We start from the raw sequence: 59,993 nt of genomic DNA, 5'->3' as shown, positions 1-59,993 counted from the left end.
AGAGAAGCAATGTGCTTAATATTAGGAAAGTTGAGAAAATAAATATAGTAGCCTATAGAAAGCTAATGGGGTCCTCCTCTTTTTAGTAGAGACCATCAATGTTTACTCACACAATTGCATAGCCTATAGAAATGTTGAGCAACAGGAGCTCATGTGCTCCCATTAAGTGTTTGATTAGATTTTTCAATTACATTTGCATTGATGTCAGAGTGATTAGAGGGACAATAGAGTGCTGCGTACCAGGCAGTTAGCAAGTTTGGTAGGCTACTAATGACCATCAGCAGCATCAGTGTGGCAGTAATACGGTCACCGTAACAGCCCTAGTCTTTACTATGAAACCCTTTTTTTCTCCTTTTTTTTATGGAGTGGGGGAGGGGGGCCCTCAGACTGGCCACTGCCTGGGGCCTCCAAATCACTATGTCCGCCCCTGGTAGTTGTACATCATGAGAAGGTATAGTGAGCAGCTGAGACCCCACAGTGCTCTAGTGTGTTATTGTGATATATCCTATGTTTATGGGAAACTGGCCTGTTTGGAGCAAAGACAACCAAAGCATAGGAACTGCTTCTCTGATCATAATTACTGGAGCTCTACTACTCTATGTATTTATATTAGTAATTAGGAAATAAATAAAGCCTCTTAATAATATTACCAGGCATGACAACATCTACTAGGTGAGATATTTGAGAAAAATGTACATACAGTTTCAGAAGATTTGATCGCCCGTTGAAGCTCAGTAATTAACTTTACTGTAAACATTAAGGGATAGCAAAGTCCACTGAAACTACAGTACACATTTGGTGAAAGGGGAAGTTTAGTATTCAATTCAATGCTATACGATAATATTGAGAAAATCAGATCCTCTATCAATGCATACATCTAGAGAGCATGGCACTGAGGAAAGAGAACATCCAGATGTGATGCACCTAGTAGCTCTCCTCTTTCTGTGGGACAAACAGTGAGACACTATCCTCCTGTGCTCCAGACAGTCCTACAGACAGTCACACGGGCCCTATTGTCTCATAGGTGCTGGGCACTGGCAATAAAACATTGCTGTTTGGACCAGCATCAGGGAGGGTCGAGCCGTCCCGTCTGCCTTTTCACATACATCACCTTATCGGACTGCCCGGGTGATTGATGGTGAGTGTTCCAAATGGCACCCTTTGCCCTTCATAGTGTACTACTTTGCCCAGGGCCCATTTGAACACAGCCCTATGGGCCCTGGTCAAAAGTAATGCACTACATAGGGTATAGGGTGCCATTTAGGGGGCAGACATTGAGAATGGGATCAGAACAGAGTTATATGCTGGGGACCCGATGTGCACTGCAAATGCATGCCAAACCCTCCTTTGAAAATAATTGAATGACACTCCAGTTAAAGGCTAACTGGGGGAAACATGTTTGTTATTAAAATGCTTTATACTCAAAGCTCATCCTCTGCATTTCCATACTAATGGGCAGGTAAGGGCCCTCACGCGTTCGTATTACTGGGCACACTAGGCCCACTGCCAGTGGCTTCCCTTGCTTTTAACAGAGTGCTTTCAATTTAGCCCAATTAAACTGCTTTACGTCCCACCGAGAGTGTTTCAGAGCGGCATTACAAACCACCCTTTTCAATTAAGCATGATGAAAAGATACATGACAGATCCCCTTGTTTTCATGTTTGAATATCTGAATATATACCATGAATGTCCTGGGTGCCCTTTGATATCACTGTTAACTCACATTTTGTTATCAGTACATGTTATCATCTTTGGGTCACATCTTGTGTCTCTTGGTCGATAACCAACATAAGTATGTGTTAAGGGAATTATGTTCCCAAGGTTCATAAACTGAACTTCAATTAAAATACTCAGTCTGTAGCCCAGAGTTTGTAAGGTTCTGGTTGAAATGAAACAGACAGAGGCCAGTCACAATAGTCAGAATGTTTATTCCCGAGAGCTCTGCCAATCATACCATGTACATTGGTTTATATACCTCTCATTTCGTCATAAATGTCCCTCCTCCTTTCAGACAATGACAATGCTGTTTTACAAGTCTTCTCTTATGCCCACATTGCTTACCATATGCTACAACATGTTACACAATCTACTGCAAGCTCAACGGTTTCTCCCCTCCCTGAGTGGGGACGAGACATCTTTCCTGTTGTTAGTTTCACAGTGGTCACAAGTTGTCTGTTAACACTTCCTCTTTGCCTATGTATAAACATTCTTCATCAGACAGGGTAGAATTCTGTTAGTTACAGTCCTGTCATTACTTTTAAATGTATACATCATTTAGTCATTATACATAAAATTCATAACAGTATGTTGTGAATTCATATAGCTACGGTTTTAACAAATTTATGCCGTGAATATATTGAAATATGTTGTTTGCTAGCATGTGCTCAAGGATCTCATCCTGCACAACAATGAAAACGGTATTCCAGGATTAGCGCTTAGCCTCCTAATTTACAATAGTCTTACTACATGTTGAATGTAACCGTAATTTAGTCTTACTTGAATGTAACCCCTGATGCTATGTGCATCTGATGCTGATGCTATGTTGGTGCCTCTGCAAAGAAAGCGTTATATGTTTGTGACAGATGTTGCTCAGTCAAATAAGTTTTAGTCTTTGCTAACTGTTCTCCAGAGAGGACCAGCAAGCGGAGCTGGATGAATGCTAAAATACAACGGGTAGAGAGTACTGTTCAAATTTGCTGAGTGACAATGCGATAGAGGCTGATCTGTTATGCAGAGTATGGCTCACCGGAAAAGCTTTACTATTATTAGGACCAGATACAGCACGAGTGCCATTATTCTACAAGTCACTTCACACTAATATCATCAAGATATGCAACAAACTATTTCAGATATGTAATACATTTTACCTGACCAGGAAAAAGCAAGCAAGGTTTTAGAGTACAATCAATGTATCAAAACAAGAAACCTTGAGCCTTTTTCACAACCGTACTGCTCAGCATCGAAAGCAGAGCATTTATTCCGATAATTGGTCTTCCTTTTGTTGTCACAGAGGTGGATAAGTGGAGGGATTAAAGAATGTTAAGTTGAAAGGTAATGAGACATTATAGGTTTTGTATTCAGCTACTAAGAGAGGAATCTGCAGCAGCTTAGTTCATCAGCACTGTAGTAGCCCATGAAGCCACTCAAATGTACTAATTTCCAACAGGGCTTTGCCAGAAATTGATTTCATGTTATAGTATAATTTCAATAATTTGGTGGGTGCTTATATTTGTCCTATTCCTGGATACATCTTACCAACCTTCAAATAAATACTGTAGGTGAACGATTAACACGATTCATGAACAGCAACACGTTGGGTGTGTTTCCTGTTGAAGAGACAGCGGTGAATGGCAAAGCCATCACAAATCTTATGTAAATTCCATCCACGTGGTTGCTACTCTTTAACCTTGGTCATGGTCACACTTGTAAGTAGAGCTGCCATTGGAGAACAGCATTGAGGTGATTCAGATGCAAAATCCACATGGGACAACTGTCTGTCTATATGATCAAAACAACATATCCCTGTGGATTGAATCCTGTGTTCGTCAAACTGCCGTCTCTACTCAAAAGCTGGAGGTAAAAAAAAAATGGAACTACTTGTGAAAGTAGCCCGAGGGTCCAGGCTAGCTTTGATGTAAATACTGGTAAATTCACTTTGTGCTGCAACCCATTTAAGGGTTGACTCGTTGAGAAAATGAACAGAAATTCCCACTCTTCTCTATTTGCAATGTACTTGTAATGCCATCCTTGCACTTACTGTATCAACTTAAAACTTTACACTGGCAATGCTGGCTTTGGCTTCTTTGGTATGCCACATTTTCTTCCATATAGAGTCTGGCTACACTTTTAAAACTGCTACACATTGAGGCCAAGGGGCTGATTTGATAGTCTCTCTGACTGTTTTATTGTACAGTGGTTCAAGTAGATCTTTGTAATGATGGTCTTGCATATTGGAAATGTAATAATCTTTCCTCCTACAGACCTAAACCATCCTCTGCTGCTGCAACCTATTGTACAGGTAACCGTGGCTAAAAAGGTGTAGCGATGTACGCTGAAAGTCAGGAAGCAAGTTCAGGGAGTGATAACATTTAATAAATGAACAAAACAAGAAACATGAACAGCGCACTGACATGAAATCAAGGAGGTGATGGAGTCCAGGTGAGTGTCATTATGCGCCTAACGCTGGTGACAGGTGTGCATCCTAACGGGCAGCCTGGTGACCTAGAGGTCAGAGAGGGAGCACACGTGACAAAAGGGTAATTTGTGAAAATAGTATAATTCCTCCTACAGATGTAGGATCTTAATTTGAAAAATAACCCTGCAGAAACTAATCCTGAAAATGATCCTGCAGCAACAGGAAATTTGAATTATTATGTGTCAAGACCTGGTGTGAGAAACAGTCACTATTAGTCGGCAGAACCCAGAAGATGAGGCAGACACAGCAGTACTAGAGACGGTGGTTTAATAAAGGAAAAAGATCTTCAGGCAAAAATATAAATCCACAACGTCAAAAGTAAAGCCAAGAGGAAAAAATGAATATCCTCCAAGAAACAAAGAAAATCCACAAAGTGGTAAGAACAGCAGGGAAAAAACAAACCTCAAAAGAATAATCAAAAATTAACAAGAACAAAACCAGAGTACCTCAGGAAAATCCAACTAGAGACACCAATGGTCACAGCATGGCTGGGGCTGGGTGCTAACATACAAACACAGCGCAAAGAACTGAGGAACACTAAGGGTTTAAATACCTACAAGGAAATGAGGCACAGGTGAAAACAATAACTAGAACAAGGGAAAAACAAAAGGTTCAAAAAGGCGCAATGGGGGCATCTAGTGACCAAAACCTGAATAGTCCTGGCCAAAACCTGACATTATGTGGGTTATATGCATAACAAGACTTCAAAAGCTTTTTTAAACCTCAAATACACTACATGTTTTAAATGCAGGAAAGTTCTTCTCAACAGGGTGATCAAATTAAGATCTGTATTAGCAGATAATTACATTATTTTTATGGATCTTCTTATGATCCCTCAAACATAACCAAGAAGATGTAAAATAAAGTTTACACAGGTACAGAGGATGATCAAGGCGTACTTTTTTCTTTCTCCAGTTCCTTGAAACTGAAAACATTTAAAGAGACATGTTTTGTTCTAGTAGTTGTTCAAAGTAGACTATAACTGTGTATGTGTCATGTAATGGAACATCGCCACTGGTTCTCTTTATCTTGGCAGAGAAATGAGCAGAAACAGATTCAAAGAGGCTTGGATGTGTAGACATCTCAAAGGAGCTCAGTGCTCAAGGCCCCATCGGAACCTTGAAGACATAAATAGATTTTTTGTACTATCTGAATTCACACTGAGCTTTTCATGTGCAGGCATCCCAGCTCACAAATCTGCTAATCAAAAGAAGCAAGAAGAGATAAATAGTTAGATGAAAAACAGCTTTGAATAACATGTGCTCAACAAAATTGCTATCTAAACAAACTGTACTGTATGTAACACATTTACAATAAAGAATATAGAATTTGTCTTAAAGTTGTATTTTTCCATTTCTTTTTGTATTTAAACGCCACTTTAAACATGTACATGACACTGCAACAAAATTTCCCCATGGGGACAATAAAGTCAGTATAAAGTATAGGAAGACTCACTGAATTGTTACTTTGATTACGCATTCACTTACTTTGATTACGCATTCACTTACTTTGTTCACATTTATTCTGTATTGAATAGTAAGTAGTGTGTGTATGTGTCATGTGATATTATTGCAGTATAATATGTCAACAAGTTAATGGATTATCAAAAGTAATGTTGAGAGTTGCTTGAAATAATGTAAGTTCTATTGTATTACCAATGTGTACATTTCTACCGGAACTGCAAACCAATTACTTAATGAATCGGCCCCTCACAAAGGACTGTAAATGCATTCTATTTGGCATAGAGGCCTCAAATTTGGGCCATGTCTGCTCGTGGATTCAAACCAGTGACCTTTCGGTTACTGGCCCAACACTCTTAACTGCTAAGCTACCTGACTGTGAAATACAAATATCTGTGTGTCATCAAGTGTTTTGTTGAAAGCATCAACGTTTCTCTTTTTTTGCCTTTGCAACAAAAGCCTTTAACTCCCCGGAAACTTTGACATAACATATGGTTTTGAGATGGATCCCTTTTCAAAGTGTGTAGGTTAAACAAAGCTTTAACGTATCGTTACAATATGAGTCAAGAATTTATAACATGCATCGCCAGTATAATTTTCCATAGGTTGCATTGGGTACCCAATTCTAGGAGCCTGTTTTAGACTTGTTTAAGCCCAGTGAAAATTTTAAGATTTGATTTTAAAATATATATTTCTATATTAAAATCAGAATTCTATGAATATATCAGTGGGATACTAGTCACCATTATCACGTACAGTATTTCTTGTTTTGGAGCATAATATTTCTATATGTAGCAAAATCTCTGCTGGCCCCTAATACTATCGGTCACTAACAGATTATGATATCCATATTAGTTTCAACATCTAACAAGCCTGGCCCAGTGAAATATAAATGATATGTTCGAGAACACTGAGTCTGAAATGCCTGCAATGATTTGCAGCATATTCCCACATTCATCTCTGTGTGTCTGTCTCAGACACTCAGATCATTGGCTAAATCTTACTCAAATTCCCCACAAAATGAAACAGCGTAAATGTTTATGGAAATTGAGAATTGGAGTAGGATAGTGTTTTCCATCAATAGTCTTGAAATCAGTCCATTGCTTTCTGAAGTGGAACAGCCGATGGACTTTTTCTCCTGAAGGGGACCATGCAGAATAGAGAAGCTCCCATTTTCGATCTAAAATGCTTTTGTAGCTATTCTCCTGGTGCAACACATTGTTATTGTTATCATCAATTTGAATTATCCCTAGATACAGAGGAACAGTGTGCTGCAATTTCACCTAGGCTATACCACAAAATCCTGAATTATAATTTTACAACCATTTTGTTTGTCTGGGTTATAGTTGTTTTGGTCTGTCATTTTGGTCTGTTTCTCATGTCTCAAATGCCTTAATCATGACAAATGACAAATTCGATTTGTATATGTTACGAGTTGACTACATGATGCAAAGTACAGGATGTTTCTTAAAACAGATGTATTGCATTCAGATTAAGACATACAAAAATAAGCACTATATATACAGTGCCTTCAGAAAGTATTCATACCCCTTGACTTTTTACACATTTTGTTGTATTACAGGCTGAATTCAAAATAGATTAAATCGATTTTTTTCTCAACCATCTACACACAATAACCCATAATAACAAAGTGTAAATATATTTATTGAAATGTTAGCAAATGTATTGAAAATTAAATACAGAAATATATTTAATTTACTTAAGTATTCACACCTCTGAGTCAATACTTTGTAGAAGCACCTTCAGCGGCGATTACAGCTTTGAGTTGTATTGGGTATGTCTGTATCAGCTTTACACATCTGGATTTTGAGATTTTCTCCCATTCTTCCTTGCAGATTTTCTCAAGCTCTGTTAAACTAGATGGGGAGTGGCGGGGAACAGCAATTTTCAAGTCTTTCCACAATGGGATTCAAGTCTGGGCTTTGGCTGGGCCACTCAAGGACTGTCACATTATTGTACTGAAGCCATTCCAGATTTGCTTGGGCTGTATTCTTGGGGTCATTGTCCTGTTGGAACGTTAATCATCGCCCCCTGTCTAAGGTTGTTTGTACTCTGAAGCAGTTTTCATTAAGGATGTGCCTGTATTTGCCTCCATTCATTGTTCCCTTTATCGTTACCAGTCTCCCAGTCCCTGAAAAGCATCCACATAGCATGATGCTGCCACCACTATGCCTCACGGCGATAAGCTGCGACTGGTTTTCTCCAGACATAGCGCTTTGCATTCAGGCCAAAGAGTAAAAGGTTTGTCTCATCAGACCACAGAATCGTTAGCCTTATATTCTCAGTCTTTCACATGTCTTTTGTGTGCTGTCATGTGCTTTTTTCTCAGGAGTGACACCCATAAAGCCCCGTTTTGTGAAGTGCTGTAAAGACTGTTGTCCTTCTGGCAGGTTCTCCCATCTCAGCCAAGGAACTCTGAAGTACTGTCAGAGTGGTCATTGGGTTCTTGGTCACCTCCCTGACCAAGGTCATTCTTTCCTGGTTGCTCAGTTTGGTTGGAGGTCCAGCTCTAGGCAGAGTCTGGGAAGTTCCATATTTATTTCATTTCCCAATGATGGAGACCACTGTGCTTTTGGAAACGTTCAACACTCTAGAAATTGTTTTATACCCTTCCCCAGATATAGGCCTCATCACAATTCTATCTCAGAGATCTATAGACAGTTCCTCGTGGTATAGTTTCTGCTCTGACATAAGTGCATGTGACACCAAAGAGCCTTCTAGAGTTCCATTGTTAAAATAGTCATGGACGCGAGGGAAGGAGGATGAGTGGCGCCTGGGAGGAACAGGCAACTCTGCCACGAATCCTACAACGGAGGGCTCATACCAGGACAGCCTACTCCAAGCCAGTGGAGGTTTCCCGATTCACCACGCCCCACAGCGCCACCTGGAGGAAGGCGCAGTGCCTCAACGTCCTGCACAGCGGCATTCATGGCAAAATGGATGGGCTGAAGAGGAAATGGCTGTGCAGCTTGCCCTGTTGTGCCTTACAGGCCCTACTAGACCTCAGCTCTGACCAGCAGAGGGATTCTACTACCCTAACTACCACCTTGAGGCAGAGTTTTGGTATTAGAGGAGATTCCAGCGAGAGTATGCGAAAGAAGCTATCAGGCTGATCAAGATGTACTGGCCCTTCATGCCTTCCTCAGGGCCTTGACACCAGAGAGGCTCCAACAACATGTGCGTCTGTCCGCATGGAAGAAGGCCCCGGAAGAAGCAGGAAGAGCAGAAAATGTCTTGGCCCTGAGAGTCGGGTTACCCCAAGGACACAGCAGGTAGAAACATAGGTGGAGACAAACAGTGACTCCAATAAGGTGGTCTGTCAAGACAAGGTGTAACACCGGCAGCAGACTCCAAGATGGTCCACTTTGAGAGGTCAACGCCAGCCTGAGGTACTGTTTCCGCTGTGGGCAGAAAGGCCACATTGCTTGCCACTGTGAAGCCCCACCTCAGCAGTTGCCTGCTCCTGAGTCGACGGGAAACACCAGGGGGGTGATGACGTGAGGGGAACATCATCCCAGTCCCCTGACCCCTTGTTGAACCGGCAATCGAGTTTGGGTTTTGGTCGTTTGGGCCAGACACAGGACCTCTACCTTCCATGCAGCATCAGCGGTGAGGCCTTTCAGGCATTGATTGACACCGGTTCCACAATATCCCTTGTTCGGGCCTGTTGTTCTTCCAGACACAGTGGGCCCTTCCCCTCCGGGTTGGACCCCTGTCTTGGTATGTCTTCGCACTGTGGCAGGGGAGCTCGTGGACATGAATGGCCGGAGGTCCTTATCGGTCATTTCTTATCCTTGTCTCGTTGGAGCATGAGTCCTGGTTGGCCTATATCCAAGATGACTGCATCCTAGGGTTGATTTACTCAATCAAGCAGGGGCATGCCTAGATGTTGGAACATGGAAACTCCAGATGAAAGACGTGATGGAACTTTGGAATAATGGAAGAAGACAACGGCAGCCGCAGGTGACCCGGCAGGAATTGGTGACAGACAGCCCCACAAAGATCCTTCCCCAACAGGTGACCAGTGGCACGGTGGACGTACCTTCGGTAGCTACCCGGCAAGCTGTGCAGGAACTAAAGCAGAGGTGTTCAGAAGGGCTGGAGCCTGAGTAGCAGAATACGTTGGAAGCACTGCTTGCAGAGTTTGTGGATGACTTTGCAGCACGAGACGAAGACTGCCGCAGAACCAGTCTGGTACAGCATTCTATCGATACTGGCGACACAGCACCTATTCGTTTGCGGCCCCATCGCTTGCCACTGGCACAGAAGATCCGGGAGATGGCGCAGACAGGGTTCATCAAACCATTCAACAGCCTTTGCGCAGTCCCCGTAGTCAAGAAAAAGGACGGCTCATGGCACTTCTGTGCGGACTACAGGCAGCTGAACTATGTGACCAGGAAGGATTTCTATCCCCTCCCTTGCATAGATGATGCACTGGACTACATCACAGCGTCATGGTAGTTCAGTTCCCTTGATCCAGTGGTGTAAAGTACTTAAGTAAAAATACTCTAAAGTACTACATAAGTATTTTTTGGGGGTATCTGTACTTTACTATTTATATTTGAACAACTTTTACTTTTACTTCACTACATTCCTAAAGACAGTTATGTACTTTTTACTCCATACATTTTCCCTGACACCAAAAAGTACTTGTTACATTTAGAATGTTTAGCAGGACAAAAAATGGTCCAATTGGCACACTTATCAAGAGAACATCACTGGTCACCCCTACTGCCTCTGATCTGGCAGACTCACTAAACACAAATGCTTTGTTTTTAAATTATGTCTGAGTGTTGGCGTGTGACCCTGGCTATCGTATTTTTACTTTTGATACGTAAGTATATTTTAGCAATGACATTTACTTTTAATATTTAAGTATATATAAAACCAAATACTTTTAGACTTTTACTCAAGTAGTATTTTACTGGGTGACTTTCACTTTTACTATTAAGGTATCTTTACTTTTACTCAAGTATGAGAATTGAGTACTTTTTCCCACCACTGCCTTGATCTCCACAGCGGTTATTGGCAAGTGGAGCTTGCCCCTGAATCCAGGCCGAAGACCGTCTTCTCGATTGGACAAGGACTGTGGCAGTTCACCGTGATGCCCTTCGGGCTCTGCAATGCTCTGCCAACCTTTGAGCGTCTTATAGAGCTAGTGCTGGTAACAATGTCCCTGGATGTCCTTGTGCATGCAGCAGACTTCCAAGGATATCTGCCAAATCTGTGGGAAGTTCTACTTGCCATCCAGCAGGCTGGAATCAAGCTCCAACCAAAGAAGTGTCACCTACTGCAGCAGGAGGTCAAGTTCCTAGGCCATGTTGTTGGGGCAGAAGGAGTTGCAACTGATCCAGTCAAGGTGGTGGAGGTTCAGCACTGGCCAACCCCCAAGAGCCTTGTTAAGTTGAGAAGTATTGTTGGCCTAGATTATTACTATCAGAGGTTCATCAATGACTTTTCAACAGTAGCCAGCCCTCTACACCACCTTACAAACAAGGACAGCAGTTCAACTGGGATGAGGACTGCATGGCCACATTCACTGAACTGTGGGATCCCCTTATGAAGGGTCCAGTCCTGGAATACCTCAACACTCTGCACCCATTCATCGTGGACACAGATGCCAGCAATGTGTGCATTGGGGCTGTTCTTTCACAGGAGTGGCCAGATGAGGAACGGGTAGTGGCCTTCTACAGTCAGAGCCTCAACCGTGCTGAGTGCAACTACTGTGTCACCCGGCGAGAGTTGTTGGCTATGGTCGATGCATTCCATCATTTCCGACCCGGGCTCTACTGGACCCAGTTTCTCCTTCGTACAGACCATGCCTCACTCACCTGGCTCCTCAACTTCCAAGAACCACAGTCCCAGGTGGATCCCTGGATAGAAGAGCTACAGGAGTATGACTGCCAGATGCAACACCGGGCTGGTCATCTCCATTCAAACGCTGATGCGTTGTCAGTCGTGTGAAGAGGAAGACTGGAAGCACTGTCCACGCTTGGAACAAAATGAGGGTCTCCTGCCCACAGTGGCGGCAATTCAGGCGGCAGACAGGAGCTCAGCACCCTTAGAGACCTGGAATGACCAAGACCTGAAATGGGAGCAGGAAGATGACTCAGTGTTGACAACTGGGAAGGGCTGGTTGGAGACCGACCAGTGGCCTGCATGGAACAGTGTCTCACCCCTGTGCCCCGAAGCCAAGGCCTACTACTCCCAGTGGGACGACCTTGCCATTCACAATGGTGTGCTGTTTCGAAGATGGAGTAAACTAGCAGGCAACTCAGTGGTGTGGCAGCGACTCGTGCCTCGTTCCATGTGTGCCCATGCCCTCAGAGCTATCCATGGGTCGGTTTGGGAAGTCTACTTTGGGTACACAAAATACCCTCCAATGCCTCTGAGGGAAATTCTACAAGGCTGGCTGTCGTCAAGACACGGAACAGTATGTGCAGACCTGCGACACCTGTACTGCCCACAAAGGACCAACTGGATGCTTCCATGCCCCGTTGCAGCAGTACCAGGTGGGGGCCCCCATGGAGCGGGTTGGGGTGGACATCCTGGGTCCTTTCCCCATGACGGAGGAGGGCAACCAATATATACTTGTGGCCATGGATTACTTTACCAAGCGGCCAGAGGCCTACGAGGTCCCCGGCCAGGGCACCACAACTACTGCCAACAAGCTGGTGGATATGTTCTGCCGATTTGAAGCACTGGAAGAACTCCACAGCAATCAGGGGAGAAATGTTGAAGCTAAGGTATTCAACAAAGTATGTGAGATGCTGGGGGTACGCAAGACAAGGACCACCCCCGTCTCCCCAAAGCAATGGGCTCGTTGAACGGTTTAATCAGAATTAATTGAACGGTTTAATCAGACAGTGCAGGAGTCCACTGGCTGCACCTCAGCACCTCCACTGGCTGCACCTTTGCTGTTGTTTAGTAGAGAACTATGCACTCCAGTAGACTTGTCCTTTGGAAGACCTCCGGAGCCCGAGATTCCAAGAGCCACAGGCTTGGAGTACCTCCTCCAACTTCAGCAGCGTCTGGACACTCTTTACAGCATCGCTTGTTGGAAGCAGGGATCAAGCAAAAGAGCCCAAAACTCATGAGCCAGTGGGAAGGCCCATGCACAGTTCTGGAACGATTTTCTGACGTTGGTTACTCCTCCTCCCAGCCCTGGACCATTGGACAATGCAGCGGTTTCCTCACCCGAGTGGCAAGGTCAGAATGGGACCCCCCTAGGCCACCATCGCGGAAGGCTTCCGTCTCAAGGTCAGGATGGCAGCCCCCAAAACAACCAGGATGTCCTATGCCCTATGGGACTCCCACACGCGGCCGGTTGTGATGCAGTCTGGATTTGAACCAGGGTGTCTGTAGTGATGCCTCAAGCACTGAGATGCAATGCCTTAGACTGCTGCACCACTCGGGAGCCCCATAACTGAAGCACAGGAGGCCGGTGGTACCTTGGGGAGGACAGGCTCATGGTAATGGCTGGAACGGAATCAATGGAATGGTATCGAACACACCAAACACATGGTTTCCATGTGTTTGATACTGTTCCATTGACTCCATTCCAGCCATTATTATGAGCCATCCTCCCCTTAGCAGCCTTCTGTGAACTGCAGGTGGCAGTAAATCACCAACCTTAGCTTTATACCTGTTCAAACAACACACACAGGCTGACAGTAGTCACCCTTTTAGTTTCATTAGTAGAACTCATTGAGAAACTCAGATTAGCTAATTGCCAACAAGCTGGTAAAACCAAAAACTAAAAGTACAGCTATCATGCTTGTAAACTAATTATAGTGTTCAAAAACCATATTAATAAAAGTTCAAATTTGGAGGGGCGTTAAACTGGATTTTCCCCAGTCGTATCGTATATGGTAAATACAACCTTTCCACTTGGTTATGAACGCAACATTTGAACGTTTCAACATGTAATACCTCAGCGTTCTCCTCCTTATAGTTTGAATCACTGATGTATTTTTGAATTCGCGGTGGCGGCGCTATTCGATTCCTCACATGTGCAAAATGGCTCCCGGAAGATGAAAACCCTATAACCCGGAAATCAACCGTAATCAGTAGTTTATTTGGAAACGCCTAGCTAGCAAAACAGCTAGCTATTTCTCCAGACGTTGTTTTATCCAAGTTGTTTTAAACATATGTCATAATTTATAGCTGTGTGTAGCGTATTGTGAAACTACGGGAGATGGGAGTCCCCGCATTTTTTCGTTGGTTGAGTCGGAAATATTCTACGATTGTTACCCATTGTACTGAAGAGAGGGTACGTCTTTGTTTGTAGCCAGCTAGCTGATTGGTAGCGCTAGCTAGTGTTGCGCATTTTTAAGGCCGTGTAATAATGATATGCTATTTATTCCTGTAAGGTGTTTGTTAGCACAGGTACGAACGTTACTGCACTTTAGATATAAAATTACCTAACTAGTTATTTCTGTCGACGATATGAGTACTGTAACATTAGCATAGCATTTTTAGATTGAATGACCAATGTATGGGATGCACGCAACTAACCTTAGCAAGCCAGCGCACCAACTATGCTACTTGCAATTTACATGGGTACACATGCACGTCATTATCACAGGGCCAGTCTAGCCTTGGGCTAAGATGGCCAACTCCATCGTAAATTGTGGAGTTTATCGGTGACTGGAGCTCCGACGTAACATAAAAGGAAGTTTATCAAAAACTGACTTCAGCACCCAAAAAATAACACAGAACAATGTCGTGTGTAATTATTTGGGCCCTAAAATACGTTTTCTTATTAACTTAATGTTGTTACTTCGGAGATCCAGTCCGCCCAAACTAGTCGCCACTCAATTCCATCGTAAATCGTGGTTTAATTGTCTAGGGCTGAGAATAATTCATTGTGACAAACTCGCGTGCAGAGCTTTTACTGCGTGTATCGTTGCGCAAGAGTCGAGTTGGCTTTCCATTGGTTTGCAAACTGAAGCTAGACGGCCCGTCAATGTTATGACTAGAGAACGTTTGACAGAGTCTTATGCATGGCATAGCCAAGCAATGTTACATAAATAAGGTTATCATTAGTTGTGTCATTGCAAGAATGTTTCATTCATTTTGGTTTCATCTTCCCTTTACTCACAGTCCAAGGAATGCAACGGTGTACGGATTCCTGTTGATACCAGCAAACCGAATCCAAATGAAGTGGAGTTTGACAATTTGTACTTGGACATGAATGGGATCATTCACCCCTGTACACATCCTGAAGACAAGTGAGTCCTCCTCACAGAACATAGCATTGTCCCAAATGCCACCATATTCCCTTTATATCAATCAAATTTATTTATAGATCCCTTCTTACATCAGCTGATGTCACAAAGAGCTGTACAGAAACTTTATAATACACTTTATAGTGTATTACCTTTGACCAGGTCCCATAGAGCGCTGGTCAAAAGTAGTGCAGTAATATAGGGAATACAGTCAATGGCTATGAATCTCTATGGTAGTACTCGTGTATTACATTGAGTTGTGATGTTAATCTAGTATTAACCCTCTAAAACGCCACTTCACTTTCACAGGGCTGCACCCAAAAATGAAGATGAAATGATGGTTGCCATCTTTGAATACATGGATCGGCTCTTCAACATTGTGCGGCCCAGAAGGGTTCTTTACATGGCTATTGATGGAGTGGTACGTTCTGCTGCTTTCTTTTCATGAGCGAGAAACATTTTTCTATTAGTCCCTTTTAGATATCCTACAGTTTTGTTCAAACAGTATGTTGGCCAATGACCTGTGCAGCAGCAGAGTGACATTCTGTTTGTCTCTGAACAGGCCCCTCGTGCCAAAATGAACCAGCAGCGGTCCAGGCGATTCCGCGCCTCCAAGGAAGGAGTGGAATTGGTTGAGGAGAAATCCCGCATCCGAGAGGAGATCCTCGGGAGAGGTGCATATATTTTCAGAAAACTGTCTATACTTTCTTATCGTTCCAATAGCATTTAGATAGACTGTTAAGCACATTTAATTACAAATATTTGCCATAACAGAATTACATACTAAATATATGAAACAACTTTTTAATCTTCACGTTTTAGGAGGGTATCTTCCACCTGATGAAATCAAGGAGAGATTTGACAGTAACTGTATCACCCCAGTAAGTATTTGAGGCTTTTCTTGTAGAATAACAATATTTAAGGCTGTGTTTCTATCGCCAATATTTTGCAGTGTAAAATTTCTTCATGGCGGTGTGCTAAAGCTGAGATCTCTGATTGCAGAGGAACTTGCCCCTCGTACTTTTTGACACGTCTGGAAATGCATTAATCATTTGAATATTCTCTAGGGCACAGAGTTCATGGACAACCTTGCAAAGTGTCTCCGTTACTACATTGCAGACAGACTCAGTAATGACCCTGGATGGCGTAACATTACAGTAAGTATTATTGCAAAAAGGTGATAGCATCTCTGAAAAAGAGCACAACAAATTCTAATGCATTGGTGGTCTTTAACTTATGAAAAAGCTGACACGTTTCGACCTCAAGCTGAATCGTTTTAAGTGTTATGTTGGTTAGTTCTTCTGCTCAGACTTGTTAAGGCCTTAGAACAGGGCTGCCCAACCCTCTTCCTGGAGTTCTACAGTCCTGTGGGTTTTCAGTCCAACCTCAATTTAATACACCTGATTCTACTAATTAGCTGCTGAACAAGACCTTAACTAGCTGAAACAGATTCGCTAAATTAGGGTTGGACTGAAATCCTACAGGACAGTTGATCTCCAGGAAGAGGGTTGGGCAGCCCTGCCTTAGAACATTTCTCAAGATGTGCTTATTGGAAATTAAACCAAGGTCAAGTCTGACATGGTCATATGCATTGAATATTGCTATCATTGTTTATATGAAAACATTCTTTATTCGTTCTAGGTCATCTTGTCTGACGCCAGTGTCCCTGGTGAGGGGGAGCATAAGATCATGGACTATATCAGACGACAGAGAGGTATGAGTCATTTATGGTCATTTTCAATATGTGGTTATTGACCCTTTTTTTTAAAGGTCATTTGTGACATTGTGATTTCTGCCAGGCATATTACAACGTCTCAAATGGCCATCTGTCTTAGTGCAACTTTTATTTCAAGCTATGCGGTCACATGTATGGTAACTACATGTCATGACTCATAATCCATCCATTTTATATTTTTTGTTTCTCACAGCTCAGCCTCATCATGACCCCAACACACACCACTGTCTTTGTGGTGCTGACGGTAAGCTTTGCACCACAAGGGTCTCTTAAGCATTGAAGAGTAACCAACAATGGGAGAACATTGAGCATCTACAGCAAGAGCTTTCCCCAAAGCTGTGTTTTATATATCCTGCAACTTTTATAATTATGAGAGAGCATGATGGGTAAAGACAAGCAAATTAGATCCCACAATTACTGTTAAGACTTGTCAAACCAACTTAAAGGTATTTAGATGCCCAGTGATTCGTATACAGGTTTTGTTGAGATGTCAATAGTTGTAGGGGATACAATGTTATCTTATTGAGCCTGACGGGCTGAAGGTCTGTGGTTAACGGTGATGGCGTACATGCTTTCTTTGTCTAAGACTACGTTCGAGACGGCTAATGATGAAGTTGTGCGCCTTTGCTGCAGGCAATGTTTAGCGAAAAGTTAATGATACAGTGCATATAAATAGGTTCCTGCTTTCCAGTCCTTACAAACGGTTAGCATCATTACTTGCAACTCTCCAACCTTGTACATTGTTAGACGATAGAGCGTCACTGTTTTCTGCAGGCCTTATTGTCCTGCTGTATTAACGGCCAGTTAGTTTTGAATGGGTGCACTTACGCAGGACATGATAGATAAAAGCTTCCGCATTCCATGGTTCATGATGCACTTGGTGAGCAAAGGAGGGATTTTATTGTATGTAATTAGCTTGAAGAGGAGCTTGATACATCCAGGCTGTGTCACAAATGGCATCCTAGGCCTTATATTAGTGCACTACTTTTGACCAGGGTCAGTGGGGCTCTGGTCAAATGTTGTGCACTTTCTAGGGAAACGGTGCCATTTTGGGCGCAGCACTTTTCCCCTTCCCTCCAAATGGATAAATCATGGTATTAACATTTGTAGTGTATATTAACATTTGTAGATGATAATGCAGGCATGGCTCATAATGTAAACTAGGTCATTTAATTAACATAATGCCGTAGAAACCTCAGTTAATTGTCCCGGATGACAAAACATGTATAAAATGCAGTACTTCAGAGCTTTTTTTCAGCTTTTCAATGTATTCAAGGTTTTCTGTTTGCACAAAAATACTGATGGGGTCGAAACACGTGGGTTTTTACAGTTAACAATAGACTATCTTTCATCAACTGCTACTGTTATCCAAGAGTTGCTGAAGGTCCTCTTCAATTCTGTTTGCATATTTTATTTTGGATTTCCCCAGCTGACCTGATCATGCTGGGCCTTGCCACTCACGAGCCCAATTTCACCATCATCCGAGAGGAGTTCAAGCCCAACCAGCCCAGGCCCTGTGCTATGTGTGGACAGAAAGGCCATGAGATCAAGGACTGCCAGGGAGTGGCCAGGGAGAAACAGGGAGAGGTACATTGACATTATAGCTTGTCTCCAAGGTGCCCGTTTCACCGACATAGATTATGCCCAGTCCAGGACTAAAAATCATTATCAGTGGAAGATCTCCATTGAGTTTGGTTTTTATTCCAGCACTGTGTGTTCAGTAAACCTCCCCTAAAAAGGTCAACATTCCATTTGCTCTACGTTGATCAACAGCGTTGACCAGTGTTGTGTTCTTATTGCAGCATGATGAGTTTGCAGACGCTATGCCAGCTTCTGAACAGGAGTTCATATTCATCAGGCTCTGCGTTTTGCGTGAGGTACGTTCTGTCGGATATCTTCTTGAATTTCTAAAGACTGCTAGTTGTGTTTTTGGACATGTAGTTAGGAATTCTCTGATCCATTGTGTTGTTGGTTGTCTGTGTGAAATACGTCCTTGACTTCAGATCAAAATTGGATAAGTTGAGGCATGATTCTCCCCAGTTTTAGATCTGTTTATCAAGGTCTGTTTCCTTTTCCACAGTACCTGGAGCGAGAGTTGACAATGGCCAGTCTGCCCTTTCCCTTTGACTTTGAGAGGACTGTCGACGACTGGGTCTTCATGTGTTTCTTCGTTGGCAATGATTTCCTGCCTCACTTACCGTCCTTAGAGATTAGGTAAGCCTGACTGAACTAAGATGATGCTTACAGTCTTGAAAACACCTTGACGACAATGAGTTCTCGCTCTTTCCATACATTTCAGTTGTTGATACTTTTCGTGTCTTTCAGAGAGGGTGCGATAGATCGACTGGTGGGCATCTACAAAGACGTTGTGCACAAGACTGGGGTAAGTGTTGTCAGTGTAGGCTTAGGTATGTTCCCTCCAAAAAAAAGTGTTTGGTTCAGTTTCCCAAACACCGATTTTTAGTCCTGGACTAAAGAATGCGCAATTTTAGTCCAGGACTAAGCTTAAGTTTTCTAGGACACTTGCCCTTAAAAGCTGTCCTGACTTTCCTCCTTGCCCAGGTATTTGTTCCTAGCCTTAACATGGTCTTTGTCTCTCCTCACAGGGCTACATCACAGAGAATGGCTTTGTCAAGTTGGAGAGTGTTGAGTTGATCATGCAGGCAATCGGTGTGGCTGAGGACAACATCTTCAAGAAGCGCAAAGAGGATGATGTAAGACTAAGGAGGATCAGTAGCTTTCAGCAGGGAATTTACTGCTCAATATATTATATTCTTCTCTGGCTAAACAGTGGGCTGGGAGATTTTCCGTATGATTTACATTAACCACTGCATGGGTATTTGATTTACAATGGCTCTTTCAGGTAGGCATTTGACACTACTATGGTTTAAGATAATGTAGATGATGCTGAAGTCAGGGAATTAGTCATTGTGAACTGAAAGCCATGTCTTTTCCCAGCTTCACTGTTTGTGTAACTAATGGGGTTTGTCTTGTAGGAGGGATTCAAGCGAAGGAATAAGGAGAAAAAGAAGAGGATGAAGGTAAGCGGGAAGATGTACCCATGTTATAGCCATTTGCTTGACAAAATGTTTTGTAAGAAGCCCTCAGTCCTCACATTTTCCATGTTTCTTTGAACAAGTTCGTTAATTTCAATGGGCAATCGCACACAGTGTTTTTCATTTATTCTGAAGCCGTCTCTGCTGTAGCTCCGTATTGAAGATGAGAACTGTTTGAAATGTTCCCTCCAATAGATGTGTTAAATCAGGGGTGCACAACCCTGGCCCTTGAGGGCTGCTGCATTGTATGCTAGTTCTTCTTTCTTTGGACTTTGATTCATTTAGACCTGGGAAACCAAACGTCTGCAAGATTTTGAAACGAGAAACCAGGAAACAAGTGATGAAACTTACATTGTTAATTGTGACTAAGTATGTGTGTATGAATTTGTGTTCCCTAGGCTCAGCAGCAGGGCCCATCCTACCTGACCAGCGGTCAGTTTGCCCCCCAGGCCCTTGGCGGCAGAGGCAGACCTGAGGTGGTTCAGAATGCCCGGCACCAAGCCTTCGATATGAGGATGCAGGGCAGGGACCAGCACAACAGGGTATGATGAGGGCTGATCATGGGGATATTGCTTCTGATTTAACTTGGTGCAGAAGGAAGACTCCTATTATTTACTAGCCACTAATGAGATGTTAGGGCGCAGCAGGTGATATGGGACGTTCGTACAACTCTGTGGTTAGTGTCTGCTCTTAGATTGGGGGTTCAATTCTCAACCGAGTCAAGTGCCAAGCAGTGGTCTTGGTATGACATCAATGATGTTTCTAGGCCTGACCTCCAGGTGCCCCCCCCCCCCCCCCCCCCCCCATTTGATTTTGTTAGTCACTCTCACTCATATCATATGAGCATGGTATAAGTCATGACAAAATGTGTAGAATTGCAGGAAATTCGCTTTAAAACTGCTTAATTTCTCTGCCCTATTTCAAAATGTGTTCAATTGCACAACATTAACTTTACAGTTGCAGTTTGTAATGGTTTGAAGACTGTACCAGAATTTATGGCTTGTATTGCTCAAATGCAGCGCAGGAATTTTGTCAATGTTAAATTGTGTGTATATACAGTAAATGAGGGTTCTGTTATGTTATGGTGTGAGGTGCATTTTCCTGGCATGATTAAGGTCCACTCAACCCCTTAGCGTGCAATGTTAAACGGCAATAAATACACCGCCATTCTGAGTGATCACGGTGAAGCATTTCTATCTGGTTGGGAGTGGCCTCTTCCAGGATGACAATGCCCTCATCCACAGGGCACGAGTGGTCATTGAATGGTTTGATGAGCATGAAAACATTGTAAACCATATGCCATGGCCGCCTGTCAACAGATCTCAGCCTAATTGAACACTTATGGGCGATTCTGGAGCAGTGCCCGAGACCGTTTTCCATCAACAAAACACCAAATTATGCAATTTCTCGTGAAAGAATGTCGTTTCATCCCTCCAATAGATTTCCAGACACTTGTAGAATCTATGCCAAGGCTCATTGAAGCTGTTCTGGTGGCCCAACGCCCTATTCAGACACGTTGTTGCGTTTCCTTTATTTTGGCAGTTACCTGTATGTATCCAGGGCTCTAGTGTGACCATTTTTGGTCTCATATGCTCCTAAATATTTTGCTGTGCGACTTGTAAATTTGTGCATGAGGCAGAAATAATGCGGTGCGACCTGAGTTCCGCCATCAGCTTGAAGACTGTCCCCTTTTTGGTCAAGGTCAGTCTCTGTAGCAGGAGGGAGAGCGGAGGGGTGGTGACCATCAGATGCAATCAGTCCCGTAAAAATATACCGTCAATTATTTGAATTTATGCTCACCTGGGTGTACCTCACAAGTAATACAACTAATCTATTACCAGTGTGATCATAAACCTTAAGTTTAGAATTATAATTTTAATATGGTCTGAGAAGAACAACATTGGCAACACAGGGCTATTCAAGCGTAGTGATTATGTATTGGGCCTATAGTCTACTGCACAAACCTCATTGATACAGAACTGTTTTTAATTGGTTAGGCCAGACAAAGATGGTTTACTGTTTAAACAGATTTTATTTCTTCTGAAAAGGTGAGTTGAGTGAGCTGAGTATTTTTTATTTATCTAAACTCGCACATTATTTCCCCTTGCTGCCTAGCATTTAGTTTGGTACGGTGGGAGTTAATCTAAGCCTCGCTGTCTGCATGTCCGACCTCGGAAACAATGTTTCACTTTCGAATTTCAATCTCTGTAGTACCTAGAGTGAACTGTGCCCGGGAAATGGGTTGACTAGCCCTCCGCTATCGTGTAGTGCTGAAAGGCATTTACCTGTGACTGTATTCAGGATACAGCATGCCCTGCCTCTTGTCCCTTATTGCTTAAATATTTGTTACATTGAATTCTTGAATAAAAGTGTCTGCTAAATTAGATTTTTTTTTCCTAAGTGACTTACACAGACTAGGCCTTTGTAGATAGATAATCATTCAAGGTCTGTCATGTAGCATTGGAAAAAGTACATTAAAATCCAGCCATAGTGTAGCATTTACAGAACAATTTATTTATTTAACATGCGCAATTAGAAGTGTCAATCCACTGAAGCAAATTTGAGCCCAGTCGGCCTATACAGTCAATCACTCACCACTTCCTCCTTCTATTGCCTCATCCGGCTGCCATGAAAAGCCCCCACCTTGGAGTCAGTTAGCCCATCATTGTGGCGCTCCTGATCGGCACGTGCCACTGGCAATGCATTTTGCAGGATATGCGGGCTGTGTTCGGGAGCACATGGTAACTTCAAATGAATTTAGTGTCTTGTTGTCTGTCGACCTGCTACAGGCAGAACCGGTAAAATGTCATTTATGAATCGCAAATCACCATGCAGCTGACACACTTCCATGTCGTCGCTCATTTTGATTTCAATCTGGTTGTCCAATACTATCTGCTTTGCTAATGAATGCCCTGATCTCTGGCCAGTCATTTGGTTTGTTGACATTGTTTTCGGGTATTAATTGCTTCTATTAGGACATATATGCTTAATTTTAATTGTGGATTTAACCGACTTTGTTTATAACGATGTACATCCTACATTTTAACCTGGACACACACATAGTAAGAATTTCCACAGCCGCTGGCATGCTCGAGAAATGAAACATCTGCACGTACCGGTTCCGAGCCGGTGTCACTGTCCAATCCGAGGCCCCGGATGTTAACAAGCGTGTGATCTGAGGTGGTTTGGTCTTTTACTCTTGGGTTTCAGCTCGGGAAATCCTCGAGCGGACAGTGCATCAATTGGCAAAAATAAAAGGTCAAGAGGGGCATCCGTTAAAATGTAAATCAAGTTTGTCTGGCCTAATTGTTACATAGGCTTACGTTTGTCATGTTACGGGAAAAAAATCTGAGCAGTAGGTCATTGCTACCAATGAAGAATTTTAATTTCGAGCCCTGTATGTACCTGATAAGTCTGAACGCGGTACCCATTTTCTATTGATGCCAGTCTTTACAAGTAATTTATTAAAGTTTATGAATGTACATTGTAAGAAACTGTTACAGTGCCTCCATTCGCTCTGCCTTTGCTACATAAATGCATGAGAACAATAGCCCGAGTTTGCACATGAATAAGGTGTTACACAAAGCAAGCGTGGCAAAGGGGAAGATCTGCATGCTCTACTTGAGGTGGTTTTATTTCAATAGGATCAGGTATGAGCTCTCACACAAAGGGGAATATCAGTCCCAACTGCTCTTGTGTCCTCCGCCATGGTGGAAATACTGTCCACACGCTTTCATTTTTAAGTTGCTTCTTGTCAGACATAAAGATGGTTTGGGTTTATTTATTTCTAAGGATATGTCTTCCTTGTGTGCCGCCCCCTGACTGTCTTCTCCGTCTTGTATCTTGTCCAGGCAGGGACCAGTGATGGGCAGGATGGCCGGGGTGTGAAGCGGAAAGCCGAGGACAGCGACAGCGAGCCAGACCCTGAAGATAACGTCAGGTAAACACCTACGCTACAGTCAGTCAACCAGGTACTCTGTCAACCAACCAGGCAGGCATCTCGGCTAGGGAGATGGTGTGATTTATGCCTCTCCACTGCAGGGCCCCTCTGTGGTTTCTTACCACCTCCACCACCCTCTCCTAGTCCATGCAAGTGATTAATATGGAAAGAAGGAATATTCTCAAATTCCTGATGCGCTCGCCAAAGCTGTTAAATCCATTGGGCTGAATTGGTATTCATGGAGGCTTTCCTGTTACTAGGCTGCTCTCCTTGTGGGCCAGTGTGGAGGATGGACTAGACAGATGCTGCTCATCCTTGATTATGTGTGCAGAATGGCACTGCATCGCCAATCTACTAGTATGTCGAAACCATTAAACTACTTCCTAAAGAAGCAAACTAGTTTGTCTGCCAAGCCTTCATAGAAATGGACTACTATTGTAATTACCAGATCCTGTATGTATGATGAGGAAATGGTGCTCTATATGTTACTCGGCATAGTGACAAACAATGCAAAGGCGGAGTGGTTTTCTAACAGTTTTATTGATGAGCAGGCCCAAGGCTTTCATCGTTGCTTGTTAGATGGCTTTGTCACCTGCACAATAGGAGTCGGTAACAGGCTGGCGAGTGATTTAATATTTTTGGGCCCCAAAGTTAAGTAAAATGATATACAGTGCCTCCGGAAAGTATTCAGACCCTTGACTTTTTCCACATTTTGTTACGTTACAGCCTTGTTCTAAAATTGAGGGGGAAACAATTGAATAATCTACACTACCCCATAATGACAAGACAAAAACTGTTTAAAAAATATATATATATTACATTTACATAAGTATTCAGACCCTTTACTCATTACTTTGACGCACCTTTTCCAGTGATTACAGCAACGATGCTTCTTGGGTATGATGCTAGAAGCTTGGCACCTGTATTTGGGGAGTTTCTCCCATTCTTCTCTGCAGATCCTCTCAATCAGGTTGGATGGGGAGCATTGCGGCACAGCTATTTTCAAGTCACTCCAGAGATGTTAGATCGGGTTCAAGTCCGGGCTCTGGCTTGGCTGCTCACGGACAATCAGAGACTTGTTCCAAAGCCACTCCTGTCTTGGCTGTGTGCGTAGGGTTGTTGTCCTGTTGGAAGGTGAACTTTTGCCCCAGTAGGAGGTTCTGAGCGCTCTGGAGCAGGTTTTCATCAAGGATCTCTTTGATCTCTCTGTACTTTGCTCCGTTCATCTTTGCCTCGATTCTAACTAGTGTCCCAGTCCCTGCCGCTGAAAACATCCCCACAGCATGATGCTGCCACCACCATGCTTCACCGTAGGGATGGTGCCTGGTTTCCTCAAGACGTGACACTTGGCATTCAGGCTAAAGAGTTCAATCTTGATTTCATCAGACCAGAGAATCTTGTTTCTCATGATCTGAGAGTCTTTAGGTGCCTTTTGGCAAACTCCAAGCGGGCTGCCATGTGCCTTTAACTGAGTAGTGGCTTCTGTCTGGCCACTACCATAAAGGCCTGATTGGTGGAGTGCTGCGGAGATGGTTGTCCTTCTGGAAGATTCTCCCATCTCCACAGAGGAACTCCAGAGCTCTGATTGTCCATCAGGCTCTTGGTCACCTCCCTGACCAAGGCCTTTCTCCCCGGATTGCTCAGTTTGGCGGAGTGGCCAGCTCTAGGAAGAGTCTTGGCGGTTCCATTTAAGAATGATGGGGGCCACTGTTCTTGGACTTTCAATGCTGCAACAGGTATTTCTGTTATTTATTTATTTCAAATTGTTTCAAAACTTTTTTTCGCTTTGTCATTATGGGGTATTGTACAATGTTGCAGTTTTGCTAGCAGGACTTTCAGGCAGGACCCAGTTAACACAATAGTTAATACAATAGTTAATGCAGGACCCAGTTAGTGCAATAGTTAATGCAGGACCCAGTTAGTGCAATAGTTAATGCAGGACCCAGTTAGTGCAATAGTTAATGCAGGACCCAGTTAGTGCAATAGTTAATGCAGGACCCAGTTAGTGCAATAGTTAATGCAGGACCCAGTTAGTGCAATAGTTAATGCAGGACCCAGTTAATGCACGACCCAGTTAGTGCAATAGTTAATGCAGGACCCAGTTAATGCAGGACCCAGTTAATGCAATAGTTAATGCAATGTTTCAAGTTCCTTGCAGACAGGCCATGCGTAGCCAATGTGATTTCTAGGATATTCATATTCATCAGGATATTTTCTTCCTGTAGGCTGCAATGTTTTGATTTGTTGGCTTTTATGTAGGTTATTTTTGCAAGTTACTTTTAGATTTGTTTAATTTTCATTTAGAATTTTGATTAAACACATTACCTTTATTTTGAGATATAAAGACTTTATTATAAATGAAAAATGTGCATATGAAAATCATAACTGGCATGCAGATCAGTAGAAATTGTAGAGTAAATTGGCACTCCAAAATGAGAAGGTTGCTGATCGGTGGTGTAGCCTATTACTGGCAAAGTCAGGAGCGTAACGGCAGCAAAGGTCAGTGGAAGGAGGAGGGTCGGGAAAAGTTATCTTTTTGTTTTTCAGGTTAGGCTAAATTGATCTCTGGCTTCCTATTTTTAGAAATGTATCTTCATTTTTAATCGCAGTGCTTAAAGCAGAAAAGCTCAGCCTACAGATAGTGGATTTTATTCAAACATAGTGTGTGTGTATGTCTCTCTCTTTCTCTCTCTCTCTCTTTCTCTCTCTTTCTCTCTGTCTCTCTCTTTCTCTTTCTCTTTCTCTCTGTCTCTCTCTCTGTCTCTCTCTCTGTCTCTCTCTCTGTCTCTCTCTCTGTCTCTCTCTCTGTCTCTCTCTCTGTCTCTCTCTCTGTCTCTCTGTGTGTGTTTAAGAATCGATTGGCCGAAAGAACAGATGACTCTCGGTTGACCAAGATTTATTTTTTGGGGCGCAGCCCTAAAATGATTATAATTATGTTCCGGCGCCCTGACAAAAAACATCCCGTGGCTGAATCTAGTTGCCTACCCCCGCAATAGAACATGAACACCTCTCCATGTGCATGAATGGGGAAATGAATACGACTGTCCCTGTGTTAGGTTGTGGGAGGATGGCTGGAAGCAGCGATACTACAAGACCAAGTTTGACGTTGACGCGACTGATGATGATTTTCGCAAAAAGGTGGTCATGTCCTACGTGGAGGGTCTCTGCTGGGTCCTGAGATACTACTACCAGGTACAACACTAACTCAAATCAACGTTTATTTGTCGTATGCACGGGATGCGGAGTCACGTTCACAAGGCCTTACTTTAAAAGCCTAACATGCACAGCTGAGAACTAACCTCATAACGGGCCTCTCAGAATGGGCTTTAAAAACCCCAAGGCCTGGTCAAATTGGATGGGTCATCTTTCAATGGTCAATTATTTTACTGATTATAGAGCAGTATTAAATAAAAATGTGACTTTTTTTCTCTCTCTTTGAAAATGTACACTTCAGACCATCATTTCAGGTCTCAGGGGATTACGGAGTATTCTCTGGAGATGTTTGTTCAGTATCTGATGGCTCAAGCTGTCCTCGCTACTGTTTGCTTTGTCACCGAACGACCCCCCCCCCTCCCCCAAAGAAACGGACGATCGCTTTAAATGTTAGTTGTAGATGCAGATCTTGATCTTTAACTTAAAATGTAATAATTAGGTGTCGGTTCTCTCCAGAAGATCCTAGTCTAAATCAGACTGGCGTTTAGGGATTTGTCCAAGGTAATTGTGAGCCCTGTGCATGCAAGGCCCTTGTGTTGACACCACATGCTCGGCAACCAACAGCAGTCCCGGGGGACGGCCTGAATGTATTCATTACCCAGGCCCTCCATTGATGGAGACGTGTCTCTTAGTTTCCGCCAGACATTCACCGGGTTGGTTGTGCCACTGGAGTTATGATGCGTGCACACGTGTTGCCAAACGCTGCGGGAAAACGGAACGGGTTAGTCGGAAGCCAAATCACAAAGCTAAAGCTCACACCCATTTTATTTTTTATTAGTAGGATCGCTCTGCATAACATGGCGTTACCTTGATTTGTCACGTTGTTCGTTTAAAAACATCTATGTGCCTGGGAATTTGATTATGTATATGTTCTAGGGCTATGTAAATATTTAAACATGGGTATTTGGCTGTTTTTGTCTGACTCACGCATTCTTATCCTGTGTTGGCAAAGTGGGCCACCTTTTTTGTTATTTGAATGAGTTATCTTTTTAAATTAGTTTTGCCAAGTCTGATGTGAAGACTGTTGAAATGATTAGGGGACCTCGTTCTCTACGAGAAGAGCATCCTAACCAGCTAGCCGGTGATGGTCATTCACTAGCCCGAGGATAAGCGTTTCAGGGTTGGATTCTTTGGGTTAATATTTTTTACCACCTCTGCCTAATATGTGTGTGTGTATATATAAATATGAAAATACATTAAATATTGGATGACATGTATTTCAGTGTTCATTTTGTTAGTAAGTGAAGAGGTACTAAGCTGGTATTGGAAAGTGTTTTTGGGACATGTTCACGGATGTCCCATTTCCAAGCCCTTTCCACCATTCCTTCCTTATACTGATTGACCTTCATGGTTTAGCAACCTCTACTACTTCCATTTTCCAGTTTTCCCTGAGTATGCAATCTTACAAGATTTAAATGTCAGTCATACTCACTGGCAAATGTCACCTAGATTAGTGTCATGTAGGCTATATAATTAAATTGAATTTATTCACACTTAGCCTACTAAAAAAGGATGCCCATCTATTTTACTGTTGAATTGCCATTTCCGCAAATGAATATTTACACAAATAAATTAAAGATAAGTAAAAATCTGCGGGGATTGGACCCCAGTTAGCCAGTCATCTAATTAGTCCACTGTCAGTGGAGTTGGTGAGGTATTGGAGGATTATTTGTCCGGGCCGTCTCATTAACTGTTTCTGTTGCTTTTGATAGGGGTGCGCATCCTGGAAGTGGTACTTCCCGTTCCACTACGCCCCGTTTGCCTCAGACTTCAAAAACATCAAAGGCATGTTCACCGACTTCGAGCTTGGGACCAAGCCGGTAAGAATGGACTGACTGCAGGCTTTTTTCCCTGTCATTCTACTTCAGTCTTCCCCTGGTTTAAGCCTGTAATGTTTTGTGTGGCGTGTTCTAGTCTGTTGTCGCTGTGTGTTTCAGTTCAAGCCCCTGGAGCAGCTTATGGGTGTTTTCCCTGCCGCCAGTGGGAACTTCCTGCCCGAAACATGGCGGTCACTCATGAGCAATCCAGTAAGTTTCACTTGATGTTACACATTTTCAGCATAAAATGTTATCGTTCATAGTGTACGCATCTGTAGATCACATATAGGAGACCATAAATATACAGTGAGCTCAAACTATTGGAGCAGTGACACATTTAGTTGTTTTTGGCTCTGTACTCCAGCGCTTTGGATTTGTTATGCTACACTAAAGTACAGACTGTCCGCTTTAATTTGAGGGTATTTTCATCCATATCAGGAACAGTTAAGAATGTCTGCCCCCCCCCCATTTTAGGGGACAAAGTATTGGGACAAACTCACTTACATTAAAATAGTTTATTTGCTCCCATATTTCGAGCACGCAATGACTACATCAAGCTTATGACGAGACACATTTTTTGGATGCATATGCTGTTTGTTTTGGTTGTTTCAGAGTATATTGTGCCCAATACACATTTATGGTACAGTTGAAGTCGAAAGTTTACATACACCTTAGCCAAATACGTTTAAAACCAGTTTTTAATCCCAGTAAAAATTCCCTGTCTTAGGTCAGTTAGGATCACCACTTTATTTTAAGAATGGGAATTGTCAGAAAAATAGTAGAGAATAATTTCTTTCATCACATTCCCAGTGGGTCAGAAGTTTCCATACACTCAATTAGTATTTGGTAGCATTGCCATTAAATGGTTTAACTTGGGTCAAACGTTTCGGGTAGCCTTCCACAAGCTTCCCACAATAAGTTGGGTGAATTTTGGTCCATTCCTCCTGACAGAGCTGGTGTAACTGAGTCAGGTTTGTAGGCCTCCTTGCTCGCACACACTTTTTCAGTTCTGCCCACAAATGTTCTATTGGGGTTGAGGTCAGGGCTTTGTGATGACCACTCTAATACCTTGACTTAATTGTCCTTAAGCCATTTTGCCACAACTTTGGAAGTATGCTTGGGGTCATTGTCCATTTTGAAGACCCATTTGTGACCAAGCTTTAACTTCCTGACTGATGTCTTGATCTTCCTTCAATATATCCACAATTTTCCCATCCTCATGAGGCCATCTATTTTGTGAAGTGCACCAGTCCCTCCTGCAGCAAAGTACCCCCACAACATGATGCTGCCACCACCGTGCTTCACAGTTGGGATGGTGTTCTTCGGTTTGCAAGCCTCCCCCCCTTTTCCTCCAAACACAACGATGGTCATTATGGCCAAACAGTTCTATTTTTGTTTTATCAGACCAGAGGACATTCCTCCAAAAAGTATGATCTTTGTCCCCATGTGTAGTTGCAAACCAAAGTCTGGCTTTTTTTTTATGGTGGTTTTGGAGCAGTGGCTTCTTCCTTGCTGAGCGGCCTTTCAGGTTATCTATATAGGACTCGTTTTACTGTGGATATACATACTTTTGTACCTGTTTCCTCCAGCATCTTCACAAGGTCCTTTGCTGTTCTGGGACTGATTTTCACTTTTCGCACCAAAGTACGTTCATCTCTAGGAGACAGAACGCGTCTCCTTCCTGAGCGGTATGACGACTGCGTGGTCCCATGGTGTTTATACTTGCGTACTATTGTTTGTACAGATGAACGTGCTACGTTCAGGCATTTGGAAATTGCTCCCAAGGATGAACCAGACTTGTTGAGGTCTACAATTGTTTTTCTGAGGTCTTGGCTGATTTCTTTTGATTTTCCATGATGTCAAGCAAATTGGCACTGAGTTTGAAGGTAGGCCTTGAAATACATCCACAGGTACACCTCCAATTGACTCAAATGATGGCAATTAGCCTATCAGAAGCTTCTAAAGCCATGACATAATTTTCTGGAATTTTCCAAGCTGTTTAAAGGTAAACTTCTGACCCACTGGAATTGTGATACAGTGAAATAATCTTTCTGTAAACAATTGTTGGAAAAATTACTTGTCATGCACAAAGTAGATGTCCTAACTGACTTGCCAAAACTATAGTTTGTAAACAAGACATTTGTGGAGTGGTTGAAAAACGAGTTTTAATGACTCCAACCTAAGTGAATGTAAACTTCCGACTTCAACTGTATATACACTGTGTAATGTATTGTGTAATTTTGGAGTACTTTTATTGTAAATAAGAATAAATGTTATAAACACTTCTACATTAATGTGGATGCTACCATGATTACGGATGAATCGGGAATGAGTGAGAAAGTTAGTCATAGTGTATTTGTGCATTGCTGCGATGTACTTCAGCCACAAGCATTAGTGAGGTCGGGCACTGATGTTGGAACAGGTCTTGTGCTGACGTTGCTTCCAGTAGTGAGGGTTGCGACCGAGGATGATTTTTACACTTCAGCCCTTGGCGGTTCCGTTCTATGAGCTTGTGTGGCCTACCACTAAACGGCTGAGCCGTTGTTGCTCCTAGACATTTCCACTTCACAATAACAGCACTTACACTTGACCGGGGCAGCTCTAGCAGGGCAGAAATTTGACGAAGTGACTTCCTATGTCGGTGCCACGTTGAAAGTCACTGAGCTCTTCAGTGAGGCCATTCTACTGCCAATGTTTGTCTTTGGAGATTGCTTGGCTGTGTGCTTGATTTCTATACACCTGTCAGCAACGGGTGTGGCTGAAATAGTCGAATCCACTCATTTGAAGGGGTGTCTACATATTTTTGTGTATTTATTGAATCATACCCCCCCAAAAATGTCAAAGTTACCTTGTCTGAGAGTATTATGACACCACTGTGGGGCTTTATTGTAATGGTGAGAGGTTAGCATGTCTTGGGTATCACCATTTTTCATGATTAATTCAGGACCATGTGTAATTATGGTAATGTAGAAGTGTTTAGAAATATTTTTTATAATTTCAAATCCAAAGTGCTGGAGTTTCATGATCCAGGCTGTATCACATCCGGCCATGATTGGGAGTCCCATAGGGCGGCGCACAATTGGTTTGGCTTGGGTAGGCCGTCCATTGTAAATAAGAATATGTTCTCTTTTTTTCACCTTATATTTAATCAGGTAGGCTAGTTGAGAACAAGTTCTCATTTACAACTGCGACCTGGCCAAGATGAAGCAAACAACACAGAGTTACACATGGAATAAACAAGCGTACACTCAATAACACAATAGAAAAAAGAGTCTTATATACAGTGTGTGCAAATGGCGTGAGGAGGTAAGTCAATAAATAGGCCATAGTAGCGACGTAATTACAATTTAGCAGATTAACACTGGAGTGATGAGCAGATGTTCAAGTAGTGATACTGGTGTGCAAAAGAGCAGAAAAGTAAATAAAAACAATATGGGGATGAGGTAGGTAGATTGGGTGGGCTATTTACAGATGGGCTATGTACAGCTGCAGCGATCGGTTAGCTGCTCAGATAGCTGATGTTTAAAGTTAGTGCAGGAAATATAAGTCTCTTAACTGACTTGCCTAGTTTTTTAGAAAGTACAGTCCCAATACGTTTGCAGCTCACTGTAAATTATATTGTCTGTGTGGGGTACTATCCAAATAATAGTGTGACCAATGTTGCGATCATATTAGTTGCTACGCTGCTTCTGTTAGTCACTGATTCCCCAACCTGACACTCGTTCTCCAACAGGAGTCCTCAATCATTGATTTCTACCCTGACGACTTTGCCATTGACTTGAATGGAAAGAAGTATGCTTGGCAAGGTAAGTCAACAGATTAATTGACCATTGACCTGAACACCTTGGCATGGCACTGAATGCAGGTCAGTGTGCTTTGCTTGCTCTTCTGGGTTTCGAACGGCTAACACCCAAGCACTACTGCTAATGTAAAAAGAACACTGAAATGCATTAGATTGAATGTGTTTTCACCTTTGTGTGTAGGCGTTGCATTGCTGCCCTTCGTGGATGAGCGCCGGCTCAGGGCAGCCCTGGCTGAAGTCTACCCAAACCTCTCTCCAGAGGAAAGTGAGTAATGGGATTCTTTAACTTCAAGCCACCATTGTAAACCACTCCTTCAGAATATGAATGTTTTAACAGTGGTAGTCACAGTACTTTATTCATGAAATATTTGAAGTGTGAAAACCACTCCTTGAAGATGAATGTGTAAAACTACTTTGTTACTGAAGTATTCCATGTGTGAAGTTTACCAATTGAACACAGGAAGCAATGTCTTCTTGAATGACAGTTGTCAGTGCCGATCAATAGGTTTAATATGTAAAGTACTTCCTTACAGGAATCCTTTTGAATATTGACTTAGTCAGCTGATGTGTTCACTCTTGTTTCAGACAAGAGGAACAGCCTTGGCAGTGATATGCTGTTTGTGGCGAAGTCCCATTCTATCTGTGACTTCATCCAGGAACTGTACCGTGGAGAATCTCACGAGGTATGGCAAGAAAGCAGCATCCCTGCAATTTGATCAACCCATCCTAATATACTCAGTAAAAAAAGAAACGTCCCTTTTTCAGGACCCTGTCTTTCAAAGATAATTCGTAAAAATCCAAATAACTTCACAGATCTTCATTGTAAAGGGTTTAAACAGTGTTTCCCATGCTTGTTCAATGAACCATAAACAATTAATGAACATGCACCTGTGGAATGCTCATTAAGACACTAACAGCTTAGACGGTAGGCAATTAAGGTCACAGTTATGAGAACTTAGGACACTAAAGAGGCCTTTCTACTGACTCTGAAAAACACCAAAAGAAAGATGCCCAGGGTCCCTGCTCATCTGCGTGAATGTGCCTTAGGCATGCTGCAAGGAGGCATGAGGACTGCAGATGTGGTCAGGGCAATAAATTGCAATGTCCGTACTGTGAGACGCCTAAGACAGGACGGACAGCTGATCGTCCTCGCCGTGGCAGACCACGTGTAACAACACCTGCACAGGATCGGTACATCCGAACATCACACCTGCGGGACAGGTACAGGATGGCAACAACTGCCCGAGTTACACCAGGACACAATCCCTCCATCAGTGCTCAGACTGTCCGTAATAGGCTGAGAGAGGCTGGACTGAGGGCTTGTAGGCCTGTTGTAAGGCAGGTCCTCACCAGACATTACTGGCAACACTGTCGCCTATGGGCACAAACCCACTGTCGCTGGACCAGACAGGACTGGCAAAAATTGCTCGCTGACGAGTCTCTGTTTTGTCTCACCATGGGTGATGGCCGGATTCACGTTCATTGTCGAAGGAATGAGCTTTACACCGAGGCCTGTACTCTGGAGCGGGATCGATTTGGAGGTGGAGGGTCCGTCATGGTCTGGGGCGGGTGTCACAGCATCATCGGACTGCACTTGTTGTCATTGCAGGAAATCTCAACGCTGTGCGTTACAGGGAAGACATCCTCCTCCCTCATGTGGTACCCTTCCTGCAGGCTCATCCTGACATGACTCTCCAGCATGACAATGCCACCAGCCATACTGCTCGTTCTGTGCGTGATTTCCTGCAAGACAGGAATGTCAGTTCTGCCATGGCAAGCGAAGAGCCCAGATCTCAATCCCATTGAGCACGTCTGGGACCTGTTAGATTGAAGGGTGAGGGCTAGGGACTGGCAAATATGGTGCAGTCCATGAGGAGGAGATGCACTGCAGTACTTAATGCAGCTGGTGGCCACAACAGAATACTGACTGTTACTTTTGATTTTGACCCGCCCTTTGTTCAGGGACATATTATTCCATTTCTGTTAGTCACATGTCTGTGGAACTTGTTCAGTTTGTCTGTTGTTGAATCTTGTTATGCTCATACAAATATTTACACATGTTTAAGTTTGCTGACAAAACCACAGTTGACTGAGTTTATTTATGTAGTAGAAGTATTAAGAACTCCCTTGAAAACAGTGGCAATTACTGACTGGACTATCCTGGCTAAATACATAAACCATTACATTAAAATGAACTTGAAGTAATATTATGTCCGTTTTACCTCAGGGCACCGAGATGCCAGCTGAACTATGCCATGGAATTCAAGGTATATTAAATCTTGACGGAGACCCTATCCTACCAGATAAGTAAGGAACATCTATTTTCTCAACACTTTTCGATACATTATTCATCCTTCTCTGGAGAGAATCATGGCTAACCTATGTGAAACCGCTTTTGTTCTTAGGCCAGTGGAGTCTCCCATCCCCATGCTACGGGACATTGCACAGAACAGTGCCATTGGGTAAGGGTGGTCTTTTACCTTAGTCACACCAGTTGGTCTTCACAGTTGGGACACGTGCACGTTTGTACAAAGACTGAATTTCCTACAAATGTTCACCTGAAGGGCCAGTTAACAATCCTCAGAGCGATAGTTGTAAGTTCACATTACTGCTTTACGTTATGTGATTGACCTCGACCAGGAGGAGAAATTTAAGGTCATCATCTTCTGTCTGGAACAAATTTCAAGTTTTCCTTCTTCAGTGGTCGACTTCAAATGCTCATTTGCCGCACGATTAAAAAAAAGTCCTTGGATGTAACGACCTGCTCGGCCCTCTGGGGGTCAGCTTCTAAGGAGCTGAGACTCCCTTATTCTCAGTGGGTTTGCGTCCCAAATGGCACCCTATTCCATATGTAGTCCACTACTTTAGACCAGATATAGGGATTCGGGTGCCTTTTGGGACATGGCCTCCCTCATTCACACTGGAAGTAGAGCAAGGCTCATGTCAAAAAACGGAATTGATGATCGATTTAAAATGCCTTGGCTCGCCATTTCTCCTTGGAACAGGATGGTTATTAAATTCTTTGCCAATGCAAGGCTTGGAGTCTGCTTTGCCTGGAGTTTTACCGAAATGGAAACTTTTAAGGGAATCCATCTGAATTAACCAGGATGTTATTGTAAAATATTATTTGTTCCGTCTTCACTAAGGCTTAATACTGCTCAAGTACTGTTTATATATTTTTTGAAACTCTCAAATTCAATTATTCATCAAATGAATTGTTGTAAATTCCTTTTTTGTCTCGGCAGAGTGAAATATAAGGACCCACAGTTTGGAGAGACCTTTGTGTTCAAGGCTGTCATTCTTCATGGAGCAAAGTAAGTTATTATAATGCATTGTTTTATCATTAACATGTTCCCATTGAGTCAGAGCTGTATATTATCTTACACCTTCTGTATGTGCTTAGATACATTGTTCTTTAAGCAATGTTATTTATCTTATGTTATCAAAATACCTATTGCTACACCTTAAAATGGATCTCAATTGAATTTGTACACCGCGTCTGTGATTTTAAAGAACGCAATCCAGTATATTTGTCATTCATCACTCATGTCTCCCTGTCCCCTTTGACAAAGTCATAGTGTATTCATTGTCTTTTTCATTTTTGGTGGATCATGGAGCTCTTTATGACAGTGTGGTGTTTTCTGTTCTGTTTGTTACTGTTTTGTGGGGGGAAAATAAAATGGCTCCTTGTCTCTCAGGATTCCTGCCAAGGTGCTGAAGCCTGGAGACTGGGAGAGGGGTAACCGTGGTAGGGGTAACTGGAGGCCCCAACTGGGCTTCAACTCCAACCGGCAGCAGGTCCATCTGGACCAGTCAGCCTTCAGGGCCCTGGGGTACGTGCACGTCTCTTCAGACTAGACAGCATTGACCATTTTAGACTTGCAGCCAGGCCAACTTGTATGATATCCCTTCAATGGTCACCCTTTGATATATGATATCTAAGCTCTTTAACTTAGTCAGACATTCACAGAAGGCTGTTTGTTTACTGTTACGTTGTTTACAAAGTAAATACAGTTGAACCAAGCTCATGGAAAGTCCAAAAATGGATGTACCAATCCCGGATTGCCTCTTTAAGGAACCTGGGTAATTGAACATCTGGCTGATTCTGGACTGTAGCATGTTCAGGAATGAATTATGCATGCTGCCAAAGAAACATGATATATTCAGAAATGTTTTTGTCCACCAAATCCTTAATTCTGTAATTTAAACAGTTATTTTCCTTGATGGGGCCAAATGGGCAGGTGTTCAGAGACTGGTAATTAAGAAAACCTGGCATAAATTAGTTTTTTTTCTCCCAGTTTGCTTGTGTTGATGTGACAGCAAATGGTTAGTATTAGCAGCTATAATATATAAAAATGTATGTGTAGGCATCTGATGCGTTACTCAATGAAGTAGCCGGCCACATTAGGGTCAGTAGTCAGCTATTTGACTGGCAGCTGGGGCTTAAGGAACAGCCTATAGCTGATGATTTAATATCTGTGACTTACGCTGCATGTTTTCAGTCACAGCATTAACCGACAGCAGCAGGGAGGTGGGCAGTACAGCAACGCTCCACCCCCTGGCAACTACCACCAGGGGAACTACAGCAGGCCCCCCCACAGTGGTGGTGGTCACTTCTCACGTAAGTCCTCTTACACACACACACAGTCAGGCCTTAGACAAACGCAATCACTGCATCTCCCATTTTTTTTTAAATAATAAAAGTCTTTACGTGATCAATGCAGGTGTCGAGTAGTAACTATCTGAAATAGAAGATAGAAAAGCTAGCGAAGATGGACAGTAATCTCAGATCTGAAAAGCCGTTTTTTTTAACTTTCTTACTTGCTGCTACATTTTACTTCCTTTGTCCTCGGCTGACATATTGTACCTCTTCTAAGAATAAAAATAACTATATATTATACAATTAAATGGCCCTTTTGTTCAACACTGGGGAGTTGGAATGGCGTAATCTGGAGGGGGCCGTTCTCTCTCGGTCTCCTAGCCCCTAATCAGAGGCTCCTGGTTGTCCCCAGGCCCCGGTCTCAGCCCCATGCTCCTCTGATAGCAGGGCTCTGCTCAAAGGTAGTACGCTATACAGGGAATAGTGAGCCATTTGGGACGCCGGCTCAGTTCTCCAATTTGACTTTGATGTTCCCATTTGCAAGTTGATGAATAATCTCATCTGGCTGCTGATAGCTTGTGGGGGAGCAGAGGCTATTCCAGTGGCACTTGATGCAAATAAGGCTTTTGGTTTCTTCGGATTGCGGCAGCCTCCCTTGGCCTCTGCTGTTCATCCCTGATGGTAAACTTGCCAATTAGCAGCGTAGGACGGACTTCATCCTCTTTCTTTCTATATTAGTTATTTTGATTAAGGCAATCAGGGTTAATACGCTGGCCCATCTGTGATTGTGGGCCTGTTTCTCTTCAAATTGTCACTTTATGTAATGGTGGGATTTTTAAATTCATGGCCTTCTAATCCTGACGATACAACTCGATACAAGGAATAATAAAATGTAACTGCTTAATTTTAGTATACTGTCCCTTTGACGCTTGTCTTGAATAACCAACGACACAAATATTTTTTCAATAACTTTTTTTTTTTTTTTTTGCTGTTTGAAGCTGGTGTACAAAAGACTCCATTTGAACTTAAGAACGGGAAACATGGAGATGGCGCACGTAGAAAACAGATCTGCCTCTTTTTAGTCTTTCAATGAGTGACAGATCTATAACTTGTTTTCAATGAGAATTAAATCCATAACTCACATTTTCTATTTGAATTTGGTCGGATTGCCCCAAAAGTGACATTGCAGCTTTAAGTCAGTAAGAGGGAAAATTACATCAAATAATTGTAAATGTGTGTGTGTGTATATATTCCCATTCCATCCATAAGAGAATCTAGCAGTTTTAGTCAACCAATTTATAAAAGGATGCACAGATGAACTAGTCTATATATGGTGTGAGACGACATCGGTCCCAACAGCACAATTAGCCAGACAAGTTATTGAGACGAGACTACAAAATGTGACAACTCTGGGACAGTAGGTAGCTCAGCGCTCAAAGGCTTTTGTTGCTGTGAACTGTCTCTCTCAGGGAGGATCCACTAGGTTGTCAGTAATCACCCTGGTCAGGTTGGGGCCTTTTGTGTTGCGTTGGGGGTGGCTCCTGTGTCGCTGTTTACTGATTAGTGGTGCTGGCTGCACTGGGAGACTGCGGGTGGTAATGAGATTGTCGAGTGCTTCTGGACACACTGGCCCCTCTGATAAAAGCCTTCTGGGACGATCCCATTTGATTGGATGTGTGGTAGACTGGAGAGGGTTGAAACCAAAGTTAACTTCCCCTTTCAGCGTGCCACTACCTCCTGCGGTGATGTGTCAACCGGCTGCTTCTGAAACATGCTGCGGGGTTTTGTTGGGCCTAATGAAAACAGCTGCTGTGTAATGACCCAACGGAGAGACACCGCCGGTGGCCATTAGTCTTCTGACGTCCAGTCACGTTGTACTAGCAACTTTGTCACTGCATTATTAGAAGTTGCACTTTTAAGGCATTCTCATGGAATTCAGTTGATTCTAGTTTCAGGCCGAAAGGTCTAGGCATCGAACATTACCAACTGTTGGAAGAAAAAGGGAGTCGGTTTGAGCTAGTTTTTATCCCTTGGGTTAATACAGGGAATGTGAAGTGTACTGGGGGATTTTAGGCATAATCGTTTTGTCTTTTGTGTCACATGGCTTGGAGCTCTAGAGTTTTAGATCTTTGTTAATTAAGGAGATGGACAGGTGTCTAAATTGTAATTTCCTCCTTTGACTGACTGCCGGTCATCAGGACAGAAGACGGATGACAATGTTACCGGAGTATAATTGGGGCCAGAGTGGGTGGTCCTCAATAAGGTTGTTGGTCCACAAGATTATTAACTGTCAAGATTTACAAGTCCACAGATCCAACCTAATCACTTTGTTTGGACAAACCGTTATGCGTTGTTAGTATGTTTCAATTGTACGTAGTTCTTATCTGTAGAATTTTCAATCACTTGACAAACATCTTTGTGGTCAATTTTACTCCACCCCGCAAGTCAGACTAACCAGTCCATATTCTCTTGGCCATCTCAGACCACATTAAACTCTCTCCCCATAACATTGCGCATTGGCCTCAAAGTGAAACGTTCGTTGTGCCAGCCGGCCAAACGCTTATTTCCACAGATATCCTATCCCCTCCTATCAAACATTTTTAACACCAACCTCCAATCCAGGTTTGTAAATGACTGGCTTTTCTTTGCTGAAGTTCTTTTCATTTCACCCCGCCCCCTCTCCTCCCGTCTCAGCCACTCACCAGGCCTGCCCCTATAAACAAACAAGTCCAGGGCTTGCAGCTGGTCATTGCCTTGGCAACAGCGGATCTGGAAGAAGCCGCTCTCGCTACTTTTTAAAAAGTGTGGCTTTGTGAAGGGGCTCGCCGCGATGGAACCAGGGGTACTTGAGTCATCCACAATGCTGCCCGCTGAATGCTTATTTCATTTTGCTGGAGACAAGAAATGCAAATGCAGCATTTTTTCTCTCTTTTCCCCCCACCTCAAATCCTATTGTGGTTTAGTGCTTGAATGGACTTAATTTTATCTTTGTGACTTTCTTTTGATCTGTTTTTAGATTGAAATCTATGGGTTTCATATTGAGGTTAAGGCTGAAGTGAACTGGGTTAATTAACTTTAATACATTTTTTACACACAGTCTGTTGTATGCTAAACCTGAATTTCCGTTTTGATTCGCAAACATTGCATGCAACAGATTTAACTTTCACTCGAAGGGATTGCTTTGGAATGGATTCCTTGGAATCTCACTGTGTCAAACTAGCATTTTCACTAAACAGAAGTCTCCTAGCTGGTTTTATCTATGCAATATGTACTGAGGTGTATAAAAGTGACACTGATGGCAACTCATCAGAACCAAATTCTTAGGTAGGTACACCTTAAGTATTGCTGTTTTTAAAAGGGTGTGTCGCTCTCGATAGGTTAGTAGCGTGTTAGGGACATTGGTTCCCCAGAACCACTTTCTGAATGTCTCTCTTTTGTCACAGATTCCAGGCAGCAGGGTCTTCTAGGGGCACCTCCCCCATTCAACCCTAACCCTGTACAGCAATATCCAAGGTGAGTCTACGGCATTGTCTGCTTTTAATACATAGGCGTGTATTCACAAGGCCTTTCATCCTGGGCAGTGGCATTTATATATACACTTTACAAACTGATGTTGTAGTATTTCTCCAAAGCCCCCACTGCAGCGTAGGAAATTAACCATGGTAGTACTTTTTTTTATTTTTTTATTATTACATATGAGGTTTAGTGTAATATACAGTACCAGTCAAAAGTTTGGACACCTACTCAGTCGAGGGTTTTTATTTTTACTTTTTTCTACATTGTAGAATAATAAAGACATCAACTAGGAATAACACACATGGAATCGTGTAGTAACCAAAAAAGTGTTAAACAAATCAAAATATATTTGAGATTCTTCAAAGTAGCCACCCTTTGCCTTAATGACAGCTTTGCACACTTGGCATTCTCAAAACCAGCTTCATGAGGTAGTCACCTGGAATGCATTTCAATTAACAGGTGTGCCTTGTTCAAAGTTAATTTGTGGATTTTCTTTCCTCAATGCGTTTTGAGCCTATCGAGGTATACAGAAGAGAGCCCTATTTGGTAAAAGACCAAGTTTATATTATGGCAAGAACAGCTCAAATAAGCAAAGAGAAACGACAGTCCATTTAGTTTAAGACCTCAAGGTCAGTCAACTTTGAAAGTTTCTTGAAGTGCAGTCGCAAAAACCATCAAGCGTAATGATGAAACTGGCTCTCATGAGGACCGCCACAGGAAAGTAAGACCCAGAGTTACCTCTGCTGCAGAGTATAAGTTCTTTAGTTACCAGCCTCAGAAATTGCAGCCCAAATTAAATGCTTCAGAGTTCAAGTAACAGACATCTCAACATCGACTGTTCAGAGAAGACTGAATCAGGCCTTTATGGTCGAATTGCTGCAATGAAACCACTACTGAAGGACACCAATAAGAAGAAGAGACTTGCTTGGGCCAAGAAACACGAGCAATGGACATTAGACCGGTGGACATCTGTCCTTTGGTCTGATGAGTCCAAATTAGATTTTTGGTTCCAACTGCCGTGGCTTTGTGACACAGTAGGTGAATGGATGCTCTCCGCATGTATGGTTCCCACTGTGACGCATGGAGGAGGAGGTGCTTTGCTGGTGACACTCAGTGATTTACTTAGAAATCAAGGCACACTTAACCAGCATGGCTACCACAGCATTCTGCAGCGATATGCCATCCCATCTGGTTTGCGCTTAGTGGGACTGTCATTTAATTTTACAACAGAACAATGACCCAAAACACACCTCCAGGCTGTGTATAGGCTATTTGACCAAGAAGGAGAGTGATGGAGTGCTGCATGAGATGACCTGGCCTCCACAATCACCTGACCTCATCCCAATTGAGATGGTTTGGGATGAGTTGGACCGCAGAGTGAAGGAAAAGCAGCCAGCATATGTGGGAACTCCTTCAAGACTGTTGGAAAAGCATTCCAGGTGAAGCTGGTTGAGAGAATGCCAAGAGTGCAAAACTGTCAAGGCAAAGGATGGCTACTTTGAAGAACATCAAATATAAAATGTATTTTGATTTTTTTTAACACTTTTTTTTGGTTACTACATGAGTCCAATTGTGTTTCATAGTTTTGATGTATTCACTATTATTCTACTTTGTAGAAAATGGTAAGAATAAAGAAAAACCCTTGAATGTGTAGGTGTGTCCAAACTTTTGACAGCTACTGTATGTGGTTAGTAGAAAATATTCCAGTGGTTTAGTGGTGACTACGGAGTCACACTTAATGTCCAGGTAGATGACAGGCCTTCCTATATTAGTTGAGCCCACTGGGTTGCACCATGGGGGGGCTTAGAGATGAATTAAGAATTTGGGAGTGCTAAACAAATTTCTCTTGAGGTTTGGCCAACTTAATGAGGCATCACTAATACTGTTCCAGCGGTAACATTTCTGCACCACAGCCACTGTGTCCGCACAGACCCGCCATTGTTTCTGGCTCCAGACCTCTTGAAAGACTAATCAGCTTCTTTGGTTCAACTTTTCAGGCCTACCAGGCCTATTGTGGCTCTCTGTCACCTTAGGTCACTAGTTATTAGTGGGCGAATTGAAAACAGTTTCTTTTAACTACTTATACGAACGGGACCCGAAATGCAACTCATAAGGAACTTTGAGGAGGGATTACAGATTCCAGTGCTCAGTTAAGTCTGGCATTGGGGAAGAATGTGACATGGTTCAATAATGAGGGATGGGCCCCCTCTACGACGGTTTCTACTTTTTCCCTTGGCCTATTGTAGTGAATGAGATGAGACCTTGATGCGGTGGCTTGGCTTATGGATGGACACATTGCTGAGTTGTTATTCATGGAGAGCCACTGTGTGCTCATCACACACAGGAAATGTGGTGTCCTCATTTCAGGGATGAATGCAGTTCATGATTCAAGCCACGTTTAAATGTATGGTTTATTTCATACTCTGGCATGAATTTAATATTCTTATACTCTCAATCATGTGAAATTGGTGGCCCTTTTTTTTTTTAAATTCTGTTATGAATTCAATCTCCAGGTCTATACCAATTAGCAGGGATGTTGCTAGGTCACCACGGTCAATTTGAAGGCTGCATCAATAGAACTTGAAACATATATATTTTCTTTTTGCTCCTGGTCTGGTGCTCTGACATATTTAGACCGAGTAAATGGGTAGGACAAATGCAGGCCTAAAGCCCAAATTGTCCAGCATGGCAAATGTGTTTTGTAGCTGTCAATTAGGAGGAAAGACTGAACTTTCTTTGGAATTCAATACAAAATCTGATTTGTTTATTTGAGTAGGGCCGGGACGATACCAGGATCGCGACACGGAAACAACACGAAGTGGGTTGAACTTTTGTTGGAAACCAACGTTATGTTGTCATCCAGTCACATGTATTTATTTTCCAAACTATGGAACACCATATTTTACATACAGTAGGTTTTTAAAGGACCAAAGATTTTAGTCTTCGTGTTTTAATTTTTGCCATTGAAAAAATATTGCGATACTGGTATCTCTCCGGCCCTATTCATTAGCTAGATGTTTTAACTTCATGTTGAACTAATCTGCATCGTTTTAGAATCAAAGGCAAATTGGCAGTGATGTAGTTTTAGTAATCTTCTACAACATGGCAGTTAAGAACCGAATTGCAATGTAGGAATACAGTCCATAAATTTTAAAATCCAAAATAACAATTCATTGTAATGTTTGTTCCCCCACAGGCAGCAGTATAGTAGTGGTGGTGGGCACGGCTGGGACCGGTCGATGCAGTCCCAGGGAGCTGCCTACCAGCAGAACCTGCAGAGAGGAGGCCATGGAGGGGGGCAGGGTCAGGGGGGCTACCACCAGCAACGTGGTCAGGATGACCGTAGAGGAGACCGCAGAGACGACCGTGGAGGACAACCGGTAACTACATGACTTTGACCATGTCCACCTGACAAGGAGGACACCTCCAGATAATTTATGCATACTATACTCCACTAATGTCTGCCGTCTTTGCTCTTTATGCTTTTATTTACTGTGCAGCCCTTCTGACCGGTTTGGTCCTTTCTGTGTTTTACAGGGATACAGCTCTGGACGGAGTTACCCCTTGCCACCCCCAGCAAGAAGATACAATTGGAGTTAAATTTAGACTTAGATGGGCAGAAGGCGAATATGATTTTTTTTTTTTCGCTATATTTGTCTTTCAGGCTGTTTTACTTATAAGATGTTTTCTTTTAATAATACCAATAATGTTCTTATGTACTGAATTTTTAAGAGTAATGCCTGTACAACTTGTGAAATACAAGTGAGTCAAGACAATTGTGTCATTGTCAGTTTGTTTGTAACGTTGATATTGACCCCTCTAATTTAGATTACCTTCATATTTTATTTCAAATTTTCATAAATGGCCAAATTTAAACTATTCAGCTATTTGCATCACAAACCTTACATTTTTCAAATCATAATTCCTCTATCAATTCTCACAATCGCCATAAGCTTTCTGATGTGAAGCATTCATTGAAAAATGTAAACTAAATATTCCTAAATCATGAACATGGCAAATCTTTAGACAATAGTTTAATTATTTTCGAATATTTTTTTGTTTTTTTTGTCAATTCAAAATTCCTTAGCAGTTGCTAAGCTCCATAGCGGCTTTGTTTGAGACATAATTACATAGCCTAATCAAAAAACATATTTCATTTCCTACCGGTTTTAATAAATCAGTCTTTCCCAGTTTCACAGGTACAGAAGCCCCTTTATTTAATGCGGACCCTATTATTATAAAGTAGGCAAATTTATCACTAATAGTTAGCATTTTTGCTTGCTTATATTTCAAATGTTCAAATCAAAGAGCCCACGAATAACAAATTATATTTATTGAAAATTTGAAAAAAACAATTGAGCTCAGTTGTTACAGTAGTTTGGAAATTCTCGCCTTTCATCTTTGTCTTACATTGTTTGCCCAAATCAGTCGCAGTCCAATTTTAAATATCCTGCAAATAGTCTTGCATTTTAGGACTTTATCATGCTATAGACTACGTGCTTAAATATGTTTACTTAACCAGGCCTGCTTGTAACGGCAAGAAATATTGGAATTTATATTTGTTGACTCTTTTTCGTTCAATAATTGGGTGATAAGAACTAATAACAAATGTAATTGCATTAGGCCAACGTCTTCATCAAAATTGATATGCTTACATGTCAAGCGATTTATTGTTAGTTAAACTGGATTGTGATTTGTTTTTATGTATGCTATGCATCAATCACATTTGTAATTTACAAAAAATGATCGAACAAATGTTTCGTTTAAAAACAATCACTGTCACATGAAATGTGTTAACTATATATACAGTTCAGGTTCATTAATCGAAATATTACAATACTTTGGCCTGATACCCTCAATGTGTCCTTTTAAAGAATTTAATTCCATACAAATAAAACTTCACTCCCTTAACACCGTCACCGAGTGCTTGGAGTCTAATTTTGATCAAATACTCTTCATCAAAAGTAAAACACGCACGGTCGACTTTCTTAAAAATAGGTGGTCTATGCACCTCTCAAATGTCAAGGAAGTATGGTGCTTCTGTTGTCCATGTCACCAACGACCACTGTCCTTCCCGATGTTTTTGTTCGTCTTAAAATCCACTTCACGTGTTCTCCAGAATGAAAATGTAAAATGGCAGGTTTCTCCCTTTTACCAAGTTCTGCCATAAAGCAGGTTTGAACTGACCATGTTATTGGTGTACTCGATGAGACCCGCGTCAGTCTGAGCCATGTTTATCTGGCTGTGTAGAATAGGGGAACTGGGGGACATTTCCTCCAGTTCTTCGGATGATAACGGATTATTCACCTGCTGGTTATGGTGATTGACCACCGCACTGCCCGATGCCGTCATCGCACCACCGGACACGTTCTGCTGCTGCTGCACCTGCTGATGCCCAGACGTCGGTATGCTTGACCCGTTCTGGCATGGTTTGCCATCCTTCACGAGAACCGGGACTGCTACCCGCCTCGGTGACTGTTGCTGTGGGCACACACTGCCGTTCTCCTGTTGAATCTGCTGGTTCGCTTTGTCCTTTGCTTGGCGTTTCATTTTGTACCTGTGGTTCTGAAACCAAATTTTTACCTGGGTCGGCGTCAGGTGGATCATGCTTGCCAGGTGTTCTCTCTCGGGTGCCGACAGGTATTTCTGCTGCTTAAAGCGCCTCTCCAGCTCGTACACCTGGGCCTGAGAGAACAACACCCGTCGTTTTCTCCTGGGCGCAGAGTGTAAGGTGACCATGGATTTGGTAGGATCCATCCCTGCCAACGTCCCCATCCCGGTCATGTTCATCCCTGTGGAAGCCCCCATGAATCTAGAAACTTTAATGGAACAGAGTTAAATAAATGAATATTAGACACCGGTTAGAATTATTTGAATTTAATCGTGGTGCGCAATGCAATTATCCACCATTTCAAGTTGTGGTATACATTTAAGTTATTCAAAACGAATTGCATTTCTTAAAAGTAACATCATAGGCTACTTATTCAACTTACTTGTTGGGTAGCGGGGTTCGGTGTTTGCGCTATACCATGCAGTTGCTGCTGCGCCGTTTCTCATTGTGTCTTGGTAAGACGGGAGGTCTCCCATATTCCCGATGCTCCCATTACAGTAGCCTCCAATGGCACTGGAAAATTGGGAGACGCTGTGTGGCATGTGATAGGTGCTCGCCACCCCGGTGTTATGGCACATGGAATGCTGCTGGATGCCTGGTTGAGACACCTGAGTTTGTCGGTATGCGCCCAGCGAAGACGCGAGGTTCCCTGTACTGTCCATGCCTCCAAACTTTCTGTAGGTCTCCTCGATCGGGCTTAAAATATCTGTCACTGAGAAAGGAGTTGAGTGCTTTGGGCTCAAGGACATGGTTTAGCCCGCAGGTGAATTTGGCTGAACGCGGAACAAGTCCGACCGTAGTGTCTCTATTGCAGGACACCTACAAGAGTACTTGTGAGTCCGTCTGAGATTTCTAATGGGTCGCCTTGGAGAAGGAGGGGAGCCTTGGGCGCTCTTGTCTTGACTCTAGCCAGGCGCCAGGTTTACGACAAACACGAGGGGCGGAGCAACGAGCCAAACAAGCCAACAATGGGCATTGACATTTTAACCGGGTAATTTAGGAACATTTTACTTTTGAGTTAAGATAAGCAAGATGCCATTTAGATGGTTTAAACGTCAACTTAATAAATACCTGTGATATGGAACTAATTCAAAAAGTATATATTTTTTGATTCTTTGGTCGGATTTCAAGTGAGGCAATGGGCTATAGTTTAGGTGCATTCGGGTAAAGCTGTTGCTCCAGCCAAAAAATAAAATAGCAACCTTTTTCTAAACTCGAGAGCTCTTCGAACAGACACGAGAGACCGAATCAGAGACCGAATCAGGCACCACAATGAAGACTTTCTTTCACCATCCAACCTGTCACATTCTGCTCATTTTGCGTTTAAGGGTGTGATTATATTTATTTTTCCAATGACAAATTGGTAGGCTTGCATTACCCCATACAATAACGATCATAAAAATTATATAATTTTTGCTTCTTTACAAAATGTAATCAGACAATACAATGGATTAGTATTAAAATAATACTTTATTCAAATCATATTTAGATGTGAAAATAACCAACCCCATGTTATTAATCGCGTTTAATGGGTCACTCATTGGAAGACAAAAATTCCCCTTTTGCTTACTTGTGCAGTCATCCTGGTACTTTCCAATTAGGCCTATTTAATTGTGGACATGGGAACGGATAGAGTAGCCTATGGCACAATGTCCTACACCGCAAAGATGGCATGGATTCAAATCAATGTTCAGTCCTTGATGTGAACGAGATTCATCAAAGACAATTAAATGTGTATTAAGTCCTTATCTATTTTAAAATCAAAAAGATGGATCGCCAGTAGCATGCTAATTGAGTTAATAACTCATTGTTGCCATTTACTTTGATCTATAATGGTCATTTATCTCTGGTAGACCACCGGACAAAGGCTGGTTGAATCAACGTTGCTTCCATGTCATTTAAACAACAAAATGTGTGTGACCTTGAATGAAGATGGAGAAGTTATTGGACTTCTAAAAAGTTGTCAACATAAGCGAATATTTATTTTTTACCGAACTTTTAACCTAAATCCAATGACATGGTGACATTTGTTGATTTCACATTGAATTAATATAAGTTGACAGCTCAACCAAAAACGGTATTTAAACTGACGTCTGTGCCCAGTGAGAAACGAGTTCACCTGCTCATCCAATGCTTCAGAGGTAGGCTATGCGAGCCGCATGCAGGCTAATCTGAACAATTAAAAAATGTAGGCCTTACGGTGATTTCGCGATTTAAGTTACTATAAAACTGTCTAAATCATTTTAGGCTACCTCGAATGTTTGAGAGGTATTAACTTGACAACAGGTGAATTGATTTCCGTGACAAAAGATCATTTCAATCTGTTTTAAATGAATTATACTTGATATAATTTCTTATCCTTGCAGATAGCGGTAGTCTATATGCTAAAGTCCCTGTGGCAGAAAGAGATGGCAAGGCCAGGGAATGACATGTGTGCAGCCCACACACTGATGCATGTTGAAACTTTTTTTTTTTTTTTTGAATTTAAGAATTGTTTTGTGAATGAGAATTTTTCAGATTTTAGGCCAAGTATGGTAATCAAATCATATAAAACGTATTTTCTTGATAAATGGCCTTGTCTCGGTCTTGATTCTGTATGATAGGCGATCTTGCTTAGTCAAGATGTAGGTTTAGGCATTTTTTCTGCAGACCACTTTTTAAAATTCTGATTGGCTATAGCCTAATTTATCAACTATTTAATTGGGATACCATTTTGCTCTTTAATTTTTGTTAGGCCTAGGCTACATCAAAGTTTTCAGCCTAGCACAATTGTAGCATCGGCTATAATGCTCATTGTTAAAATATGTTCAGATCGGATAAAATCTTAGTTGTCTGCTTTCCATAATGCATCTGTTGAATGAGCCATATAATTCATAATAACCGAATTGTATTGTGGTGGATGGCTCTTTTCGGTCTTTTTCCTGGATGTAGCCCCATGCAAATAACCAAACCGCTCAACCTCGTGGACCTTTCAAAGGGTATGGTTATGGGCTCCTGCACTCAAATTTCTTCCATTCCAACTACGTTCCCATTATCATGACTGCATGGGGAAGCATTCGATAACAAAAATAGCAATGACTTCGGTCTTTCTATTGAAACTTGCATGTCTCGGGACCATAAATACATAGGCCTATATTCACAAAATGTTCTTCGATTTTATGTACACTATCGCTTGTGCTGGTATATAGCATGAAAAGGGAATCTTTCCAGCTCGGGTCTGTTGAATTCCAGCTTATTGCAGGTAACTTGTATTTGTCTTAATGATGTTTTCATTTACTGTAACTTTTGAATGAATACCTGATCAATGTTAATTCAACCGGTAAAATTAGACTCAAATGGTTATGATAGATTGGTGTTCCATAACCTAATCGTTGGTGTAGCTATGGAAAACAGGATAATTACGGTGCTTCTTCACATGTTACATCATCATATATATATATATATATATATATCCTAGGAAGCATAAGACAAACCCAAAATAGGTCAAAATCGTAGCCTATAGGAATTTATTTGCGTGTTATTACATTATTAGGCTACATCATTATAGAAATATCTATAGACATAACTTTCGTTGAATAAGTTTCATATTATTAATCAAGTCCAAGTAATGTTCCATTTAGACTACATACTGTTTTGCACTAGCTCGTAAATCCAATATCACTTGTAATCAGATCAACATGTGCACCATAACTGATATAGTACAAAGCACGACAGACATTTTGATTGGGAAAGAACATAGGAGACACTCGAGCACTAATCAGAACAATCACCCTTAATGATATAGGCCTATGTTTGGACGTCAAATCATATTTTTTTGCTTTCCAGCATTGACCGATTCTCTTGAGGTGACTGTGGCCTTCAGTAACTAACTATAGTGTGAATTCTGAACGATCTTTGAATTGTGTTAACGTTGTGCTATTTACTAGCTCTATAATTTTGCATCACCTCTCTATCCTCCATAAACGCACAGCCTACTTGCATATCAAACATTTTGAGATAATAAACAAAAAACGCAAGCAACTCTTTTGAGGTTATATTTGAAAAGATCCCGAACGTCTTGGAGTAGAGGGATGGCATATTTGCTATCAATGGGGCACTTGATGCATTCCGCCATCACTGGCTCAATAACATGAGAGAGATTTGGAGAGGTCAGTAAAGGGGTTCAGCGCTTAGAGTGAGGGCCCGGGTCCTGAACCGTTCCAGCTAACGCACCGGAGATGTAAGTGAAGCAAATGAGCTTGTGTGGAGTCCGTGCTTGTTAACCCAATTCAACAAAATGAAAAGCTATGATCTCAACTTTCATGTCACGGCGAGGGCAACAAGAAAGAAACAAGATGGATGGAAATTATTCACCGGAGTATTTTTGTAGCAAACACTGTTCGACGGTTTCAGAATGTTGGACAATTGTGGTATATTCCTTTCTCAGGCGAAACACTTACAGAAGTGGAATCCCAGCTCTTCGCAAGACAAATGGCAGCTGTATTAAGCTACGGGCCAGTGCTGCAAACTACCAAAGGCATCGAATCGTGTTGCAACAGCGTACCGGACGATGGAAAAGGCCCCCATGACCACAATCAACCTGTAGGCCTGCTCTCTTTGTTTGGGCAATGCCTTATGAACGATTACTTAATTTCAATTAAACCAAAAGCTGTGGGTATTGGCTCAACGGAGGGCCTAGGCTATGTTTGCCGATGACACTGTCTGACAATATTGTAAACAATGACAATATGTTTCAAAAGAGAAGTCACATTTACATATTAAGGTTCCACGGCAGGTGCACCGTTGCTATCGCTTGGAGGTAGGCTAGCCTATAAACCCTATCAAAATAGGTTTTTGAGCATGCACGAGAAAAATCGCGTTGGTGGTCTGGAGAGTGCAGGGGTAGCCTAAATTAATAAATCAAGAATTGGAATATGAATTTATTTGATACAGTGGTGAAATAAGTATAGTCTACTAATCTTCATTTTGACATTCAGAAGAAACGTCATGGCACGATGAAACGTCAGGCCTAGTCATTGCTTTGCAATCGAATGTAGGCTAGCCTGTCACCGAAGAATTATGGATAATAGGGAATTGTTTTAGCTTATTACGTATAAATATATTATCTCATAAACATTTTGTAATATTTTTAATTGATGTAACGGAAGCACTTCGGTAACTTGTAAAGAGCATTTTAAGCATTGCGAAGAAAAAGTTGTATTATAGACACCATTGATGCCTACTGTGCGCCATCTTTTCCAGAAAATTGTATAGGCTGTATACTCACTATATAAAGTACTGGCAGCATAATTACTACTATCCTACTGTAGCAAATAATACTATTATAGACTTATTATTAGAAGTAGATAGCATCTTTTTCTCAAGCTTTCGGCCCAAGGGCGGCTTTAATTGATTGCTTTATTGTATTTAGATTTCGCCAATGTGAATTTCAGATTATTGCACCAAACTGTTTAATCTTCTTTCATGAGTAGCAGAGATGAAGTGATCAACGTGTGTGCCAAGCCTCCTCAGTCAAGACCCTCTCATCCACTCCAGTATTATTTGTATTTTAATTCATGTTTCTTATTTTATAAATTAAATTATGCTTATATGTTTTAAGGGGGACGGGGGCTTTAGCATTGGACCAAGTGTGGATTTATAGTGTATTTATTAAAAGTGCGATTTGATGATATCAGCAGCCGATGTGATCAAATAAATTATCGTACATAGGCCTAATACTTTAGATAGTTGGGAGGTATTTATTCTAGCAGAATAAATATAAATATTTATATATACAGCTTATATATACACCAAGAAATGTCGTGCATTATCAAAACTGAAACTTTACGGTTCTAAGCAAATGTTCTTTGTGCATTTTAACTCTTTTTTTTTTATGTAAAAAAAAATAATATTTGGAAGTGAAATTGGTGAAATGCCATAATCTTTTTGTAAACGGGTTTAACCCCCCTTAGTTTATCCTGTCCTTTGTTTTATTGTCGTTATTACAAATCTTGGAAGCGACTGACACGTTCGTCTATCCAGTCGGTTATTTATTTGGGTCTGTTCCTCGAAAAGAGTGCCTTTTGCGTCCCTTTTGATATTTTAAGTAGAAACCATGCACCAATATTTTATTTTAGAAACCTGTTATATTAACTGAAGTCCCCTTTAATATAGACCACAGAGCATTTTAATTAATCAGATTTGTTATATGAACAAAGGCTTGCTAAAGTGCCCTCCGTCAACCCTGTGTCACTTCTAGGAAGATTTTAACCCATTTAATCCCCACATTGTAAAGTGTCTCCATCATTGTAAAGCACTAGTTATTTTGTTGCTTTGACAAAGTCATTTCTGAAGATTATTATTTAGGTTATTTCAGATGATCAGTGAGTCATTTAAGTCTGTCCCGCATTTTAAGGTCAACCCTGTAATGTGAACTAAACTCTAGTTTTCAATAATATCCGCTTTAGCCGATATCCGCATAGCTGATGTTGGAGGTGGAACTGCTTTAGAGCTGTCAAATCCCACAAGCGGAGATTGCCATTGGCTGCACTGAGTCGCATTAAGAGAAATCTCATGCAGCCTTACTTCCAAATTTGAACACTGGAATGTGAGAAGTCATCTACACCTTGATTAGGATGAAAGAAATCCTCATTATTTTTGTTGAATGATTTTACAATTGGAGCGTAGTAGTGGGGAGCACAGTAGTGGGGCAGGTGTGGCTTAGCGAGAATGATCGCTAGAGCAGCTGCTCACCGATTTGATGGCTCCAGCACAGTTCCACCGCTGACATCGCCAAACATCCGCTATGCTGGGTGTCTGCTATCGCAGGTTAACGCTTGATCTGATTGAATCTAGGCCTAATAAAACATGTTTTTTTCAAAAGAAACATTGCACATCTAATAGTGAAATCATAGTGTAAAAGCGGTGAGCTAGTTCTACTATTTTATGGCCAGACAGGTCACCCGTGAAACAAATCAGTGTTAGACGTCCATACACGTCTGAGGACGTCGGGAGATGTCATGGAAACCGTCCACTAGGGGCAACAATGAGCACTGTTACCTTCAAGTAGGTTTCGGTTTTTCTAGGGCGTTGTGGAACGGGGATGACGGACAGGAGTAAGGATCCTCTGATTCCAAAGGTTGCATGTTGGAATCCAGCGATAGAAATTCGTTTTTAAAATATTTTTGTTTTATCCCAAACCTTAACCCTTACCTTAACCATTCAGAGTTAATGCCTAACCTTAAGAATTCTGAGTTAATGCCTAAACTTAACCTTAACTTAACTGTTATGGTCAACCCAGTTACTTTATTTGGCACTTAAAAGGCACTTACTGCAGATATATATATATATTTTTTTTTTACCAAGTTACACTTCTCAAAAGGCACAGGAATAGTGGATCGACCCATTTGTTATTCATCCATATCAAAATCTTCATCCACCTATGATCTCAAAAGAAAAATGAATGTTATAGGGTATTGTATTTGAAATGCACCAGCAATCACTAAATAGCCTAGTAAGCTGTTAGACTAGTCGTACCAATGATGATAATGATGACGATAGGCCCATAGCCTATATACACCTATACTGTGGCTATATAGCCTATCACAAGGCCATCTTTCTCATGTGTTTCTATGACACACAAACCAATATCAGGTCCAATCACCTAAAGATCACACACGTCAATTTGATGACATTCTATTGGCAAGCTTCTATCGTGACTTCAAAAGGAGGTAATATAGACCAATTTCCAGTTCTGTGTATTTCTCCATATAACCCTCCCCAGATGCTGGATGCCAGACATCCCAGCCCAAATGCACAACAGCTCTTTGATAGTCTATGTTTAGTCTTTTTATTTATTTATTTGACATTTTGAGGCAAAGCATCAATACTGGATTGATAGGGAATGTGGATGTTCATGTATTCTATACCACTTTCTTCAATGTCTTTGTTAAGCCAATAAATGGTTTATATTATAGAAAATATAAACGTATATGTGCGTATATACTGTATAAACATGTTCTATTGTGATTCTTTCCCCTATTGCCAAAACAAATTGAGAGCTACTGTAGTGAAATATTTATCCATTCTTATTCCTGCACATGTGGCTAGAAAACATCTGTACAAAACAAAGATCCAATGAATATGAATCTGCTGTCTATAATTAAAGGGCCACTTGGAAAGACATGAATATGCAAAGACATCCACCGAGAACAAGGAAGATGTTTGCATTCTGGGAAGAAGACCACTTCGCTGGACATGGCTGATCCTTGCCCTGGTGTATTGTGCATGCACTTGAAATTAACTGTGATTGTGCCTTTGATGTGAGTCATTGTATCATGCTGGCCAATTTAGAGTTTGCAGATACCGGGTGTAATATGACGGCTGTACACTACAGCCTCACACAGCTGAGCCATAGCCCATAGCATACTGTGAGGAGCACAAGAATAGTCTGTAAGATTTACTTCTGTTCTATGGTCATATGTATATTAAACTAAAATATAAAAGAAACATGCAACAATTTCAAAGATTTTACTGAGTTACATTTCATATAAATAAATCAGTCAATTGAAATAAATTCATTAGGCCCTGATCTATGGATTCCACATGACCGGGCAGGGTTGCAGGCATGGGTGGGCCTTGTAGGGCATAGAATGACGTTGGAGGCAGCTTATGGTAGAGAAATGAACATTCAATTCTCTGGCAACAGCTCTGGTGTACATTCCTGCAGTCAGCATGCCAATTGCACGCTCCCTCAAAACTTGAGACATCTGTGTTGTGTGACAAAACTGCACATTTTAGAGTGGCCTTTTATTGTCCCCAACACAAGGTGCATCTGTGTAATGACTATGCTGTTTAATCAGCTTCTTGGTATGCCACACCTGCCAGGTGGATGGATTATCTTGGCAAAGGAGAAATGCTCACTAACAACAATGTAAACAAATTTGTGCACAAATTTTGAGAGAAGTAAACTTTTTGTGCTTATTGAACATTTCTGGGATTTTTTTATTACAGATCATGAAACATGGGATCAATACTTTACATGTTGTGTTTATGTTTTTGTTCAGTGTAGGATATACCCATTGACTCTTGAAGAATATACCTCATAAATGCCTTATTAGCATAGTACAACTTTATATGCTGATGATATAATAATTATGTCACGTTGAATATAATGTAATATGTAATATGTATATAATGTAATGATTACAATGTAATATGTAATACGATGGATATTATCACTATTTCAATCAAGTTATTCAGGCGTAGTACGACTTTCTGCCGCTTGATCTAATACACTGTAATAAAAAGCACAGTCACAAAGTGTCCAACAGCGAGTATAAAGATAAGTGGCACTTTGCAGTGTTGGTATCTCAATTAAATTGATTTTCTCTGGCCAATTCTTTAGAAGTGTACGTCACAATTACATTTAGCAGACCACATAAACACTCAGGAGAGTGATTGCATTTTCATCTAAATCACCCATATCCCTGTCCCAGATAACTGAAGAAGATTGCCCTCTGCGGATCATGAGAAATGCAGTATTTGAAATGAGGCATTGGTATTATGAGACGAATCACGTTGTGTGTTCTCTTTTGTGTTAAGGAGACACAGTCATTAGGGTGTGAAAAGACAGTTAAAGCGGATTTCCACCCACCTGGCAGACCAGTTCCCGACAGTTTATCCCTCCTGTGAGAGACATCATTAATACTCCCGATGTCTATAGGCTGTAATGATTTTAGTTCTTATGTTATATGGAGGATCTCCCAATAGAACCCTTGGCAAATAGACTCTGACCTCTATGTGGTTAATTGCATCCTAAGATCTTTTTTTTTTTGTCAGGGCCATTCCCTCAATGTGTTGTCCCTTGTGTGACTCCCTACGTATTATCATTAGAGTTCCTAGCAGTGAAGCTGTAGGAAAACTAGTACTATTTTGCCCAGGTTCTTCTGCCGTTACTTCCTCACTATAATACAACCTTTTATACTGGGTAAAGGGTGCTCATACCACAATTGAGCTGAAGTGAAAATGTATATTATGTTCATATTTGAATTCATATTTCATCTCAAATTTCGAAATGCTATTTTGCGAGACCATCCATTCTCACAAACCTGGTGCACGTCTGTGTGGCATTGGCCTACTATGTTTGCTAGACAGATCTCAATTTACCCTCTCCCTTAGATTTCCAGTTTTTCAATTTCTACCTCTTACTCTCTCTCTCTCTCGTCCCTCATTCTCTCTCTTCTCCATTTAATCCCCTGCTCTTGTGAAGAGCAATAGGACAAGCAGCTGTGCTCCCGGGGCTCTTGGAAAGGCAGCCACTCAAGCCACTCACAGGAGGGATCCAGACCACCTGGCTCCTGTCCTGGCCAGGCCAGCTCCCAACTCCCAGCCAGGGGAAGATGGGTCTGCCGTTATAGACTCACACTATAGCCGGGGTGGGGGGATGGGGAAGAGTGATCGTCGACCTCTGACCCTCAGTACTCTCCCAGCGCGTCCCGATGAACACCATAACACACAACACAGACTAATCTATGGAATCTATGAACAAACTACATTTTCAGTGCGTGCAAAAAATTGGATCCAACGTCATTGAGTTGTTATGTTGCATCATGTATTTAACAGGATATATTTCCCTACACCATGTCAAAGAAAGAATACAAAATACTTTAAGAGAACATTTTGTGTTGAACATGATGACGAAGGGGTCCTACATCTGGGTATATTTAGTCCACAATAAAAGCCTGGCTCTGTTATGTTTTGTTGTTGAGTTCAGCTGCTTCCCCCTCGCACAATCCATTTCATTGCTCAGGTCCGAGGTCAAGACTACGCCACAATGTCTCGCTCCATACAATAGTCAAAATGCATACTTTTTTAGTTTTGTTTACCACAGACATTGTCACTTTCGCATCATGTTACCTCAAGGACAGCTGTGGTTGAGAAGCCTAGTAGCGTACACATGCGTTCTACCCAGGGTACGTCCCAAATGACACACCGTACCCTATGGGCCCTGGTCCAAAAATAGTGCACTATAGATGTGCCGTTTGGGACACCCACCCCTAGTTTGGCTGTGTGCTTGGACTGTGGCGTCGGTCGGATCCCTAGTGAAGAGCTCTTGAGAGTGTGTGGGCGACAAGCAACCAAGCGAGGCCACGCTTAGACGAGTAGACAAGACTTCCAGAGCGCCACCGTGCTGTGGGTATGACAGAGGTGGAGAGGGCACTGAGTAAACAAGGGAGTGTAGCCATTGTCCAGAGGAGGATGGATGATGACTCATAATGCTCCTTCCAGAGGATCAGGGCCCAGTTGCATGAAACACCACAGGTACATTTTCCCCTTATCTTTTCCCTTAAAGTTCCTTAAATGTAAATAAGTTGCACAAAACATTTTCAGGTGAATTTCCCCCTTAAATTAAGTGGAAAAGTTAAAGGTGCCCGTGAGGTCCCTTAACTGCTTCATTCAGTGTGGATATCAATGTAAACAGCATTTGTGGAATGTTTCTTTCATCTGCCCTGGTTCCCTAAGGAAAACATCAACCAGCTAGCTACTTAGCTAAACAATGGAAGGTGCACAATCCATGGCCACAAAGCTAGCAGGCTTGTTTAAAAAAAAATATATATATATTTAACTAGGCAAGTCAGCCAAGAACAAATTCTTATTTACAATGACAGCCTACCCCAGCCAAACCCAGGCCAATTGTGCACCACACTATGGGACTCCCAATCACGGTCGGATGTGATACAGCCTGGATTCAAACCAGGGACTGTAGTGACACGTTGAAGCCACTCGGGAGCAGCTAACTACTCTGTAAACTGCTCCGTAAACTAGCTGGATGTGCTAGAAAGTGATAGAAGCAAGTTGATAAAAAACGACAAACCGTCTGAAAGACACAAATTCACATACAGAGGTTGTTACTGCATGTCACTATTCCCCCCACAGGTTACAATATCACTAGTAAATGAGAACGTTCTTGTTCTCATCCAAGAACTTTCGTTGCCCGACTGCTCCCCTCTGTGGACAAACCACTCACGTCACGGCTGTCCCACGTGCCCTTGCTGCCTGTTCTGGACTGAATAAGGTGATTGTTGAGCAAAATGAGAGACACTCTAGTTGAACCATTATTTGTCTATGCAATGAATCAATTAATATTCAAACTCTTAACCTCTAAACATGATAGGATTTAAATAGACATGACACATTTTCTATTCAAATAATCTCATTGATTAAATACCTACACCTGCCTTGTAACACTAACTGAACATAAAAATATTTGTCTAAAATGCTCAATGCAAAATAAATAAGTTATAAACTGCTTAAATTAGAAAATAGTTGTGATATTGGAACTGGGAGGTGTTATGGGCTGTCCAGTATACCCAGTGGCTATAATACAGATCCTTCTTCATCAAGGTATATACTGTCATCTTGTGGTGAGAAAGTTGTTTGACGCTCAATTGCTGATTGACCCAATAAGGAATGCGAGTAACTTTATAGTTTATGCGCTATAATTTATTATTTATCACTTCAACATTTGCTTGAAGTACATGGTGAGAACAGGTATCCACTGATACTAACACGTGTTTTAGATGACTAGAGTGAGTACAGATATTTTTTTGGAGCAAAGTATTTGGAAAACTGCTTTCAAATATTTAGAGAGAGAGAAATAGAGCGGGCGAACGAGTGAGAAATGGAGAGAAGGCGCGAGGGTTTGCACAGAAAAACCTTAGGATAAGAGCTCCCTGTTTTAATATGTGAATGGGGTGTCTTCGCTCAGAAAGGATACCGCATGAATTTGTAATTATTTTTTTCCCCATTGGGAGGAAACAATGGCATGTTTGAAAGCAGAACAAGTTGCGTTTTATTAGCGATCCCCTTCACGAGGCCAGCTGCCCATATGGAATACAACGTGTCCAACAAGGGTCACAAAAGAGCCAAGTGACAGCCTTTACAAAACCTCAGAGATACTTACTCCTCATCCGTACTCTGAGATGAGCTGACCCAACTGACAGCTGAATAGAAACAAAAACGTCCACAGCTCTCCATCCACCACTGCCACAACATCCCCTCTCTGTTCCATTCTGCATGTGCAAACCCCTAAAGATCCACAGCTGCACTCAATTCTATATTTTGGGGTTTCTTTGTGAATTGATAAGCAATGCTGCTCTGTGAAAAACAGAGTGAGACATTTTTTTAAATTGGTTTATATTGACTATAATTAATTTGTTGTTTTAGCAAATATTGTTCATGAGAACTGAGAAAGAAGAAAAAATCTAGCTTAATTGGTCATTTGGTGTACTGTAATAAGCCATGCATGCTTTTCAATTAAGCAAATGTAAGGAAAACATCACAAAAAAAAGTTATATTTGTTGGAGGCCTTTGCATAACTCGTAAAATCCCTTTTTACTTTTGATATGAACGAAATTGTCCAGACGGTGTTTGCAAGATATTCTCTTCAGAGTTGTTTGTTTCCATTTTTGCTTTGTGATCCAACGTAAAACCCTGAACCGAATTAGATACAGGAAGTCATTAAACAGGTTTTGCTCGATCTTCTACTTTAAAAGGGAACTCGTTTTCATCTAGTTCTGTACATAATGGCATTTATGTATGTAACAATTTTTACGAATAACGAAACATGTATATCCAAGTTTCTGTTAGATTTCCCTTTCTGGGCCGGTATAAAAGTAATTTAATGTAGGTTAAGCCATGAATAATAACCACATCAAACTGACAGAGGTTTATTCACGGCCATAAATATTCAAGATCAATCCACAGTCCACCCAAAAACATAAATTAATTAATAATATGAGCATTTTGCGCACTTTA

General features: G+C 41.8%; 2 protein-coding genes across 2 annotated transcripts; one reads left to right on the top strand and one right to left on the bottom strand.

Annotated features, from left to right (window-relative positions):
* The first annotated feature begins 13,741 nt into the window (after window positions 1-13,741).
* LOC120019633 (5'-3' exoribonuclease 2-like) lies at window positions 13,742-44,361 on the top strand. Its single transcript, XM_038962985.1, has 30 exons — window positions 13,742-13,948; window positions 14,782-14,909; window positions 15,216-15,327; window positions 15,469-15,580; window positions 15,729-15,787; window positions 15,974-16,063; window positions 16,548-16,620; window positions 16,835-16,885; window positions 18,071-18,228; window positions 18,444-18,518; window positions 18,722-18,855; window positions 18,967-19,024; window positions 19,248-19,355; window positions 19,638-19,682; window positions 20,096-20,239; window positions 23,549-23,637; window positions 26,694-26,829; window positions 28,563-28,670; window positions 28,788-28,877; window positions 32,401-32,473; window positions 32,651-32,734; window positions 33,055-33,152; window positions 34,697-34,776; window positions 34,875-34,931; window positions 35,715-35,783; window positions 36,168-36,302; window positions 36,972-37,090; window positions 40,513-40,582; window positions 43,782-43,965; window positions 44,123-44,361. Exons 1-30 carry the CDS (start codon window positions 13,874-13,876, stop codon window positions 44,183-44,185), a joined length of 2,877 nt encoding a protein of 958 aa, XP_038818913.1. The 5' UTR covers window positions 13,742-13,873; the 3' UTR covers window positions 44,186-44,361.
* A 1,375-nt stretch (window positions 44,362-45,736) lies between these two features.
* On the bottom strand, window positions 45,737-46,945 carry LOC120019605 (homeobox protein Nkx-2.4-like). The gene is made up of 2 exons (XM_038962946.1): window positions 46,579-46,945; window positions 45,737-46,377 (listed from the first exon to the last, which is right to left on the bottom strand). The coding sequence occupies exons 1-2, from the start codon at window positions 46,943-46,945 to the stop codon at window positions 45,737-45,739; spliced, it is 1,008 nt and encodes a 335-aa protein (XP_038818874.1).
* Between the last annotated feature and the right edge of the window lie 13,048 nt (window positions 46,946-59,993).

This window comes from Salvelinus namaycush, chromosome 24 (genome assembly GCF_016432855.1).
Source record: "Salvelinus namaycush isolate Seneca chromosome 24, SaNama_1.0, whole genome shotgun sequence".
NCBI classification, from domain to species: domain Eukaryota; kingdom Metazoa; phylum Chordata; class Actinopteri; order Salmoniformes; family Salmonidae; genus Salvelinus; species Salvelinus namaycush.
The sequence above is the reverse complement of the archived record's forward strand: the minus strand, read 5'-3'. Positions and strand labels throughout refer to the sequence as shown.

Excerpts from the sequence above, each read along its gene's own strand:
- LOC120019633 (XM_038962985.1), top strand. The coding sequence starts at position 13,874 with ATGGGAGTCCCCGCATTTTTTCGTTGGTTGAGTCGGAAATATTCTACG. Across the intron at positions 32,474-32,650 it reads AAAGAAGTATGCTTGGCAAG|GCGTTGCATTGCTGCCCTTC; the intron begins GTAAGTCAACAG and ends CTTTGTGTGTAG. Across the intron at positions 43,966-44,122 it reads ACGACCGTGGAGGACAACCG|GGATACAGCTCTGGACGGAG; the intron begins GTAACTACATGA and ends TGTGTTTTACAG.
- LOC120019605 (XM_038962946.1), bottom strand. The coding sequence starts at position 46,945 with ATGTCCTTGAGCCCAAAGCACTCAACTCCTTTCTCAGTGACAGATATT. Across the intron at positions 46,378-46,578 it reads CGAACCCCGCTACCCAACAA|GGATGAACATGACCGGGATG; the intron begins GTAAGTTGAATA and ends GGGCTTCCACAG.